Here is a 72089-nt window from a genome sequence, read left to right as displayed (position 1 = left end):
CCATCATATGAAAATTTGTATATTTTCTCTAAGTAAGCTAGGTACATGATCATTGTCCTATATGTGGACGACCTCATTATGTCAAGACCATGAAGAGAAGATCTAGGACACAAGAGATGTTGAGTTTGGAGTTTGATAGACCTTAGGCTTATGCATTTCTGTTTGGGGATAGAGGTATGTCAAGAGTCAAAGGAAATCTTCATTTCATAGCAAAAGTATGTAAGAGAAATTCTGAAGGGATTTGGCATGGCTGAGTGCAAGTCAATCCATGGTTACACCCATGGTGGAGGTTGATGCGAAACTATCTGTGGAAGATGCTTTTCCACGTGGATATTAAGGGGTACAGGAAGTTGGTGGGGAGTTTGATTTTTTTGCTTAAATGGCTTGGCATCAATTTTGCAAGTGGTGTCCTTAGCAAGTTCTCAAATCAGCCCTAAGAGAACCATTAAAAGGCAGGGATGCATGTGTTGAAATACATCAAAGATACTATTGGGTATGGCATCACTTATAAATCAGTAAAGTCCTTGATTGGATTTTTTTACTCAAATTGTGTAAGAGATTATGATAGTACGAAATCTACTAATGGGTACTGTTTTCTTATTGGGTCTAGAATTACATCATGGATTAGCAAGAAGCAGCTACTACTATAGTGGCACTTTCTTCTATAGAGGCTAAAAGAAAACATGCTTTACTTCATGTGAAGTAATCTAGTTGAGGTAGATCTTAGGAGACATGGGTATTGCTCAAAAGGGAGCGACAGTATTGTTGTGCAACACTTAGAGTTGCACGGATATTTCCAAACAATGTTTCATGCTCATCACACAAAGCACATTGACATACAGTATCATTATGTGCATGAGCTTATTATGGATGTAGAGGTGGAGTTTGTGTGCTTCCTGACGATAGAGAATTGTGTAGAAATTTTCACAAAGGCTGTGGGGAGAGATATGCTTCATCAACTTGGCATTAAACCAAAGAGATAGTTCACCTCAAGTGGACAATGAGGGGGGGTCTTGGAAAATCTTTTATTCCTTGAGCTACCAATAATTTCTTTTCTACCCACCTTTTAACACCATGAAGATATCTTGACATTGACTTAGGTGTGGTGGATATACCTTCTTTTGTGGAAACTAAATGTTTGGTACTTAGGTGGTGGATATACCTTCTTTTGTGGAAACTAAATGTTTGGTACATTAATGGCATTTGCTTATAATGGATCAGTGACATTTGTTTGTTTGGTACATTAATGGCATTTGCTTATAATGGATTAGGTGTGGTGGATATACCTTCTTTTGTGGAAACTAAATGTTTGGTACTTAGGTGGTGGATATACCTTCTTTTGTGGAAACTAAATGTTTGGTACTTAGGTGGTGGATATACCTTCTTTTGTGGAAACTAAATGTTTGGTACATTAATGGCATTTGCTTATAATGGATCAGTGACATTTGTTTGTTTGGGAAGCATTGATGAAGAGCATTGATGAAGAGGCTTAGGTATTTATAAGAGGGGTTGCTATTGGATTTACCTCGTTGATGATTTAGGATTGGTCTAAAGAAGGGAATTTTAATGACAAGGTTTTTGTGATAGAAGCTTTTGCCTCCTTTAGCAAGGTTGGTCTAAGAGAGGAGCTCTTGGAGTAAAAGCATCATTATAAGGTACTACCGATGTAGAGGGTAGGTATGTATTATCAATGGAAATTGCTAGAGAGAGGCTATTTGCTCAAAAAAAGGGTCTATTGAGATTGAAGGTTAATGGGTTATCCTTACAAAGTAAGGTTCAACCTCTATTATTGGTGTTGATAGGTTATAAGAAAGGACATATTCTAGAGTAGTTATTGATTGTAAGGTTATTAGGTTAGAGGTAGAATCCTATTCTTTTAATGGTGATGAAGGGATAGAGGCTTTGTCAAAAATGGCTTTCTATGGAGAAGGCAAGTTTCCAAGTTCATGATCTATTTAGGAGGATACTTATAGTCATTTAAGCTTAACATCACATAGAACTTTCAGTGTCGGATCCTTTCTATCACAAAATGGTATTAACATTTCTTTTAAGGTGATTACTAAATGAAGCACATGGTTTAACATTGGTAGCGATTTCATCCATTCCCATCCCATAACTAAGTATGTTTCCAATGCAAACTCAATCACAAGAATCTTGCAGTTAAGGGGGCTATTTTGCATGTAGATTGTACATTCAAAGTACCCCAAACATGGCATACTCATGTTGTGCGTGAAGGGGTTCATGAAGGGAATCCACTCAAAGCTTGTAATATAGATTGACCTAATAGTTTCCATAGTTCAAGGGTCATGAGATTATGTTTACACCATGGATAAAGTTACACTTAAATTATGTTGGTATTTCAAAAGGCTTTATATCCTACATCAAATCTTGGAAGATTTAGAGTAGAGTCCAGTTTAAGTGCTTGGGTTTCAAATTCCATGGGTTTAGTTCCATTCTTGGCAATGGCTCCTCTTCTCTTAAGAGTAATGTGAATGTATTTCACTGGGTGTTCCAAGGTGATAGTTTGCATTGATTGTCCAATAGATTATTGAGAACTACTTATTCAAAGCCACCCAAGATGATCTCGTCATGGTCAGTAACCTGGAACTTCCATTCTATGTCAACCTCCTCAAAGGAGATTAGTGAAATGACACCATACTTTCATATATTTTCTAGTAGCACCTTTCACATCCATGTGTCTAGGGGTGACTGGCTTTAAGACTAATCCATACTCTTTTATATTCAACATTCTTTCCCATAGGGAAATCTAGCTAAACTCTAATAGGCTCCTCAAATGTAATCACAGATGTCTCAGATACACACCATTAGTTTTAGTTTCCCATTAACTTTGAGATGGAGGTATTGAATCTTCATTCCCATATGTATTCATAAAGAGTTTGTCTCAAGCATAGTTTTCATCATTTTGGCTCTTAACATTCTCAAGAGTACCTATTGTGGTGCTCCATGTGAACATTGGCTCTATAGGCCCCCTTACTATGTTTAATGAGACCTATTTATAATCTTGTGAAGACATTGGAGGTTCACATGCATCATTGGAATACGCTGCTTTCAGAACAAGGTGTATGTCCACAATTAGATTGGAGCGGGGTGATGATAAAGGTTACATCATCATGAGATAAGATTATATCTCCCAGGGCTGAAATGAGATGTCACACTCTCTCTAGTATTTTCAAACTCATTATCAGTTGAATACTGACTCGTAGTATCATCTAAAGATACATCTTTTGATCTATCCTCGTCATGGTTCAATGGATTGGTTTTAGTATTAGACAGTGCCTCTTCCTCTTGAAGATTCCTCTTTTGATTTATCCTCATCATGGTTCAATGGATTGGTTTTGATGATAGACAATGCCTCTTCCTCTTAAAGATTCCTCTTGAAAATTCCTCTTTTGATTTATCCTCATCCATGGTTTAATGTATTGTTTTTGGTAGATAGTGCCTATTCCTCTTGAAAAAGTATTCTTGTTGGTTTTAAGGTTTTTTTTTAAATAAGATGTGGCTCAATGTGAACGAGTGAGACCCAATCAACACCTTGATAAATTTAAGCATGTTGTTTAGTAGGGATCTTGACAAGAGTATTGGTCTTATATTGGCATGGTGGTGGGTCAGGTCTCAATGCTTTTATTTAACTTTTAATTGCACTAAATGAGGTGCTAGACCGTGTTTCTTCATCTGATATTTCCTGGATCACTAGTAAGTTCCCATTGTCCTTTCCCATGTGACGGAATGAATTATTTTTGAGCACTTGAAGTAAATGTGACATACATTGGGTTCCTAGTGTCAATTCTTGTGCATTGTGTTGTTTTTACCTGCCCTAGTTTTATGCTTTCTTCAGGCTTCTTTCCCTTGTCTTGAGGTTTGGTCTTAACCTCTTCAATTTGTGTAGCTTCGACTTGTGCATTGTGTTGTGGTTACCTCCCCTATTTTTATGCTTTCTTTAGGCTTCTTTCCCTTGTCTTAAGGTTTAGCCTTAACCTCTTTAGTTTGTTAGCTTAAATTTGTGCATTGTGTTGTTGGTACCTCCCCTAGTTTTATGCTTTCTTTCAGGCTTCTTTCCCTTGTCTTGAGGTTTGGTCTTAACCTCTTCAGTTTGTGTAGCTTCAGCTTTCTTGGGTTTAGGAGGTTGTGAATCTTGTTTTGGTTTTTATTTTAAGGCATTCCCCTCTACCCCTTGTGTAGAGTAGTGTGTGGCTTTTTAGCTTTGGCTTGCACCTTGGCCTGTAAACGTGTGAGCACATTTAGTGCAACTGTGGACAAGTGTCCATTATATGCACACTTCAAATATTGAGAGTTGGGTATTGCGAGGCAGCTTACAATAAAGCATCTCTCCTCGGGCAGTCTATAAACATGGTGCCTATAATATGCATTACACATTAGTTTTACAAGAAAAAGGGAGTAAGGGTTGGCTGAAAATTTAGCTCATCCCCCTTCTTGTAGTGACTTTCTAAGATTTCAAGAAAGGCATTATATAATTTCGCATCATATAGAATTTTGCAATAGACATCTCAAAAATCAATGTCTCTTTGCTCCTTGCTTTTATTGGTTTTAGACGAGGAAGATTTCATATCAATGGGATCTTCTATCATGTTATCGTCTAAATGGATTACTTCTTTGTAACATTGATCAAAAGAATCTAGATTTGAAACTATGATCAAATTGTGTAAAGTTTTTTCTTTAATCGAATAAGGAAACATCGCTTCATTGAGTTTCTCCAAGTCCTCACATTGTAAGTTCAAGGTTTTCATGCATAATATGTGATCCCACATGATTTCCTCATGTCTTTACTCTATCCTCTAAATATTTGTTGTAGCACACTTCACCTAGGTCCTTTTGTTGAGAATCGGTAGGTAAAGGTAGTCTTCAAAGTTTTGAAGTTTACCTTAATCATAGGCATCAATGTGATGAACCATGCAAGAAGGTAGGACCACTTCTTCTATTTGGCATAGGACTAGTAATTGGAGTCACCAAGGGTTTGAAACCCAATGGCACAATTGGAGGCATAAGAATGGTCCAATGCATGGAAGATGTGATTAGGAGTTGTACTTGAGGCATGGGCCTCAAGGGCTGGTAGGTTTCACTTGTTGGATTAAGGTTTAGATCAAGGTTTGATATTGGCATGTTTAACCCCCCTAGGTTAGCCATTATGTCCACTGTTATTTTCTTCTTCTTTTTCTAAATTTCCTTGTAGCCTAAAATAACCTTTGTATGCTTGGTCTACCCCCTTATGTCTCAAACAAGGGTCGTCCTTGTAGCCTGAAACAACCCTTTGTATGCTTGGTCTACCCCCTCATGTCTCAAACGAGGGTCCATCATGGTTCATTTACATGAATTTTTTCTTGGGTGCTAGGGCATGTGGACATCCCTCTAAAACATTTCAATGCTATCCTAAATTGTAGATAAGGTCTCAAAACCTATTTCCATCACTCTCATATCATGTGCATTTTTTCAAAAAAATGCCAAGATTACTCAATTTTTGTAATCATTTTCGAATGTGCTACAAAAAGAATCTGGAAACAAGTTCTCTACGGCGAAAGTTTTAGAATTTTTGGAGTACTACAACTTTGCTCTGCTAACCTTATTAAAATTCTTACGTCCCCGTAGTATTATAAATTTTCTCCGCTGACCCTATTAAAAATCATACGTTTGGTAGCTTAAATGATAATTCGAAGGTGGTCCATAAGCTTGTTTTGTTGATTTTAGCATGTTTTTTTTCACCTTGCTTTTTGGGTCAACTTATGTGACGGTTGATCGAAGTCCAAAACATTAGATATAGGCTTGGTCTTCTCAAGCAAATATTTAAAGAGCCTATGATAATGAGGACCTTCAAGATGAGCACTAGAACATGTTTTAGCCTCACAATTTGGGAGATACAAGATGTCGTGAAAAACTAGATTTTTTCACGCGTGAATATCTCTAGGTTTTTCACACCACTGTCGACATGAATATCCCTTCTTTTAAGGCATGATTATCTCTCGACGTGTATAACTTTTAGAAAGATAAACTTGCATGAATTATAGTGAGAGAAAATCACAACTTTTTTTCTAGATTTTTTTTAGTAATTTCTAGAAATAGATTTGTGTGGATTTCAAAAAAGTGTGGGTAAGAAAAGTCAACAACCCACTTACACCCTCTCTAAAGTTTATGATGCATTCACACAAGGGTGGATTTTCAAAAGGTGTGGATTTCAAAAAAGGAGTGGGTGAGAAAAGTCAACTCCCCACTTACACTCTCTTTAAAGCTTATGACATGATCCCCCTTTTTTAGCCTTTACCCCTTACACATGCATCGTTGATGAAGATCTCTTACACCCTACATGAATGCATTCCAAAAGGGAGAAGATTCAAACCAGCTAATCCCACTTGAATTAACTCTAATGAGTTATGAAAAATTATGCTAACTTAATCACACGGATCAACTCCCTTGCTAATTTTTTCCCTTTGTGGCTAATTCTTTGGGCTCAAATTAATCATTAATTATGAATTAATCAACACAACTAAGCATATCATTTGATTTCTTATGTGATTGTTAAACCATGTGTATGGTTTAAGGTGTAATCAATTCACTAATATAATATTAATTATGGTTTGATTTATTGTTCTTTACTCTTATGTGGAATAAGAAAAAGAGAGGAAAAGTCTCCAAATTGATGGAGTAATTAGCATAATTGGATATACTGATGCATCCAAACGCACTCAAAAACATCAATTTTGACTACTTATATGATCAAATTATTAGACATGAAAAAATCCATTTTTTTTATTTTTTTTATTCTTAAAAATTATTAATCAAATCCTTAATCAAAAAACTAATCCATTAAGGAAAATTAATGAAAATAAAGAGTTTTTTGGTGTTTTTTAGAATCTTTTGGTGGATTAAGCTACTTAAGATCTATGTTAACACTAATATATAGCCCAAAAAAAAACTCATCTAAGGAGTCAAATTTAAGCACAATAGCTCTATGTTAAATTTTTAAAGAGAGTAAAAAATCAACAAATATGCATTCTAATGCATATTTTGATGCAAATGATACAATCTAAACCTAACATATGCTACATCTCCATGGGTAGCAGTTTTCATCACCATCTCCTCCCGTGAGTATTATTACATCATCACATTGGACTACAGGTCCTCATCCATCCTTTCACCTCAAATCATTCATACACACTCACTAGCATATGAATTAGAGAAGTTAATTAGAAAAGAGGGTTAGAAAGAGCAAGACTCAAAATTGCATAATGGAAGAGTATATTACATTATGAGAGAAAGTGGCATATATACAAGGCCATAAGTGTGTTCACACACACTTAAATTGTGGCTGACCACACACCCAAGGCTCATAAGTGGCATATTGCTTATATAATGCTTAATCTCATAATAAATTCATAAAGTACATTCATAGGGGATCCATTCTAGCTTGTTGCCACATGCTCTTAGAGCAGGATTACCATAAGTATTCCGTCAAATCATTTCCAAGTATCCATCCAAGTTATAGATTTGGACATAATTGCTTTTATAGATTGATCATACATACTTTTGCTATTTGATGTAGAATCATAGTGGCAACTTCTTTTAACCCGAAAAAAGATTAACAGATTACATTTTTTTATTTGTGGTCCAGAATACTTTGGTGCAAAAGTGTTTCCCATTTCTAATCTTAACTTTTTGTGTTTTTATCATTAATTTGATGTATTTTGTCTCAGAGGAGTGATGAACAAAGAGCGAGCTCTCTCGAGTGTGCAATTTAGGTAGGTTATCTCTCCACTTGGTTGTTTTTATCATTACCATGACCATTAGCCTTAGATTAATCAATAAATTAGTGTACATTCACATTTTGTGTATTATTTACTACCACATCTAGCTTAATTTAGGCACTAATCTTTGTTATTTTATTTTTAGAAGAATTGAGTTGATAATCATGGCATTAGCATGTTTCTAAGCATTATTAGCATGCTAAAAAACTCAAAAAAATCAAGAAAACCTTAAAAAATCTAAAAATTTTGGACCAAGATTGAGATCTTCTAGCATCCAAATCGCTGATCCAAAATTCAAATTATTGAGACCAGAGTTAAAAGCATATTTTATGGGGTAATCTGTGGTAAATGATCTTCATTTCCATGCACTTGAGCTGTTAAAAAGATTATCAAGGTACCAATTAAATATTCTCTTATAAGACGGTACAAAGTTATGTAAAGATCCCTATTATACCTATAAGGTACATAAAAACTAACACCAAACTAGTCTTAATGACACATTCGGATCATCGATCCTAAATCTGGATCATCGATCCCTATCCATTTCAAATCGCCTATCCTAACTCTTTAGTCTAGATGATTCAATCCCATCTAACTTCATCTTATTGATCCAAGATCTAGATCACACAATCCTAGATCTAGAACACAAAATATTTCAAATTGCCTCGATCATGTACCCAAATTGTTTAGGGTTTGGATCATCCCACTTTTCGGATCATCAAATTTTTGGCACGTTATCGATGTGGGATCACCCTAATTTTCTAATTGTCTATGATAATCCAAGATCCAGATCATTGACCTAAGATTCCTAGATCCGCATCATCGATCCGACTAAATTTTAAGTAAGAAGAAAAAAAATAAAAAATTCATATTTGCATAGTTTATATGCATCTTGCACATTTTTATTCAATTTTTTGCATGTTTATTGTTTGGCATTGAAAACTTTTTAAAAAATAAAAAAATGTTTAAAAACCTTGAAAACTTTTAAAATTTCACAAAATCACAAAATACTCATAAAAAGTACTTTAGCAATTATGGAACAAGATTAGATGCGTATTTGCAAATCAGGCAAAACCATTGCTCAATCCTATTCTAACCCAACCTTTGAATACGAGACTTTATCACATGCACCGATGTTAGGGAGTGGTACTAGACCATGTGTAGAGTTGACCTCCTAGACTATGTCAGAGTCAAGCTCAGAAGTAGACCAAGAGTCCTTCACAAACGGAAGAGAGTAGATCAATATGGTCTAAAAGGTCTCAACAAGTATCTCACCAAACCAAGGAGAGATAATCTATTTAGTGAGAATGTACGAAAAAGAGCACAAACTTAATCAAGTCTAGTGAAGCATATGTTCTATAGCACTACGATGATGGTCAATTGGGGCATTGCCAAGTCATGAACTAGAGATCCTAGATAATCCAAAAGTTATCGTCTTGCTACATGTGACCGAAACGAATCATATGTAGATACGAAAGGAAACATGTATATCACCATGCAATACTCATCTAGTACATCAAATCATTTGGTGTGCCAACTAGAGCATAGGGACCTCATAGAGTCATAGCTTATATGGAGCTAGTTCATCTAGTATCAAATCATTTGGTGTGCCATTGCAATACTCATCTAGTATCAAATCATTTGGTGTGCCAACTAGAGCATAGGGACCTCATAGTCATAGCTTATATGGAGCTTCAGACTCAACCTCCAAATGTAATAGACTATAGATTCTTTCAGAGGAGCATTTAATCCAATCAAGGTGATGTTGGCCTATTTGAGGATGTCCATGGTAACCTATTCATTCCATCACCATTGTATAAGAGGGTAACCTCTTATATAGAGGGATGTGGATGGCCATTCACATTCTCTCACTAGAAAGTGCACCTTAGAAAAATTAATATCTCAATTAAAATTAAGGCATAGGAAGAGAGACATTGGCCTATTGCATCGGCATGTTGCATCGGCCTATTATTTGAAAATGCCCATGGTAACCGTTTGTACAAAGGGACATCGATGGACATTCATATTCGCTCACTAGAAAGTGCATCTTAGAAAAAATAATATCTCAATTAAAGTTAAAGCATAGGAAGAGGGATCTTACACAAAGGATTCCTAATTATGATTGGGTACCTATTGGCATGGTTGCATGAGTACCAGTGGTGTTGGTGTAAGGCTAATGGTTGGAGGCGGCATTAGTAATGCTAGCACTCCTGCCATTCTCATCATTCTTTAGCCATAGTAGCATTTAGATGATCCATGATTTCCATTCTCCCACAATATCACGCCATTGATTTTACTCGATCTTACAATTAGACAATCAAGAACCATGTGGTTTCTTCTACAAATGGCACACCACATCATTTCTCGTCTAGAAGTCGAATGAGGATGCCCAATCTTTCTTGGAGCTGCCTTAAATACCCCTTTAAGTTATTCGATCACAACCTTTGCTATGTCTTCCACACTCTTGGGCTCTTTAGCCTTCTTTTAATCATAGCTTTTGGGACAGCTTGATTTTAGCCAATGGATGTGACCTTCTAATATCTGTAAGGGGATGCCCAAAGTTATCGCCAAAGTCTATGGCATCCAAGAAACAAACTCCACTAACATTCAATGCCTCTTGGCATATAACCAATCATGTAGTTGCTTGCTTCTTAATCCTTTCAAGAACAATAAAACTAGATAAATTTTTAGTCATAGAAACAAGGTGTCTAAAGCATGTAAAACCTCTGATTTTGCATTCAAATGGACACACCCAGGTTTGCCTAGAGTAGTTTCATAAAGTCACAAAGAAGACATATCCCTTGATCGATGATATCCTCATGGGACCACATACACATCACTATGTATAAGGTATAATTTCTAGGCAGCCCTTATTATTACTGATCCATCTTTTGAGAATGATGCCCATTGTATCTTGCCTAAAATAATTCCCATTATATCTTGCCTACTTGATATATCTTTTGAGAATGATTCCCATTGTATCTTGCCTAAAACGCACCCTCTCACACACATGTTTGGCAGGGACTTCAAGCTTTGGCAATTCTAACACCATCTCTTGCCTTTTAAGGCGTAACAAAGTACCAAAATTCAAATGACCAAGTGGGCATGCCATAGCTCCATGTCACTCATAGCGCCTGTGTGGCAGCAAGCATTATGTGTCAATCTCTCATACTTGTCCAACCTATAAATCACATGGCTTGGAGTACCATGAAATATTGTACACATGTCATCAATAAATCTAACCACTAGGCCTACCCTAGCAATCGTAGAGACTAATAGTAAGTTCTTTTTTATGCCTAGCATAGATAAGACTTTTGAGAGTGATTGTCCCACCCTTTGCAGTAGTAGTGAGAACAACCTTACCAATAGCTTTTATTTGATACAAGGAGTTGTTTACATATGTGATTGTTCCTCCTTAAGAAGCAAACTCAAGTGAGGAAAATAAATCCTGCTGAGAGAAGTAATGTGCTTATACTAGCATCATTATCAAAGTACCAGACATATTGATTTATCATTGGCATTCATACATCATGGACAAAAGGATCATAACTATAGTGCACAATGATTACCCAATCATCCTCTAGGCATAGTTCATTGACTTCTTTTTAGTACTTGGTACCACAGCCATGCATGACTCTTTATTCCTCTGCTTCTCCAACCCGTCTTTGCATTCATTGATGTAATGTGTTGGTTTTTTATAGTAGTTACATTTTCCTTTCTTCTTGGGCTTATCACCCCATTCTCAGCATCCTTTCCAAAAGACTAGGTGGGCTAATATTGCCTTTGGCTTATAGCCACCCTAAGAAAAGGCTTTGCCTTTACCTTTTTGACTGCCCCAACAAATGCACAATCTCCTACATGCATACTAGATCAGTTTTTCCAAGATTTATCTTCTTGAAATCTTGGAAGGATCACTACAACTAACTCCTCAAAAGTAAGGGCATTGGGGTTACCCTTTATTAATGAGCCAAAGTGTAGATGCAAAAACTTGGTATGAATCCGATAGAGCTATGAGAATAATAGAAACCAAACAACTATCCAAATAGGCCTCATCATCACATGCCAGCTTGTCTTTAATCCTTGTGAGGAACTCATCCATTAAATCTCCCTCATTCATATGTTAAAATTCTAATTGCCTGTGTAAGAAGGCCACTCGTGCCTCGTTATACACTTGGTAAAGTGTAAGCACTAAGCATGCTTTGAAGTTCTACCTGAAAAAATATGAGGAATAATACTCCTTTTTACTAAAAAGTGCCACTAATGCATGTGTATGTGCATCCCTACCATCCCGTGTGACTATTGTGGGAGGTGCGGAGGCGGATGCCAAAGTTACATCAGAGCTGGCGAAGGAAGTTCATGGTCAATAACTCCCTTCTCAAAAAAAAATTTATTTGTTGAGTTATCTTAATGTTATATACAAAATGGAGCAAGAGGCAATGATCCTAAACAAATGGAAAAAATTTGCTAAAGGAATGCAAGGGATAATCAAAAGAGGGAGCAAGTTGAGGGCATAAAGAGAGCATCAAAGAGTAGCAAAAGAGAAATGGGACTAATTTCCCCTTTAAACACCAAAATAATTACTAGTGCCATCTTAGCTTAAGACCTTTCGTGGGAAAAACCTTAAGGAAAAGAGAGGACATCTGTGAAAGAAAGGGGCATGCAAAAAACTAGCTCCTAAACATCTTTCAAAGGAAGGTAACACCTAATCAAGCCAAATGGGTTGAAAGACTGATTGATCAAGATGAGTTCATTCTTGCCCTCAAGTACTTGGAAAGGATAAATCACCAGGTGGGATGGATTATAAGTTGAATTCTTCGTAGAAATTATGGCCCTATCTGCATAAGTAGGCATAAGGAGGGTACTAGACTCCTAGACATGGCATTTAGATTCAGTAGTCTTTGAAAAGGGGCATAAAGGAGGGCATTATCAAACTCTTAACAAAGGGGCATAAAGGAGGGCATCATCAAACGCTTACCAAAGGGGCATCAAGAAGGGTGATGTCAACAAACTCTTGCCAAAGCAAACTGTACATGTAAGTCCTTTACCCATTGGTGGAGACCTATCACCCTACTCACTTTAATCTATAAAACTTTTGCCAAATTCATTGCAATCAAGTTGTCCCTCTTAATACAAACATGTATCTCAAAGATAGCATTACTTCATCAAAGGAAAGTCCATTAATGACAGTATCTACTCTATATTAATTGGGGAAGATATGTCTCTTCAAACATGCTAGAAGTCCATTTATGATAGTATCTACTCTATATTGATTGGGAAAGATATGGCTCTTCCAACATGATAGAAATGTGTTATGTTGCATATGGATTTGGAGAAAGCTTGACGAATACATTAGCAAAGTGTTGGATAAATTACGTTTTGTTAAATTGGTTACCTTAGTCATGTTTGTAATGGAGCACGTTTTGTTAAATTGGTTACCTTAGTCATGTTTGTTCTTAGTAATGGAGCATGTTCCAACCTGCTTCTCAATGGGATCTTGGTAGGGAGTTCCCCATTCACAAGTCAATCAAGGTGATCTAGCTTCCTTGTTAAGTGGAAGGGAGAAACCATCCCATATAAGGGGAAGAAAAAAGGTTTTGACTTGGAAGAGATGAGAGATCTCTAGACATTCTATAATCCATTAAAAAATATTGACATCCCATCCTGGGTTAAGTCAACACCCAACAAGACTGTCTACCATCTAGTGGCTATCAGGATAACACCAAGGGTTCATGGTAAACCCTAGTATCTATTCCCATTTCAACATCTATAAATAGTAACAAGAGCATTCAATAAAAATAGATTCCATCTTAGTTTGGAAAACACCTCCAAAAAAAAATTTATTAGCTAGCGGTTTTAGAAAAAGTAGAAAAAATATTGGTTAGTGGCTTTAGAAAAAGTACAAAAAAGTACTTAAAAACAAGCGTCACGACTTAGGGTCCGTGAAGTCAAGACTATTACATCATTCCTAGACCCACCAATGTGTGTCTGAATTCAAACTTGAAGAGCCTCCTGACACCACGTGGCAACGCTATGGTTATTTAACTTTTGGTGAAGGCATGGAGCACCCATCAAAGCTTGGGCCCGACGCTTTCTTCCCTCAAGGAATCTTGGATAACATACTTGGGTTTATCTTCTAGCCTTACTGGTGGTGGTGGTGGGTATAATCCAAGACCGCCAATGGCTTTGTTTTCTCAAAATCATCATCATCGACTCCACGTCGTTACTTCCCAATGACGTCACATAATTACTACCCCCACGACTAATGAATCCATATGACTCTAGTGCACTGAAAATGTGCATGCTAACTTGGAGAAAATCAGTGATAGGAAGCTACTGGGTTATGGGTCAAAAAGGTAATGGGTTATCGGTTATGGGTCAGAAAGAAATCAAAGATTAGAGAAAGGATTTTGGGGTGGATGAGAGGGCTAAAGTGAGATTTGTAGCTTTTGGAGACAAAGAGGTTTCAGACAATGTACGTAGATCTTGCACAACCTATATGTATGAGCTAAGAAGAAGAGAGAGGATGAATTTATAGGGATATTGAATTTTAAAAATCACCCTTGCTTTAGTTTTGTGCTTCTTAAAACTCAAAGCTTAAAATTAAGCCCCCTCTTGCTTTAGCACAAAAGCACCCTTGCTTTTGTTTTATGCTTTGAGATTAAACACCCTCTTGCTTAACATTGAAAGAAAGCTCACTTGTGCTTTTTTAAACTCAAGCTTTTCCCACACATTCATGGAGAGAAACCATGGCTTTATTACGAGAACAGCCCGCATGAGGGTACTATCTTATACATCCTCCATATGCCATGCGTTCTAGAACTTGTCAGATCTGTGCTCTGATATCAACGTAAGGTGACAGACCACACCCAAGGATCGTATGACCTAGTATCGATAACGAGGTTTCATTGACTCGACATCTCGTCGTACGCATCACATGACTGTGATAGATGGTAGCTAGCGACTCCACACCCAACCGTAGGTTCAGTGCCACAAACCTTCCAACCATAGGTTCAATGCCTTGAACCACCCCCGAGCTTGAGGTCCAATTGCTGTCAGCATGCTTGGTAGTACTAATGGCCCTAACCTAACATCCCATACCACTATGCAAAACCACCCACCTTGCAGCTCCATGGCCATAAGATTATGCATGCTTCCTCAGTAGCCCCAGGCCACCGCGTGACTACTTGACCTCTTGTGTCTATAGTAATAACACACCTATATTGGTCCTTGCTTTATTTATTACTTTTCCTACTTTATTTATAAGTTTTTAGCCATTATTAGCTGAAGGCTGTTAATTATAAGCTTTTAGCCAATCTAGACCTCTTTTTGCTAGCGCCCTTAGCCCACATGTGAACCCTCTAGGTCCCCATGCCCTAGCTACGCCCTTAACACTAATCTTGGGTTAGCACATGCTCCTACCCCTAATCCTAGGCATGTTGTGATGACGTAATAGGGGGTGGGGATATGTTTCACATTATAGATAACAATTCATTGGAAGGGTTTCACATTATAGATATTGATGCATTGGGGGGAGTGGAGGGGGTAATATTATAGATCATGATGGGTCAAGTTTAAAATCAATGTAGCTAAAGGATGCACTTGGTTTCATTAGACTCACTCGATTGGAAAATAGAGTCCTATAGGGTGATACACAGGTTTAACAAGTTTATGGGAATGGGATTCCACCCTTAGAGGAAGCACGTTATTAAACTTTAAGCTTGGTTAATCAAGAGGGGTTTAGTGGGCATTATCAAGTGGACATGTAGAGGTAGCTTTTAAAAAGGCAATGATAGAGTTTATAGTTTGGGGATTATACAAGATAAAAGATATTTAAATAGAAAACCTTTGATCGTATGAAACTTTCATATTGAATAATTGGCAACACTTTGGAGAGAGAGAGAGAGAGAGAGAGAGAGAGAGAGCTTATTTTACATATAAACTTTATTTTCAGATTGGTGGGGGTAACTATCTTGGTAATCTCAATTAAAACTGGCACAACGTGCTTTTCAAGGTGTGGGATTCAAGAAGAATGATGATATTCATGATTGTGAATCCTATAACTTTGAAAGTGTGTGATTGAAAGTGCGAATTAGAATGGGAATGATTGTGAATCCTATTACTTTTGAGAGAGTGAGATTGAGCAAGGTGTAGGGTGATTTTGAGCTCATACAAACAGGTACTTTCAAGATTTAATAGTAGAGTATCTACTTCTGTAAATTTTTCTTCTTTCTGTTGAAAAAATGAGTCATGTAGTTTGAAGCCTTACCAAAAGAGGCAAGTACGACTTCAAATTGCTATACAAATTTTCTTGAGAGTAGAAAAATAAAACATTTATGCCGTTTTCTTATATCTTTTGATTGCATTGAGCTATACCACAATACAGGTAGGCTTTGATTTCCATTAGGGAGAGAGAGAGAGAGGGAGGGACATGGTGCATTTAGATTCGATCCACACTAACGAAGATCAATTCTGTCATATTTTTGTGTCTTCGTGTCATGTTCATGTGAAAAGAGATACATGCATTATAAGCTCTCTTTAATCCTTGCCTGCGTATAAATGCCCTTGACCCCACCCTACCTTCTTTCCCCCCCCCCCCCCCCCCCCCCCCCTCTTTTTCAAGTATGTACATGCCATGATCTAATGTGGAATGGACCACAATGACGTAAGTTGTGGTTAGAGAGGACACTATCACACCACTTATATTAAGTGCAACTCCGTTGGCTGGCTCACATGCTACACTAGAGATTGGATGAATTGCATGGAAAAAGGACCTTCGCCAGAGCATGCCACAGAATCCAACAATGATGTCTGCCGCCTCTATAGCAAGTAATTTATTTAGTGAGCATGCTTTCCCTAGTTGAATTGGAGTTACATTCTGACTATCCGTGACACATATGAACCATCAAACGAAGTCCAGTAAACTGCACCTTTTCTAGCACCCAAGATTCATGACGTTGCTACTTTGATGGGCTAAATGGCATCTCTATCAGTAAGAAGTCGTGTGAATTCTTATGGAACACGGGCATCCTTTCTCTCGACATTTTGCACAATAAAAGGGCAAAGTTAACTTCATTAAGAAACGTGATCTAACGTAAGGAAGTCTTTGTTTTCTTAAATGGGTCTTATTTGACCAGCATCCATGCTTACATGTAAGAACCACAGAGAGCACGTTGTTAATGATCAAGTCACCTACCATGACATGGGACTTTGGCACCACAATAGCATTGATTTTCTTGTCATTATTGCTTGAAATAGCACTAGAACAACAAACATTTTGACAGGATAGAAATGAGGTGCGCTCTCTTTCAATTCTCTAGACTAGGATAGTTTGCCTGGGCTGTTCCATGAAAAACCCTGCAGAATCAACCTGGAGTTTGTTTGCTTACTTACCACCACATACAGACAAAAAAATCAGACGACGTAAAGTACAGAGGCTGGCCACTGACCACAACGTCAGATTGAGCCAAACTCGTCCACATGAGCAAAGGATTACAGTCACTTCAAATAAATCCTTTCAGTTATATGAGACCCTGCCGCTGTAGATCTGTGTATGTCTTCTTGTTGTAAACATTACCATCGTGGTCCTCGTATTCTTCCTCCAGATCTGGTCGCCACTTGTTTACACCTTGTCTTTCTTGTATTCTCTCCCAAAGAGCCTTCGCATCCTAGAATAACAAAATAATAAAAATATTCATTACAAATGGAAAGTTTGATTATTATATCAAACATAACAAAAACCCAGTGTAATTCAGACTCCATGAGAATCTACTCACAAAAACTCAAATCATAAACTCCATGAGAGTACTCACAAAAACTGAAATCATCAACTCCATCGTGCATAGCATATAGACTACATGCTATTATGCATGAGAGTCTACTCACAAAATCAACTCCATCATGCATAGCATAGACTACATTCCTACTCATGTCATTCAATGCCCAAGAATAGGTGCGGGTTCATGCATAAAGGCATCATGTCCTAGTGGACAAGTATTTATCAATAGGCCACCATGCTAAGTTTCTAGCATGTCTCCAATTGTGAAGACGTACGGAAGCTCACACACCACACACACAAATGGAGAAAAATTAACTCCAAAATTGAAGCTGACTACTTGAGGCATAAACTGGGGCAAAACACACCTTAATGATAGTTCTCTCATGAAGTTCTGTGAGTTTCCATTCCAAGATTGAAGCTGATCAATTTAAGCATAAATTCTAGCAAACACACCTTGATAATAGTTATCTCATGGAAGTTCTTTGTGTTGGGGATACCAAGGCAGCGCATGCCATGCTGATGCCGCCATTCCTTGAAATGCCTCTCAAAAGCCCTGCGACCCCAGTAGCTATAGTTCCCACAGATCTCACACTTGAATTCCTGCAAACTTTGACATACTCCATAAGAAACACTGCGCTTGAGAACCTAGAAGTGAGGTTACTGGATTTTCTTTTGACATTGTCCCTAATAGTTAAACTGGAAAGTTGAGAAATTTTAAAAAACTCTGGAAAATTTCACGCAAATTAGGGAATTGGGGACATTCAAAGAAGTCGAGGACATGGCCGATATGGAAAAGATAGGGAATAGGGAGAATTAGGATAATTAGCGCAATACAAGAAATTTGGGGTATTTAAGGAGGAGAAAATTTGGCCAATTAGGACTTTTTTTTTCGTTCTTGAGGAAGAGGAGAGACAGACAGAGAAAATGGCTGCTGAAGCTAGTTGAGGCACATGAATCCAGGCTTCCATAGCTAAAGGGCATGGGTAATGAGAAAAAGTACTTGCCTTTTCTTAAACTAACATCTCATTTCTTTCGCAGGTCAGTTCTATATTTGTTATAATGTCAAGGGGGGGTTTCTATACGTGTAGAGAAGATTCCATACTGTACAGAACGTTCAAAACATTCCATGTGTACAGATTGCAACTATGGCTCATGAGTATGTGGTGTCCTTGGCTAAGGGAATTCATTGAAAAGGTATGGAATACCATGATAAGTGAAGTTCAAAGGAGGAATAAACAACTATGGCTCACAAGTATGTGGTGTCTTTGGCTAAGGGCAATCATTGACAAGGTGTGGGATAACATGATAAGTGAAGTTCAAGACCCTTGGATTTCCAATTATAGGACAATGCACCCATACCTGACCCAATCCATGAAGTTTATACAGCCAATATGGGATTGGTTTACCGTCCCAACCCATAGGCAGCTTAAGAGGATTGTAAATTTGCTGTTCTTCCTCATCACTATCACTTTCCGCTTGCACTTCCTCCTGCAAGTTCAAGCTCAAATCAATTAAAAACCTACATACCCTACCCTGCCATTGTATAAAAATCTCTCATCTAGCCATGCAAGAAGCTTCACAGGTGAAATCACACTACTGATTCTCCCTAGGGACCGAAGATAAAAGAGAAGGCAGGGACCCAACAGACAAACCTCTTCCCTCTCTGCCTCCATTTCTTCGTAAGTTAGAGCTTGCTTTTTCTCAACGTGTGCCTTGGTCTCTTCAATGGCCTGTATTACAAAAGAAGTCAGCAATCAATTATGTAAGGTAATCAAACCTCATAGCCTTGCCCTGAGAGACAATTTCCAAACCTGGACCTTACCTCATGAAGCAGCTCACATAGGCGTTGCATCTTTACTTCTGCAAGTGCAACTCCCTTGGCAGCTTTTAGTTCTTCAGGTGTTACAAGACCCTTGGTGAAATGTTTGCGGTCAAGCTCCTCCAAAGGGGTGTACTAATGATAAACAGGAGATAAAAAATTAAGCAAGCAAGCACTAGAACAGAAGCTATGAAAAAGCAGGACTAGTGATAATGTTTGCGGTCAAGCTCCTCTAAGGGGGTGTACTAGTGATAAACAACAGGACATAAAAAATTAAGCAAGCAAGCACTAGAACAGAAGCTATGGAAAAGCAGGACTTCATGTCAGGTACCTTAGTAAGAAAGAGCCTTTCTGCCCGTTGCAGAACTGTGCCACCAGTCTTCAACCCTAAAGCCGCCAAAGCCTACATATTAACAACAAAAAGACAGTCAAATGACACTCCCCCTCCCATGACAAGCACAGACTGATAACTCTCGTCCTCCCATAAACACAAAAACAACTAGCCAAAGCAGAGGACGAGAAAAAATGCACACAATGGCAATTTGGGTTAAGCTTCTCAGCTCACCTGTTTAAGCTTCTCAGGCCCAAGTTCCACAAGTTCTTCCACTGATTCATAGTCATCCATGTCAATCATCAACTCACCGGTACTTGACTGATCAGACCCAATACCTCTATCCTCCCAACCTTGTACACTACCAGCTTTCCAACGATCCTCAAAGTCAGCCTCTACCTGTACACATTGACAAATTTTGAGTAACCCTTGTGGAAAAGTTTCAGGCTACAACATGCCCAAGAGCTTCATCGAGAAAGACCTTGGACAAAATCTTATCGATGTCTTGAAGAGGCTGAGTCCGCTCAAAAAAGGAAATTAGATACCCAGTCAAATCGAAGAGATAATTACTATATTGCCTGCATTTAGAAAAAAACACTCATGAGAAATGCACGAATTAAAACGGAACAGGCTATTAGCACTCCTACAAGCAAACATATGACGTAAACTTTAACCCCACCATTTACAAATTTTCCCACGTGCCACAATTTCAGCCATGAGCTACATTTTTCTAGTGCATTTCCCCTCAGTCAGTACAAATTTGTTAATTGGCATGTGATAAGGATAAGCTTCAGTCTGATGTAACGGAGGAGAAAAAAGGTGGGAGGAATTTCATCCTCCAATACAGACAATTACCATCTGCTAGGCGGCCCTCGACACAGCAGGCATAAAAAATAGGTTGATGGGGTAGGCAAGTATGGGCGGGAGCTGACTCTAACCACATTACTAGTACAGCATCAATTCTCGAATTTGCTTGGAAAGAATGAGATGAAATCTCCGTCCATTGAAGAACACAAGGCTGCTTTCAGTGAAGGCGTGACATTAAAGACAGTACTAATTCACATTTTATTTTCCCAAGTAATCTTTCCACACTTAGGGCCCCCAAGATCAATTGCTGCAACATTAAACTGTGTGTTACCTATACGTGGTGAACCTTGCCAAGAGCAATATGCATTTCATGAATCAAAATGTCCTGCTTCAACTCAAGATAAAAAGGTGACCTAAAGCATGCCACGAATCTCAATCCTTCTTGCACCAAGACCTAGAGCTTTTGAAACTGGCCTTCAAAAAGTTGACGGGCGGTGACACAAACACTCCCACACAAAACACTTCAACACCCATGGGGACCTGGAAAAGCAAAATAAACAGGGGAAGCTAGAGTGCTCCTGCAAATAGTACAAGGACACCAATTGGCCCCAAATCGCACTGGCGCCCCTTGCGGTATTTCTTTACTTGATCAAATTTGAGTACAAAGTACAACTTGTAGAATCCTCTACCAATAGGATCCCTTATAGTTTCACCCAGGACTTCCAAAAGAGAGCTCTCGTTATTACAGCACAGCATCCCATGGAGAAGGCACACCTGAGCGACACCTCCCTGCTTGAAAAGGTCTTCTCCATCTCTGCCATGGACCCCTCAAACCCTTTCCCAAACAGCAGTAGGGCTGTACCAAACCATATGTCCTTCCCTATAGTCACAGCTTGCATGTAAGCTCCAAAAGACTACAACCTGTTCACACGAATCCAAAGACATGCTTTCCACATGAAACCAAAGACCTGTATCCGATAAACCAAAGACATGTATCCCATAAACCAAAGGCATGTTTCCTCGATACCAAAGTCCCGTTTCCTCTTGAAAACCAATGTCCTGTTTCCATGAGAAACCCAAAGATACACCATCCAATCACGGTGCCAAAAACCCAGGGTTGTTTTCCGTAGCAATACCCTGTGCTTTTCCATAACCCAGAGAGAGAAAGATAGAGGCCGTTTCAAGCAATCCCTGAATACACAAGTTCAAGACGAAGAGGAACACATCTCTTCCATGAACATCATCCCTGAATACACATATGTAGCTTGGCCTCTGTATCCAAATCTCTTCAACAGGGCTTGTAATCCACGATGAGAGAGAGAAAGATCTCTAGTCTCCTTCAAAAGTATCTGGCAGCCTTCCAACACCATTGAGACTACCAAGGGACACCGTGTAGCCAAGTACGGCATGGCCTGCTTCCTCAAGTCTAACAGTCGCACGCTGCTCTCCACCCATGTTGCAGGAGTACAGCCGGTTGCCAAGAAGCGAGGCGCGCATGGTGTGGGCACCCTCGCCTGTTAGAAGACGCCTTCATAAATTTGAAACAGCACCACTACCATACAACAGCAGCTGTGACATCAACAGTAGACCTACGCAGACGTACAGTACAGCCCACACAGAGCCGCCATAACAGCCGAGAAGCAACAGCGCCTCCTCTAACAGCCCACGCATGCGCGAGCGCCCACCGGCACACACATGCGAACAGCTTGCTACTCTACGCCACCTTCCACCAAAGAGAAAAAGAAAGCATGCATGAGGGAACCTGCTCAGCCCATGCGAACAGCTTGCTACTCTACGCCACCTTCCACCAAAGAGAAAAAGAAAGCATGCGTGAGGGAACCTGCTCAGCCCATGTGTGCACTTCTTATCCTGCAGCCGCCGGCTTGCTGTCCTCCAATCATGCACAACCTGCTCAGCCCACATGTCTGCATGTTTCGCCTCGATATGACTCCTACAGCCAGCCCACGGAGAGAAGTGTCACACGCCACACCACACGATACTCCACCACCCTTCACTTTATATAGAGATGCGATTCAGTTTGCTTTCTCCAAAAAGCCAAAAGCAAATAAAAACGCATCCTTCCAAATATAATTATTATTTTGTCATCAAAGGTTTTAAAACCTTAAAAACTTTAAATCCTTTTGTCCCTTTCTTTAAAACCTTTTGTCCCCTTCACACTTGGGCTAGCCACACATGGGTTTCTTTTCTTGATTCCAAGCCGATGCCTTTCACACTGTCCATCCCGTGCCCGTGCCCACCTGCTTACTGTCTAGAGAAAAACAAAGGGTCGTAACATACCTCCCTCTTGAAAATAGCAAGCATCCTCGATTGCACTCAATAGCACAGTAAGGCATCGTATGAGCAAAGATTCCCAATTGACAAAAGCAATGCCCCTCTACTGGATCTGGGTGACGAAACAATCATCCTAGACAATAAGGCCACACTATCACATCAAAGTGAAACAACTCTTGCTGCAGCAAAAGTCTAAAACCAAGTGAAAACACGTAACCTGTGTTAGCCAAAAACAAAACCATGCATCATTCTACATAGGACACACACATGCATTTGCAAACAATATGCTCCTCAAGATGCTCTACGTACTCCAATTTAACAGTCTCAGGGTTGCTCGCAAGCCTTACACCCATGGATACCCCGCAGAACCCACGACTGATGGTACAACATGAGCATATGAAAGCACTCAATGCATCTAAACTATACATCCACGAAGTACTTTCCACGTATGTCTCATGGCTATCCCGCAGGAGTCACACTCAGTGATGCATCCATGAACATAATAAAGTACTTAATGTATCATACCAATATACATGCATCACACCACTCAATCCAAAGTATTACCCAATGTATTCTCAAGGGTATCAAGATCCAATGGCACCCGAATATAATAATACCTCAAAAAGTGTATGCATAGAGTTCGATCCATATATCCATGAACCAAACCAACTCTAGGACTGCTCGCAAGACTTATGCCCTTTCATAGAGTCTCTAAGTGTTAGCTCAGGTTGCCACAGACTTCGAGCTCAGCCAAACCATGCCGTTCCAGAGGAGACCAACTCCACAAATAGCATCATCTCAATATCCAATTGACCGATCCTGTGGTCAAGAACAACCAGAACCCAAAGATCAATGTCCCAATCTTTTTCAATCATACCTTAGTTCCAAAGGCAAAAACCATCTCTGTTAACCATAAGTGTAGACAGAATTTTTCATAGTTGCACTTATAGAACCATACCCAACTTTACCATCTCATGTGACTAGTACACAATATCATAGAAGTCCCATAAGTAGATGCACTGTCAGCCTCAGTACCTCAGGTGAATACAAAGATGTCACCAAGCGACTCCTAGATGAAAAACTGAGCATGTCTGTAACAAGGGAGTGGAGGTGCTACCCCCCCCTCTTGAGCATCAAGCAATGCTCCAGACCCCCGTTCTACTGAACCTGAATGAGCCGTAGCAAGAGTCGGCTCCAACTCAAAGGCATCAAGATAAAGCTGCAATACCTTAAGTGAATCTGCTAAGTCACCTTCCTCCATCCACTTTGCATCCATCGGTTAACATTTCTTGAACTTCACAAGAAGATAGTGACGAGAAACTTTACCTTGTACCTTTCTTTTCTTGTGTGCCAGTATCTCCTCGGGAATAAGAACCTCATCAAGTTCCTCCACTTCCGTCTGAGCCTCATCTGATACATCCTCATGCTAGTAGATCACCACTGCTAGACATAGAAAGAAGCTATCTTCCGAACCCACGAAGTCTCTGTGAAGATACGACCGATGAAAAAGTCTCGAAAGCCACACAGCCTTCAACCCATCTCTTGCACCATAACACTTCAACTACTTCTTGTTCCACCTGGCTGACTACTTCTTGTCCTTGGTGTCTTTTCTCTTGAGCTTCATCTTTAGCTTTTGCTCTTCACCTCATATAGGCAAAGACTCATAATCCTGCACTTCCTTTTCACTTTCCACATGTTGAAGGTTTTGATGTGACAACCACGGGCTCGCCTCCTTGACAAACTAGACGATATCCCGACAAAGGAACCATGAAACCGGCCTTCAAAAATTTGACGGGCGATGAAACAAACACTCGCACACAAAAAACTTCTACACCCATGGGGACCTGGAAAAGCAAAATAAATAAGGGGAGCTAGAGTGCTCCTGCAAATAGTACAAGGACACAGATTGGCCCCAAATCGCAGTGTCGCCCCTTGGAGTATTTCTTTACTTAATCAAATTTGAGTACAAAGTACAACTTGTAGAATCCTCTACCAATAGGATCCCTTATAGTTTCACCCAAGATTTCCAAAAGAGAACTCTCGTTATTACAGCACAGCATACCACGGAGAAGGCATACCATGTACAACACCTCTCTCCTTGAAAAGGTCTTCTCCATCTCTGCCATGGATCTCTCAAACCCTTTCCCAAACAGCAGTAGAGCTGTATCAAACCATGTCCTTCCTTATAGTCACAGCTTGCATGTAACCTCCAGAAGACTACAACCTGTTCACACGAATCCAAAGACATACTTTCCACATGAAACCAAAGACTTGTATCCAATAAACCAAAGACCTATATCCCATAAAGCATAGGTCTGTTTCCTCGATACCAAAGTCCTGTTTCCTCTTGAAAACCAATGTCCTGTTTCCATGAGAAACCCGCAAATACACCATCCAATCACGGTGCCAAAAACCCAGGGTTGTTTTCCGTAACTTTTCCATAACCCATAGAGAGAAAGATAGAGGCCGTTTCAAGCAATCCCTGAATACACATAAGTTCAAGACGAAGAGGAACACATCTCTTCCATGAACATCCTCCCTGTGTATATGTAGCTTGGTCTCTGTATACAAATCTCTTCAACAAGGCTGTAATCCACGATGTGAGAGAGAGAGAGAGAGAGAGAGAGAGAGAGAGAGAGAGAAAAGCCTATCTCTAGTCTCCTTCAAAAGTATCTCGCAGCCTTCCAACACCATTGAGACTACCAAGGAACACCGTGTAGCCCAGTACGGCATGGCCTGCTTCCTCAAGTCTAACAGTCGCACACTGCACTCCACCCATGTTGCAGGAGTATAGCCGGCTGCCAAGAAGCCAGGCGCACTTGGTGTGGGCACCCTCGCCTATTAGAAGACGCCTTCATAAATTTGAAACAACAGCACTACCATACAACTGCAGCTAGGACATCAACAGTAGACCTGTGCAGCCGTACAGCCCACACAGAGCCGCCATAACAACCAAGAGGCAGCAGCGCCTCCTCTAACAGCCCACGCGTGCGCGAGCGCCCAGCGGCGCACGCGCACACACACACACACATGCGAACAGCCTGCTACTCTGCGTCGCCTTCCACCAAAGAGAAAAAGAAAGCATGCGTGAAGGAACCTGCTCAGCCCACGTGTGCACTTCTTATCCTGCAGCCGCCGGCTTGCTGTCCTCCAATCATGCACAACCTGCTCAGCCCACATGTCTGCATGTTTCGCCTCGATATGACTCCTACAGCCAACCCACGGAGAGAAGCGTCACACGCCACACCACACGATACTCCACCACCCTTTGCCTTATATAGAGTGCGATTCAGATCGCTTTCTCCAAAAAGCCAAAAGCAAATAAAAACGCATCCTTCCAAATATAATTATTATTTTGTCATGAAAGGTTTTGAAACCTTAAAAACTTTAAATCCTTTTGTCCCTTTCTTTAAAACCTTTTGTCCCCGTCACACGGACTAGCCACACATGGGTTTCTATTCTTGATTCCAAGCTGATGCCTTTAACACTGTCCATCCCGTGCCCGTGCCCACCTGCTTACTATCCAAAGAAAAACAGAGAGTCGTAACAGCTTTCGCATGTGTCTTGTGCAAAATCCCCTACTACACATTAACCCTGGCCCCTGCACTCCATCTCATCAGCCCCCATCTTGCGCAGTACACCACACTGAGCCGGGAACAAGCCTCGCCCCCTTTCAAGAATTTATTCAAGAAAAATCCACGAGCGCGCTAGCCAAGATCAATACAATCAATTAATACAAAACAAACAGATATGTCGATGTAGAATATCCGAGTCGATGTCGATGTCAAGGCACAAAATCTCTGATGCGGAGCACACCACGGGGATGACCCACAAGAATCTCTCACGATCTCCAATATCCAAGCCCAAGCCCAAGCCGAAGTCCAAGTACAAGTCAATTTCCAAGTCCAAATCCAAGTCTAAGTCCGAATCCAAGTGTCATGTGCACAATGTGTATCTACCGTGTGCTACACGCACACAAGACTAGCTTCGAGGTTTGGGGAAGCTTGGAGCTAGGCAGGCTGATTGGCGAGCTGAGTTAGGGATAGACTAACGGACGGGCACCCAAGTATGGACGGGTGGACGCCCAAGTGTGGACGCCCGATGACCGGCCAACAGCCTATAAAAGGGTGGCCAAGGTTAGTCATTAGTCATATAGTGTCTCGCTGATTTGTGAGAGCTCTATGGTCTGGAGCCTGGATCTAGTGCAAACGTGCACTTGCTTTACGCAGCTGAGGCCGACAGCAATCTCGAGGCCCGCGAGGGTAGCTTCGTGGCGGTATGGGACGTCGCGAGGTGGAGATTGGTCAGTACGTCAACCTAGTTAGCTCATCTTCGTGGCGGTATGGGACGTCACGAGGTGGAGATTGGTCGGTATGTCAATCTAGATAGCTCAGCTCATGGCTCGGTGGGGACAGCCAAGACTGTGGGCTTGCCCACGCCTGTCGTGGTGGGGAGGTGAGTCAAGCCTGCACCCCCGTGTTGTTTGTTTGTTTGCAGGTTTCGAGTCTCATAACAGGAGTGTTCCACGAGGATAAAACTGTCAAATCTCCATCGGATCTCCTCGTGGAACGCTCCTGTTACGAGACTCAAAACCTGCAAACAAACAAACACGGGGGTGCAAGCCTGACTCACCTCCCAACCATGACAGCCGTGGGCAAGCCCACAGTCTTGGCTGTCCCCACCGAGCCATGAGCTGAGCTAACAAGGTTGACATACCGACCAATCACCACCTCGCGACGTCCCATACCGCCACGAAGCTACCCTCGCGGGCCTCGAGATTACTGCCAGCCTCGACTGCGTAAAGCAGGTGCACGTTTGCACTAGATCCAAGCTCCAGACCATAGAGCTCTCACAAATCACGCGAGACTTTATATGACTAATGACTAACCTTGGCCACCCTTTTATAGGCTCTTGGCCGGTCATCGGGCGTACACACTTGGGTGCCCGCCCATCCATACTTATGTGCCGCCCGTTAGTCTATCCCTAACTCAGCTCGCCAATCAACCTGCCTAGCTCCAAGCTTCCCCACCGAGCCACGAGCTGAGCTAACTAGGTTGACGTACCACCAATCTCCACCTCGCGACGTCCCATACCGCCACGAAGCTACCCTCGCGGGCCTCGAGATTGCTGCCGGCCTCGGCTACGTAAAGCAAGTGCACGTTTGCACTAGATCCAGGCTTCAGACCATAGAGCTCTCACAAATCACGCGAGACTCTATATGACTAATGACTAACCTTGGCCGCCCTTTTATAGGCTCTTGGCCGATCATCGGGCGTCCACACTTGGGCGCCTATCCGTCCATACTTGGGTGCCCGCCCGTTAGTCTATTCCTAACTCAGCTCGCCAATCAATCGCCTAGCTCCAAGCTTCCCCAAACCTCGAAGCTAGTCTTGTGTGCGTGTAAGCACACGGTAGATACACACTGTGCACATGACACCAAGTCCAAGTCCAGACTCCAAATCCAAGTGAACTCAATACCCAATCTTCAAGAAAAGGTCCCTGCTTTTAGAGAGAGGTCTTGGCTTTTTGCCAAAAGCAAGCTAAGCTTTGCTTTTGTTTTTAATATTTAAATAATAATGAAATATTGCTCATTTTTGCCAAAGTTCTTGATTTATACTTTTCTAGCTTTAGGGCCTTGCTTTTTGGCCTTGGAGCAACTTTTAACTTTGTGGTCCCGTCTTTCCAACGGTGACCTTAGCTCGCTGTGAACCTAGTTTGACTTTCTGCTTTTCCCTGCTTTTGGACAAAAACTGGTGCTTTTTTCATGAGCCAACTTCAAGATCCTTGTTCCAATGCTTTCATTTGTCTATCCATGTGTTCAAGCATGAGTTCCATCATGTGAAAAAGGAATAAGAGAACCAAATAGTTACAAGAAATGGGGGTGGATAGACAAGGGGTAAAGAAGTTGATGGTGAAGAAGGTGGTGGTAGAGTAGAAATGGCCGACGAAGGAGAGGGGACCTCGATGGTAAGCTCGAGATGAGAGCGAGAATCATTTGAGGATTCAACAAAGTGAACACCACGAGAAATCACCAAGGATCGTGACTCTATATCCCATAATCTGTAAGCTTTGAAATGAGAGCTATATCCAAGGAATTTGCACTTCCTGGACTTGGGATCAATATTGGATCTGTCAGTATCAAGGATATGAACATAGGCATCACAACCGTAAACCTTGAAATGAGAGACGGAAGGTTTCTGTCACTTCTTCCGGACTTATCTCAGAAATTGTCTTTGTATGAGAACGGTTGATAATGTAAACAACAATGCTCACAACTTCTCCCCAAAAGAGGGAGGAAGATCAAAAGAAGAAAGCATGGTACGAGCCATCTCATGAACAGTCATGTCCTTGCGTTCAACCTCACCATTCTATTGAGGAGTGTGAGGTGTGGAAAATTGACAGCTTATACCTTTATACGAGCAGAAGTCTTTGGAGATAATAACTCCTCAATTGTCGGAGCGGACTTTTCAACCTTCTATGTGGTCGTAAGTCTCAACCAAAGTCACCCACTCTTCGCAGCACGAGAAAGCTTGAGATTTTTCTGTCAAGTGATAAACCCAAACTTTGCTTGAGTGATCATCAATAATAAGCATAGAGTACTTGGCTCCTTGGACAGTACTCCGCATGGGACCGCATAGGTCCATATCAATAAGCTCCAGAATACGAGAAGCCCGATGAGTAGTCTCATGAGGAAAGGCATCTCAATGTTGCTTGCCATGAAGACAATTCACACAAATGGAGTGGAAGGGTTTCAGTGATGGAGACCCTCGACCATCTAATGAGAAGACAACAGCTACAGAGAAGTATAATTCAAACCCATAGCAAGCATGCCACACACCTGTATCCACATGAGCTACCAAGACATGATAGCTGTGAAGAAGTTACAGTAGATGTCAAAGAGCTACCAAAATCCTTCAACCAATAAAGACCACCTTCCTAGATACCTGTGGCAACAATCTGCAAGGTGCTTGTGTCGATGATCTCAAGGACGAACTATCGAAGTAGACAACGTATCCTTTCTCCGCAATTCAAAAAACTGAGAAAAGATTGTTGAAGAGCATGGGAACATGAAGCACATCTCGAATGGTAGAAGGCTTGCCCAAGAAAGAGTTAAGTCGCACATTACCAACCGAAGAGGCCTCCAAGTTGAGAGCATCACCAATGGACACCATCAAAGTGTTGGGACAAATGTCACCCACTATCAACCACCCAATCTGTAAGACATGAGGTGGAAGGAACAAGAGAGTCAATGGGAAGCTCCTCCAATCCAATGAAGACAATCAGAGGATTTTTGAGTTTGGTTGCTAGCCTCTTAGAGAGCACAACCATGGAACTATGCACCCTCCTTGGTGGTGGTGGTGGTGGTTTTTTTTTTGGGAGGGGACCATATCTCCTTGATCCTCTTGATGATCATAGGGCCTTGGAGAAGGAGGTCTAAGTACACCTACAGGTGGGGACCCTTTTGAGAGTTATTGGGACCCAATCCTGTGTACTACTCTCTCTCTCTCTCTCTCTCTCTCTCTCTCTCTCTCTCTCTCGTGCACAATTTCAGTTTTGTGAATGATCTCTACTAATTAAGTAAAAGATTCCATTAAGATTCCACAAGTACCATTGGTTTCAGAGCTTTAAGCTTCATAACCCTTGCACAACGAGAAAAAAGAATGTTTGGATAGTTTACTTTTACCCCAGGGCAACCTGTAAGTAGCGATCCCCCACACATAGCGGATAGTTTACTTGTGTTCAAGAAGAACCCTATACGCTCTCCCCCAAACGGCATTATTTACAACACAAAAGTGCAGCCTTGACTTCTACTCAACAAGCTTTGTCCCATCACTTATGGCATAAAATGCATGCTATGACATCAAAAGTAATCAGCACCCAAAATAGGTGGGTTTATGAAAAGTTGTCTCATATTTTCAAAAATAAATTGTCATGTGCACAGAGTGTATCTACCATGTGCAACACACACACAAGACTAGCTTCGAGGCCTGGGTATCTTGGAGCTAGGCAAGCTGATTGGCGAGCTGGGCTAGGGATGGATTGACAAGCGGGGGCCCATGTGTGGACGCCCAATGACCGGCCAAGGTCAATCAGTTAAACAAAGTCTCAAGAGTCTTTGCGAGAGTTCAGCGATCAAGAGCGTGGATCTAGTGCACACGTGCACCTACTTCATGCAGCCGAGGCCGTCTGCAGTCTCTATGCCCGCGAGGGTAGCTCATGGCGGTATGGAACGTCATGGAGTAGAGATTGGTCGGTGTGTCTTGCTAGTTAGCTCAACTCGCGGCTTAGTGGGGGCAACCAAGACCTGTGGGTTTTGCCCGCGGCTGTCATGGTTAGGTGGTGAGTCAGATTTGCACCCCCTTCACGTTTTATGGCTTTGTTTTGCAGGTTTCGGATCATGTTTCAAGCATAGTTGTTTCTCGTACCGGTACGAATGGGTTCGTACGGTACGATACCGTACGATATACTAAATTTAGTAAATGTGAGACACAAGATCACACAAGACGGATTGAGCATTGACTATATTTTGTCATTACGGAATAGTAAACCATTCCGAATCCATCTCCTACAAAAGCGTATGTTGAGATGTCAAGCTCAACATGAGCTAACACTCATGAGGTGCCTGTATGACCGTTCGATATAGTCGAGGCCGGCAGCAATCTCAAGGCCCGTACCAGGAACAATCACGAGGAGATCAGATGGGGATTTGACAGTGCAAGAGAGAGAGATATGGAGCAAACTATGCTGAATATACTGAAGCAAAACAGTCCCAAGCAAGCGACAGAGATAATCTCATAAGTGAGGGAGCAAAATATGTACAAGACTGAATGAGAAAAGAGAGGCCAGCACCCACTATTTATAGTAAGGGAATGCAGGCCGACTGGAGCTGATAAACAGGCCGACTGGAGATAATGGACATGGCCGACTAGTAAATGCCAAAAAGGCTGAAAAAAATCTCAGAAAAATAGTAAAAAAGGGGTGGCCAGCCCACAAGCAAGGGCATGCAAAAGGGACCAAATGGGCACCATAAAAGAGCAAAATTTGGGAATGAATATGCTAACAGTCTAAAGCGTTCAGTTTTATTTGCTTGACAAATTTGACACTTGAGGACATAATCTTTTACATACCCTTTCATCTTTAGATAATAGAAAGTATGTCTCACTAAAGCTAAAGTCCCATGTACCCCAAGGTGTCTAGTAGACCATTTTTTGGTCAAAAAAGCAAAAAGTCAAACAGTGTTGATCGCGAGCAAAGGACACCATTGGAAAGAGGAGATTGAGTCGGACCAAAAAGCTAAAAGACGCTTTCTCAAAATGCAACACTAAGGTCAAAAAGCAAGGCCTTAAAGCCATAAAAGCAAAGCACCAAAAGTTGAGTAATATTTTATTAATAAAAGTAAAAAGAGCAAAAGCAAAGGCAAAAAGAGAAAAGCAAAGCATTAAAAGGCAAAGCAAAAGTATGATGGCTTTTTTGGCAAAAAGTAGGGTCTCTTACAAGTATAGGGATTGGACTTCTCTTGTAGTTCCATGATCATTGAAGATTTAAGGAGATCGTGGAGTGTGTGGGTATCATTATGATCATGGAGAGCTTCTTTTTCGCCTTTTATTAATAAAAGTAAAAAGAGCAAAAGCAAAGGCAAAAAGAGAAAAGCAAAGCATAAAAAGGCGAAGCAAAAGCATGAAGGCTTTTTGGCAAAAAGTAGGGTCTCTTACAAGTATAAAAAGGATTGGACTTCTCTTGTAGTACTATGAACAAGATCATTGAAGATTTAAGGAGATCGTACAGTGTGTGGGTATCATTATGATCATGGAGAGCTTCTTCTTCGCCATCAATACCTTCTCCAACTTGCTTTTCAAATGTATGGTTAGCCCTAGACTTGTATGGGCATATGCATGGGCGATCGGACGCGTGTACGGAGCTCAACGGACAAAAATTTCAAAAATCCTAAAATTTCAAAAACCTTGAAATTGCTCCAAAAATCCTAAAAATTACTTTTTGGATGTTTTTTATCATTTCAAAAACCATTAAAACAAGTTTTATATCAGTTTTCTTGCTAGAAAGAGCTTTTCCATGGTTTTCTTCATCGACAAGGTTGTAGGAGTTTTGGAGATTACTCATGGGAACTTGGATAGGAACTTGGACATAGAGCTTGGATATGGAACATAGAGCTTGGACATGGAGCATAGACATGGAGAACTTGGACATAGAGATTGGGCATGGAACTTGGACATGAACATGGAACTTAGACATATAGAGCTTGGGCATGGAACTTGGACATGAACATGGAACTTAGACATATAGCCTGGACTTGGATTTGGACTTGGACTTGGACTTGGACTTGGACTTGGACTTGGACTCAGACTTAGACATGGACTTGAATTTGGATTTGGATATTGGATTTGGTACTAGCCTGGGGAGAGATACTTGTGGGTCTTTCTCGAGGTGTGTATGGCATCAGCGATCTCATGCCTCGACATTGACATCGACATTGACTTGGATATCCTACATCGGCATATTTGTCTATTTTGTATTCATTGTATGTATTGATCTTGGTCAGAGTTATATAAATAATTATCTCCAAACCTTGAGAGCGTAAATGATAGCATAAAGCTCCTTCTCAAGGGTTAGCCAATGAGATTGAGTGTCATCTAGCTTTCGACTCTCGAAAGTAACAGTTCTACCATCTTGGAATAGAGCAACCTCGATCGCACAGTCACTTGTGTCAGTCTTAAGAACATAAGGTCGACTGGATTTTTGTGTACCACAGATCTCGGACATTAGGTCCAAGATTCTTAAGGAGTGTCATGACGCCTCTTCTGCTGGACACCCTGGGGTACACAAGACATTATCGTTAGTGAAACACACTTTTTATTGGCCAAAGATAAAAGGGTATGTAGAAGATTATGTTCTCAACTATTAAATTTATCAGACATATAAATGCTGAACGCTTTAGACAGGCTGGGTTGTTGCATCCTTTGCAAATCCCAGGTAATAAATGGGCAAGTATTTCCATGGATTTTATTACCAGATTACCAAGAACACATCAAGGCCACGATTCTATTTGGGTTATGGTAGATCGCTTGACAAAAATGGCTGATTTTTACCGACCCGGAAGACTCTTACAGCTACGCAATTAGCACGACAGTTTATCGAGCAATTGTTTAGACTGTACGGGTTACCGCAGGACATAGTCAGTGATAGGGACTCTAAGTTTACGAGTGATTTTTGGAAACTTGTTTTTGAGAAGTTGCAAACAACTTTGAATTTGAATTTCTTTGATCATCCTCAATCTGATGGCCAAACTGAAAGAGTGAATCAGATTTTGGAGGATATGCTTCGAGCATATGTATCCAAAAGACAGAGTTCATGGGAGGATTATCTTCCTATGTTAGAATTTGCATATAACAGTACTAAGCATACGAGTACAGGTTTTTTAGTCCTTTCATGCTTATGTATGGTTTTCAACCTAGATCACCTGTTACAGTCGGATTCTCAAGACTTCAGCATGAAGCAGCACGTAATTTTTTGCAAGATATGCAAGAAATGTTACAAGTTGCGAAAGAATCTATTAGAAGTGCTCAAGACAGAGACACATTTTATTCTAATAGACATCGTTCACCCAGAGAGTTCTGTGAAGGAACGATGGTGTATTTGCGAGTTCCGAAAGATTCCGAGACTTTACGGACAGGCCGATCTCCGAAATTATCCCCTAGATACTGTGGACCATTTCGTATTACACGAAGGATTGGTTCAGTTGCATATAAATTGGATTTACCTTCTCATGTAAGTTCATCTTGTATTTCATGTCAGTAGACTTAAGAAAGTACTGGGTGGAACAGATCAGTTAGGTACTCCTCAAGAAATTATAAATGTCGAGGACATGATATTTGTTCCGCACGAACCTGAAAAGATTCTTAGATTTCCTGAAAGAACATTGCGTAATACGCTTATCACGGAATACAAGATCAAGTGAAAGGATCGTGTGGCTTTTTAGTAAGCTCAGGAGTGAGCTCTTAGAGAAAGGGGAGTATGTCATGTGCACAGTGTGTATCTACCGTGTGCTACACGCACACAAGACTAGCTTCGAGGTTTGGGGATTGGAGCTAGGCAGGTTGTTTGGCGAGCTGAGTTAGGGATAGACTAACAGGCGGACACCCAAGTATGGACGGGTGGGCACCCAAGTGTGGAAGCCCGATGACCGGCCAAGAGCCTATAAAAGGGTCGCCAAGGTTAGTCATTAGAGATATAGAGAGTCGCGAGTTTGTGAGAGCTCTATGGTCTTGGAGCCTGGATCTAGTGCAGACATACACCTGCTTTACGCAGCCGAGGCCGGCAGCAATCCCGAGGCCCATGAGGGTAGCTTCGTGGCGGTATGGGACGTCACGAGGAGGAGATTGGTCGGTACATCAACCTAGTTAGCTCAGCTCGTGGCTCACTGGGAACAACCAAGACTGTGCACAGTGTGTATCTACCGTGTGCTACACGCACACAAGACTAGCTTCGAGGTTTGGGGATTGGAGCTAGGCAGGCTGTTTGGCGAGCTGAGTTAGGGATAGACTAACAGGCGGACACCCAAGTATGGACGGGTGGGCACCCAAGTGTGGGAGCCCGATGACCGGCCAAGAGCCTATAAAAGGGTGGCCAAGGTTAGTCATTAGAGATATAGAGAGTCGCGAGTTTGTGAGAGCTCTATGGTCTTGGAGCCTGGATCTAGTACAGACATACACCTGCTTTACGCAGCCGAGGCCGGCAGCAATCCCGAGGCCCATGAGGGTAGCTTCGTGGCGGTATGGGACGTCACGAGGAGGAGATTGGTCGGTACATCAACCTAGTTAGCTCAGCTCGTGGCTCGGTGGGAACAACCAAGACTGTGGGCTTGCCCACGATTGTCATGGTTGGAAGGTGAGTCAGGCTTGCACCCCCTTATTGTTTGTTTATTTGTTTGTTTGCAAGATTCGAGTCTCGTACCAAGAACGATCACGATTTGCTGGAAAGTGGCTGGAGCATTGGTTAACCCAAAAGGTAATACGAGAAACTCGTAATGGCCATACCTAGTCCGAAAGGCGGTTCTTTCGACATGCCTTTCATGAATACGTATCTGGTCATAGCCAGTACGTAAATCTATCTTCGTGAAATATTTCGCTCCTGCTAATCGTTCAATCAGGTCATCTAATCTAGGGAGAGAATAATGGTTCTTAATTGTCAGCTTGTTCAATCTCTTGTAATCTTTACACATTCTCCAGGTGTTGTCCTTCTTTCTCCTAAGCAACACAGGTGCACCCCAAGGTGATTTACTTGAACGGATCTGGCCCATCCTCAATTAATCTTCGAGTTGTTTAGCCAACTCATCTTCCTCAGCTTGGCTCATCCTGTAAGGTGGAATACTGACAGGATGAGCACCAAGGATCAAGTCAATACGATGATCTGCTGCCCGTTCAGGTGGTAAACCCGATGGCAGTTCCTTAGGAAATACGTCTTGAAACGAATCAAGTATCTTCTGTAATTCTTTGCTTTCAAACACACTTAATTCATTGACATCCATGGAAGGTATGAGAAATGAAGAAAGTGGAATCAATACACAATGGAAAGCGGTATACAAAGAAGAATTCATTATATTTTCAAAATCAATTGTATTTACAAGAGGTCCCTGAGAGGGATGAATCCAATCACCTAAAATACTATACTGGGGATCCTTATGCTAAAAAGAAAAAATATGACTAGACCAATCTATCTGGACTTGAAGAGTCTTAAACCACTCAATCCCTAATAACAAGTCTACATTTTCTAGGTGCATAGCATAGCATTCTAAAGTAGCTTTGTAGTCCTAAATCTGGATTGGAAGCATCTCCACCTTTCGATCCCATACTTACCTTCCCACAGGTAGGCGTACCTCATAGGTATGATTGTTGGGTGTTGTATCAAGACTCAATTTCTGCACAAGTTTGCAGTTAACAAAGTTGTGTGAGCTGCCAAGGTCTAGAAGAATGTGAATCTTATGGCCATTCACTTCTCCATAAACACGGAGAAGATCATGCAAGCCAAATACTTTAGAGTTGAACAGACAATCAGAACAAGTACTAGGACGAGAAAGTACAATAATTGACGTACCTATCAAAGACAACTGGTTAGCTGCCTTTGGCTTGGGTCCTGTGTTGGTCTTCGCACCCTTTTGCTTTGGACACTCGTTACGCATGTGTCTTTTTTCTTCGCAGATAAAACAACGTCCTTTCTTCTTGAGCTTTAAAGCCCCAAGGAGTCGTTTCTTCTTCGCTGGTATCGAACTTGAATTCTTCAAAGGTTGGTCCGAAGACTTTCTTTCACTCGTGTTAGCCATAGGTGCAGAGAACTTTCGTTTATGCTTGTTTCCTTGCTCGGTAACGGGTTTCGACTTGAAAGAGACCATCGTATCATCATAGATACGAGCTGAATGAATGGCTTCGTCCAATGTTTTGCATTTGTTATTTTTAACCTGTAAACGGTATAAGTCTGATAAACCAGCTACGAAGAACCCCAAAAGAGTAGTGGGATCCATCTTCATAGCTTTCATCTACAAGTCTCTAAACTTCTAGAGATAGACCTCATAAGTGAGGTGCTGCGAGGTCATGGTCAAAGCTGAAAACCGGGCAACAACATCATAATCATCCTCTTTCTTGAGGAATTCCTTCTTAAAGACGTCTTCGAATTGTGTCCAAGTCATTGGCTTAGGGTTGAGTTCCTTCCACCAAAGCAAAGCTTTGCCGGAGAGAGAACCTGCTGCTAACTGGATCTTTTTTCCATCATCATATAGATGAAACTGAAAGTGAACTTGCCACTTATGTAGCCAAGTGTTCACGATCTCCTTGGTACGCTGCTTTTGTTCGCCCCCGAACGATTCCGAAGTAATGTTGGGACCTAAAGCAGAGGCCAAGGTATCCATACCACCCAATAGAGTAGCGAGGATAGTGGTCAAGAGAGCGATGGAGTTCTGCAAAGCTTGCATCTGGGTTGCGATTTGTGCCTGATGTTCTGACGAAGAAGCTTCGAGAGCTACTTTGAACTCTTGGAAATATGATTTTGACACATAATCGTCAAAAAGATCGACATCGGTATCTTTCGTAGCCGGCAAGCCTTCGCGTTCGACAAGGGACTCCAACTCCGATTCTTGGGTCAACATCGTGAAGAAGACAAGTGGAGAGAAAATTCGATCTTTGCACAACAAAAGTGCAAGGGAACTTGAGAGCTTGAGAGCTTGAAAACTTGAGAGATGTGTGGCAAGAAGCCCACTTAAGGGGTTTATAAAGCCTGCCCCAAAAGCTTCTTGAGCTTTTGCTTTTGTGTTATATATATATATATATATATATATATATATATATATATGTGTTCTGTATTCTTTTAAAAAAAGGAAAAAAAAAACACGTTGAACCTTAGGGACCCTCACATTTTTTTTTAAAAAAAAGTTTAATAAAAACCAAAAAAACAAAAGCGCCGAATTAAGCTGGGCGCATGCTTTTGCTGTTTTGCTTTTTTTTTTCTGTCCCTTCGGAAATAGCGCCGCCGGCTGCCTACCACGCTGCTGTCGTCGCCGCCTGTACTGCCGGTGCTGCCTGCACCAACCAAGTCCTGTGGGTTTTACCCACGACTGTCATGGTTGGGTGGTGAGTCAAGTTTGCACCCCCTTCAAGTTTTATGGCTTTGTTTTGCAAGTTTTGGGTCATGTTTCAAGATTGCTCTACGAGGAGACCCTTGGGGACTTGACATAAACCATGAAACTTCAGCACCAAGCAGCCAAGCCAATCAAAATCTGTCAAGATTTTGATATAAGGTTGACGTATGCCAAAGTCTTTCAATAATCACATCTTTAGAGATAAAATTAAAATTTCAAATCTTTGCGAGCAGCAACAACAGAATCATGTAGGTTGATATGAGACTGCAAAAATGCCGACACTCTTGTACACGTAACATCTATTTTCATGAAAATCATTGGGTAACTAAGAAAAAGATACTAGAACAGATGAAAAGCATGCCTGGAAAGCTTGCGTTTGCGCGGAATATTGTGTGTCTGTGGAAATTCCTCAAGGTAAGCAGAGTATTCAACGGGCTCCCCAAACTTGTAATTCAAGTATTGGTTGTACAGCTCATGCATATCCAAAAACCTTCCATTGGCTTCCTGTAAGCAACCACATAGATATGAATAGTGAAAACATGGCTTTAGCAGCATGCACAAACATTCACATGGTCTTGTGAGAATTGCGCACATGCATGTCACATGCATGTGTGCACATATACAAGTGTGTATACACTAAAGTGTATGCCATTACTGCATTAATACGTGGGAAATTCAGGGCTATTTGAGTGCATGAACATAATTTGAGGTACTAGTATAACTCTGGTATAATTAAAGCCTCGTTTCAAAATTTCAAGCATGTAGCTAAAGAGCAACGAGTAAAACCTCGCCACTAAAGTCCACCCATGGTTCCTCCTTCAGCAACTCTTCAGGATCATCCCCTGCATCGATCACCTTAGCATTAGGATGGCGTCTATGATATTCACGAATCTGCAACCGCTCAAGATTAAACAAAAAGTATTAGTAAAGCCCACTTTATACACATAAGGAGTCTACAAGTAAGCAAGTATAGGACAGGAGAAAATGGCTGGCCAATGCATGATGTGCAGCTCAGACAAAAACCATTCGTGAACCTCTGTTTGAATTACAACAGGAGACAAGTAGAGAGTATGAAGTATCAAACAACATGACACCAGAATCATTAGTGAACCTCTAATTGTACAGAAAAGAATCTGTAAATAGGCAGCCAAGGCAAAGTTTAGAAACTTTGTTGTCCTGACTACAGCCAAATTATTACAAAAAAAAAGACCCCCCTCCACCTGTTACACCCCACCATTTACACACCATTTGCACGTGCACCCATTCTGTTCCACTTCGAGTCCACCCATCCCTCCTCGTTTTTGATTGGCCCCACCATGCTTCCCTCACACCCCTTCCACGTGCTATTTATATCGCCCATAGTTTAAAGACTCTGTTGTCCTAGCTGAGTCAATCTGCCTGCTTTCACACATGTTCCTGTTGCATTCCACTTCCAGTCTACCCACCCTACCTTGGCCCCATCACATTACATGATCCTATCCCTCCCCCGTTTACACATGCTGCCAATCCTCACCATTGTCTTGCCACTGCATCCTTCTTGGTGCTGACTTTCCCTACCCTTCTAACAAGTCCACAAAAGCTAAAAGAGAAGATAATAGCTGACACAACTAAACAGCATACCTCTTTCAGCCGATCATAGAACACACTGAAGACATTCTGACCACTGGCACTCTGACCTCCCAGCAAAGCAATCTCGTCTTGGCGGGCATGATCTTGATCTTCATACACATCAATCTGCAAACCATGCATTATACACAGTTAGAATACCATTTACATCAATCTGCAAATCACTTAAGGTATTGTCCTGCAGCAAACCATGTACACACAGTTAAGATATCATTATATACATCAACGTGTATACATCATATTGTACAGATCAACCTGCAAACTATGGATTATACACAGTTAGGATATCTTCGTTTACATCAATCTGCAAATCATTTAAGATATTGTCATGTAGCAAACCATGTATACCCAGTTACTCTATCATCACATACAACAGTGTACACATATTCTAGAAACCATGATGTGGACACAAATTGTCACATTTCTTCGTAGACATCAATCTGCAAACCATAAATGCACATATCTACATCAATCGGCAAACCATGTACACACACATAGTCGCAGCCGAAGAACAAACAGATGAAATGGAATCTTACAAGGCGAGAAGAAGCAGTCATTATGGCGTCCACCATGTTCCTGACTCTATGGTTTTGATGCAGCTGATCCTTGTGTGTTTTGACTTCCCGCTGCAAATCTTTGACAATGAGCCTTTCAAGGCGCTCGACCTCCTCATGGTCGGCCCGCGTCTGCTCGAGCAGTGTTCCAGACATGGGGAGCAAAAGCTCTGATTGTTACCAGAACCCTAACTCAGAAGAAGTTGTTGAAGAACCTGTTTTCAAACCCTAAGATGGTGATGTTCTGACACTCAAACCCTAACTCCGAAACCGATGTTGCAAAACCCTAACTCAGAAGGTGAACTCAAGAACCGATATTGCCAAACCTTACAAAGGATGAGCTCGCTGGCGAAACCCTAACACCCAAGCTTGCTGATGCAAAACGCTAAATTTCAGTTCCCGCGGCTGCTCTTGCCGAAACCCTACGCAAACCCAAACGTCTAACCACAAGCCAAAAATTAGAACTCAAATGTCTCTATAGCAAGCCAGAAATTAAAAACGACAGTAATAATAAACTAAATTAATGTTAAAGATCTAAATATATAAGCAGCCAATATGCTTTTTTTCTTGTACTGAATAATTAACGTTGTTTCTGTGTGACCGTTGGATAGGAACACCTCGTAGTAGCCTAGATGGCACATGTTGCCATTAACATTGTTTTTGGTAAAATTCCTTTGAAACCAAAGTGTTGGACAATTTTCTTGAAGGTTATTGTACTAAGGCAATTATGATTGCCTTGAAGACTTATAAGTATATACCTCCTCATGTCTTATACACACAATCTGCATCAATAACAAGTTCCAAGGAAATTCTTGTCCTTTGCAACTATTGGGGAATTAAGTATATTTAGAAGTCTATGCTCAAGAAGGCCTCTTTCATAAAAATCAAATCTATCACCCTAGTTCATACAAAAAAAGGTGTGAGCCTACATACATGAATCTAGAGACATGAGCAGTGATGAGCCCACCAGGTATGACATGAGTCTAGCTCACCAAACTTGTGTAAACCTATTTCATACAAAAAAGGTGTAAGCCTATAAGCCCACAAACATGAGCATGCATACATGAACCTAGGGATGTAAGCCTACAGGCGTGATCCTAGAGACGTGAGCCTAGCCAAACAAAAAGACTTTAAAAACCAAACAATTCAAACTTTTTAAAACAAAATTAAATTTTGTAACTTGAGCAAAACATGCATGTCTAAAGTCAATTTCAGGCTTACTTCAAAAAGCACTAAAAACCGTTTGTGTAGCCTTTTTGTGCTCCCAAGTGTTGCATGCCATTGAAAGACGTGTAGGAGGCTTGAGCCCCAAATGCTTGCCTCTCACACAAGCTCTCGGGGATGAGGGTGAAGAGAGAGATCTTGTGTCTTGTCCTTGAGTGAGAGTGTGAACATGCTCTTGTGCAAAGTCTCCTCTTGTTCCCCTTGCCCTCTTGTTAGTTCTTATGTGTGTGAGGGTGTGTGTTGCAAGGGTGGAAGATCCCTTGGCCCTTCTTCTTGCCACGTTGCTAGTGGGAAGGTGTGAGGTTGTGTTGCAAGAGGGAGGTTTGTGTGCTTGAGGGTTTGCATCTTGCTTGGATGAAGATGGGGAGAGTGCTACGGGTTCATTGCACGTGGGATGGTGAGAGCATTCTATTCCTTAATCTTATCATTGGGACTGTTCATGGGAGAGAAGGTTGTGTCAAGGGATTTATATGGTTGTGTTGGTCATTCCGACTCTAGGGTAGAGGGCATGAGATATCCCTCATCCATGCTCTTATTATATAACAAAAACAAGGCTATTCATATGCCACATGGCAAGCATAGGAGAGTCACACAAAATACAACCAATGAGGTGTGGGCAAGCCCATCATCCCTATTACCTAAGGCCAATACCTTAGGCTATGTGCACCAAATAAATAATACAATGTGTGCAATGTGTAGTACCAAATAAATCACAGAATGTGTGCAATGTGCATATACACCTAGAGTGGTCAACGAAGCTCAATGTCAGCCTAGGTGTTAACCCCAAGGGTTAACATTCCCCCACCTATGATGCACATCCGATCCTATCGAATGTGGGAAAGGATGTCTAAGGTGGAAGTACAAGGGAAAAAGTACCAAAAAGAGATAAAATGATGAAGCATAATAGGCCAAAGAAGATCAAAAGATGTGTTCATGAAGCCCATGTCGATGAAGGAGGTATAGGAAGTTCCCCCACCTCTTATGTGAAGCACATGTCGATGAAGAGAGGCGAGAGGCTCCCCCACCTCTAATGTGGAGCCCATCCACCAAGATCCCAAATGAAGATGGGAAACTTAATGGGTTCCCATAAGTGTATGCATGTATCCTAAACATATGATGCTAAGGTGGGTGCCCTAGCAAACTGCAGTGTAAAAGGGTAAGTCGATGAAGCATATGTCGATTGTGAGGGTATGGTCCAAGGATCGTCACACCAATGTGGATCTTGGATCCCAAATAAAAGTGTCTAAAGATGGTGCTCTAGCAAAGGCCATAGATGTATAAGTACCATAAACCATAAGGCCTAATGATGATGCATGTAGAGCTAATGACTCCAAATAAGGCATTGAATCACAAAGTGTACAAGAGACTCCCTCAATGAATGTACCAGTGTGAGTGGAGAGAAGTCCTCGTGATAAGAAGAGTAAGCTAAAGGATGGAAAATAGTCGATGTCGAAGCTATTTGTGTAATGAGTAGGTTTGGGTGTACATGTACATAGGGAATGGGCCTAGGCACTTGGGCTTAGGGACATTTACATGTATAGTTTTAGGGGGCCCCTATATAAGGCATAGGGCTCATGGGGGACATTGTACCCTATTTGATCATTATGCTTTCATGAGTACTCTTACTCTTTAGAGCTCTAAGCTTTCATGGTGGACTTCTCCCTCTTGAGAAGCTATGTGTGTACTCCATTATGAGTGCAATAAGTGCTATTCCCTATGATGAGTGGGACATGTGTGTACTCCATGCTAATGAGTGCAATCTTTAGGTTTCCTTCATTGCATTGGTATCAGAGGTCTTGGCTTCTACAGTTTTCAGATTTACTAATTTCTTGTTTGACAAGATTAGCAAAGAAATTTATGTTAATCATTTTTGAATTTGCATTAAACACTGTTTTTAAAACCCTAATTCAATTTACTATTTGATTTCTTGAACTTCTTGATCTTGATTTTCTTGAACTTGATTTTCGAATTCGGGTCCACAAGGATTTTAACAACTAATATTGAGGGATTTTCTTGCATTATCTTACTTAGAGAGCTTACAGTTCCAATTATTAATCCATTAAGCCTCTATTTATGTCCTATTTTTCAAAATCTTGGAGTTCTTTGAGCAAATTTATAAAAACTTTGGTTGTTGAAGCAATTTTGTAAAAATTTCATAACAGTTTTCAAAGACTGGTGTAGACTGTGTAGAGTATTCAGATAACAGAGTTTATGCAGAAACAGTTTGTTGTTGTGCAGAAATTTGATACAATTTCAAGAAAGTGTGCAAAATCTTGGTGCAGATTTCAAGATTATGTGCAATTGAGACAGATTTTCAAGGATTGGTACAAATCTACAGTGTAAAATAGAGCAATTTACAAATTATGCAAAGTTTATTGTGCTAAAATCAAATCTTGACACAAAAACAAAACAGTAAGTGATTCTTGATCAAATCTTTATGAGCTTGATACTTTCTTGCAAAGAAGATAGACAAAGATTACAAATCTATTAGAGTAGCACAATCTACACAGATTAGCAAAATCTTGATGTATTAGAAGTAAAGGAAGCAACAAAAGTGTTGAGAAAACACTGTTTACAACATTTTAGCACATTGCCATCAAGAAGATGTACAGCATTTTGTTCTATTACAGAATAGCATTAATATTATGTAGAAAGCATATTGATAACTAGTTGATGCAAAAGTATACAAGTGTTACAATTTCGAGTATAGAAATCCAAAAACTTTGTTGATTAACACTGTGTTTGCAACTATGGCCCTACTGGGAATTGAAGCAAGTCCATTTGAGTGAGCCAATGTGCACCATACACCACAGGGTTCACTGACCTACAAACACATGATGCAAGTGTAGTTTAGATGGTACAAATGGTGTGATACAATATTGAACTCTAGAAGGTGCTGCTCTACAAGAAGCATTCCTTTGCGACAAAAGAGACAGGCTGTCCTCTACACATAGAACATATGAGTTGGATTATATTACAAAGAAGATGGTGATAGGCTTGAAGAGCACAGGTTTTGTTCTTTTGCTGCTATATCATCAAAGGTTAGATAATTAACACGATCAAACATCTCCCCTACAATAAAGGAAACTCGAGTACATGCAAAAGTTACAGTGATCTTACTAAGATATAGTTCAAATTTTCATCGCCTTATTTTCTGAAGGCTTAGTCAAGGGCTTCATTGCTTGGTTCTCTAAAGGGCCACGCAACATTTTTACAAAACAAAACAAGAAAGTGCACATTCACAGAAAGAAAGCAAAGAGAGTCCAAGTTCAAGCAATAACCAGGAAGTAGGCATCTTAGCCAATCCTTCTTGAGCACTTGAGGTTCACCTACTAAAAATATCATTGAAATAGTGTTGGATGAGCAGGATTTAGACAATATTTTTCCCTCGTAGAAGTCAATTTGGGAGTACTCAAAGCTCAAGTACTCAAAGCATCATTGTTCTTAGTTCTGAGAGCATCATTCTTTGTAGCACAAACATCGTTCAGTGGTGCAATCCAAAGCATAAGTACCGTTTAGTGGCAACCCAAAAAAAGGGGAAGCATCGTGCGCAACACACCTTACACTCGGTAGCAGTGAGTGGGAAGCTCAGCTACTATCTTGACTGATTCGATCAAGATTCGAGCAACACCAGCACACAGCCTTCACACGGAAGGGCTGATTCGAGTATACAGACATCGCCTATAGTGCTTACATTGTTCACTAAACAAGACAGATAAGTAATTGGCAGGCATCTCATCGTTCACAACACACAATGCTTACATTGTGCATCAAAAGCGCATTGCTCATACATTGTTTATATTGTGCATCAAAAGCGTTTGCGGCATACAATGCTTACATTGTGCATCAAAAGCGCAGGCAACCCTAACTCTGCTTGCAGACAATCGACAAACTTAAGCCTTCTAAGCTTCCAAGGCTTAACTAAAGGTAGCTAGACTGGGCAACAGACTCGAAGCCTGCTAGACAGCAACAAATGCAACCTGGAGCAAGCGCTGGGCGTTTGCAGAGCAATGCGATCGTCAAGCGTTGGGCGCAGCAAATTAAAAAAGAAGTGTGGCAAGTGTATTCAAACTCAAGCTTAGCAACTTGTGCGTCACCTAAGCAAGCACCCAACGAGCTCTTTGCAGCATGCAGAGAGCTCTTTTCCAAGATATTCTGCATGTTCTGGAGCGTTCGAGCAGCTTGCAAACGAAGGCAGCAGAACAAAAGAGAAGGGGGCCAGGCGCTTGTCTTCATAGAGCAAAGATCTCTCAAAGCTTTGGCGGGCACTAGGTACAGCCTGCAGGAGGCGAGTGAGGAAGAGAAATGAAAGAGAAGACTTTAAAAAAAACCCTCACACGTTACTTTTGGAATACTTTTCACACCTCACCATAAAACCTAGTCTTTTGGTCATTCACACCTAACACCCCACCTTTTTCCTAATAGTTGAGTTTCTTCTCATGCCCACACCTCTTCACATTTATTCCTTTACCTTTTTTACATGGTTGTGCAACCACCACCCACCATTGGGTCATTTCACATGCATTGTGATGTAGGTGTGTTCATACATTTTAGGAATTTTGTGGAGGGTGTTCACGTGCGCTTGACACATTGGGGGATTTAGTGTATTTTGGGCGTTCATGCACACATTTTGGCCATGTAGCGTATTTTGGGTGTTCACACGCATCTTGGCCCTTGTTCATGCACGAGTGTTCATTCTGAGCATTTTAGTTATTGTTTTAGCTTTTGCTCACGTGTGGGTGGCCATTTGAGCATATTGGTGTTTTTTTCCATACACGGTGTGGGATTCTTGAGCACATTTAGAGGTGTTTCCACACTTTCAGGCTTTGGCGGGATGACATGACTACCTCTATCCCGCCTACGATTACCGTGTTACCCACCATCATCATCGTCGACATCACTATGTCTCCATCCCAGACATTGATCGTGTGGTATCTGCTCATACCCTATCACTCTGGCTTTATGCCCGTCATTATGATTTACCGTTTCAGGTGTGGAGATACATATCATTTGTCGAGTTCACACATACATTTGGCACATCGCGGCTTTGACCTCTAGATCCTTCTTCACTGACATCATGCTATGATGACACATCATATTCATGTATGTTTGAGCTTCAGATGTTGTTACCTACCAAGTTTAGACACTTATTTGATGAGGAGGATGTTTGTGCTAGATGGTCTAGACATTCTACACATGGTAATTTTGTTGAGGATCTATGTGGTTATCTTTACATAGATGGTCTAGACATTCTACACATGGTAATTTTGTTGAGGATCTATGTGGTTATCTTTACATAGATGGTTCAGCATTGCTTGCATGGAACAATGTATGTGGGGACTTGATTGAGTGCCCTACATTTATGAGCAGAGATGACTATATACCTGAGGATGGGTATCATTATGACATGCATTGAGTGGATGATGATGTGGATAGCGATAATGATCATCATGTTGATGATGATATTGATGTTGACACATGTACACATGGTGATGGTCATACACACACATGTGATGACATTGATGTATCACACCCACATACCTATGACGATGTATCGTGCACACACACATGATGACATTGGTGTATCACACCCACATACCTATGACGATGTATCGTGCACACACACACATGATGATATTGATGTATCACACCCACATACCTATGACGATGTATCGTGCACACACACACACACATGATGATATTGATGTATCGCACACACATAAGCATGATGATAGTGATACACGTGCACATGATGCCAATGACACATATGCACATGATGACAGTGATAGTGATAGTGATAGTGATATGTGTGAGTTAGATCATGTGGACATGATCTCGAGGGTAGGGATGGCAACAACGAGCACATTGAGCATTACGAGCATCATAGAGCTACCTATCTCTATTCCTAGTGATCATAGGGATACATTAGATGACCATAGTGATGCATTCCATGATCTTGATGGGCATTTGACTAGTTATGATCATTCGGCTAGTCATACATCCCTAGTTACACATGGGATTGACACTTCACATGTAGTTGAGCACATCATAGACCATGAGGAGTAAAGACCCGAGGTTCTAGTATTAGATGTGTGGGGTTACTCCTCTAGATTTGTTATATGTGGAGAGATTTCGGATATGACCACTACTCCTAGTTTTCATAGCATTCCTGGCAGCATTCGGGTGGATCAAGTTGTTGTGATTGAGCAGTTAGGGATAGTGCATGAGAATAGTGATGAGTTCGTAGAGGTGAGACATCGTAGGAGTATGCATATCGATCATATTTTTAACATATCCTATGATTGGTTGTTGTCCGTGATTTTGTAGTGTGGATGATAGAGCTTGGCTGATGTTTTGTGAATTCACTGACCCTTGGTTTCATCCCATTGTTGTGGCTTTAGTTCCTTGTTGTCTAGCTGCTACTTTCCAATCTTTGATCATTTGGAAAATATTGCGATAATTGTGAAAATGGATTCAGGAGAAGAATATTGTGTGGCTGCAGCACCCTCGATGGCTATTTTATGCTGGATTTTCTTGGTGGCTATTCTCTATGCTGGATTCTCAGATCATTTGGAAAATATTGCGCTAATTGTGAAAAATGGCTTCAAGAGAAGAATAGTGTGTGGCTGCAGCACCCTTGGTGGCTATTCTATGCTGGATTCTCTTACTTGTCCTCAGGCTTCTATAGCTACTCCTCGGTTAACCTGACGTTGCTTCTTTTTCTCCTCCTTTTTTCCTTAGTGTTTTGTCAACCTTGGCAGTGTCAACAAATCTTTGATGATGCCTTTACCGAGAAAGGTGAGGCTTTTGCTGATTTTTGCTTCTCTTGTTAAGCTTTTGTCTTTTGGGGTTTATATGTCATCCAATCAAATTTCCTTTGAATGCTATTGGTGGATGTGGGACTGTGGGCTTCCCTATTACTACAATTATTGTGGAGTTAGTGGGTTGCCTTGTGCAACTATTCAAGTTAAGAGCTTACTTTAGCCTTGTTGAATCATGTATCATTAGCACAAACTACAACATTCCAAAGAAAATGAGCTTGTTGAGGTGGCATATTAGTGAGAAGCTTTGGGTAGCTGTGGTGGTATAGGCAACTTATCAAGGTGGCATGAAAGGATAGACGATGTAGAAGCTCTTCATGCGAGGCCTCTTTCTGTTATTGCAAATGGCTAGACTCTTCAACATTAAAGCAATCTTGATCAAAGAGGAGAAAAGACTTAAAGTCAAAGTGAGTGGACCTTCATCACACTATGAGGAGAAATCATTCTTCACCATTGGACCATGAGCCAGAGTGAAGTGTGGTTGGTAAAGTGCCACTTAGAGAGAGATTGTTGGATAAGAAGAAGACTCCAAACAACATTCAAGAAAACATAATGATCAAAAAAGAGCCAAATGAAGGGGCCTTCCAAGGATAAGGCCAATCATTGAAACATCTATTCTAGTGGACGAGGGCACCTTGCTCACCTTGTGTTTAAACCCACTTATTGTATTCCTGCCCTTGTGTAAAACTTTAAGCCCTTAGCATGTGTAAAACTTTAAGCCCTTAGCCAACATTGTAGCGTATGAGGCAATGGTGATAGACTACTCTAGTAAATGATTAATCGTGTAGATCCAATGTATATATTGTGGTAGTAGTTCATCACTAAAAGGGGAGTGTTGAAATAGCAAGCAATGTTTGGTGTATGTTAGGAGCAATGGGAACTTGGAAGTGCTATATGACCCTCAAATGATCGTATGAGTTAATGTAATGCAGGACATGTGTAAATAATGGGCCAAGGAGGCCTGGGTGTGGGTGTGGGCATGGGCATGGGCATGGGCCTGGGCACTATAAGTGTGTCGAAAGGGGGATGAGGTATATTAATGAATTGTAAAGTCCTGAACACAATTAACTCATACTAATCAAGATTTACAGTTTATTGGAGCTTCAAGCTCTTAGCTATGGTGGTCCCATGAATGCATGTGATCACGCCATTACGAGTTTGTGTGGTACTGCACTTGAGTGCAATCCTTCTCTCTCCTCTACCCCTGGTTCTTGATCCATTTGCCCTAAAACCTGATGCATTAATCTTTGCAATTTCTAGAGTCTACCTTGAATCTCTTTCCTAAACCGGTTTTCTTCATGTTCTTACTCAAATCTATGTCCAATCTGGTGGTGTTTTGTGGCCGGATTAACGCGTTTTTGACGTATTCGACATCCTCGTGGTGCTACAGGTGCATCAAAATCAGTAGATTTAAGAGGTGGCAGCATCAAAATTAGCAGTTATAAGACCTGCTGACTGCTAGTTATTTTCCCCATATCTGCATGCTGGTCATCAGCTGCTTGGACAAGGAGCCGCCTTTCACAGTAGTTTTGCAGATCTAAAGAAACATCAACAGATTGTGGCCAGATCTTCTTCCAAGCCCTAACGAAGACTGTGATGAACCAGAGAAGGGGGTTGCGTCGACAGCCTCTAAGGCCTAAACTACCAAATGACTATGGCGATGGGATTTGCAGACCCTGCAAACCAGACGGCGTTGGCAAAAGAGCTGCCCGTGTTTTACCCTGCAGATCCAGCACCCATGAAGCCCTATAGGCCATCTATGGCGTTGCCCTGCAGTTTTACCCTCCTGTAGATCCTGCACCAATGAAGTTCTACACATTTTTCATCAAGCTTTTTCTTGCCTCCCCTCCAATACATGAAGACCTTCATGCCAATCAAGAGCTACGATGGCAAAAATCAGTGGGTAAGACGTTGATTTCAAGCATGGGGGAAGCACATGTAACATTGTTGAAGGTGTCCAATACTTGTACCACTATTGCTTATGGTTTTCAAAGGTCTATAATCCATTCCTTGCATACTCCACATAATAGCAAATCCTAGCCAAGGTGTTTTTACAAGCATTTGTGAAGTAACTAAGCCTTGGGAATGCAAATGATGCGTATGGATTGTTGTCTTGTCATTTTGGCTAATGGTAAGAGGCTTTGAATTGGATTGCTTGTTGGAAGCAAAGTGTTGTCTTGTCATTTTGGCTAATGGTAAGAGGCTTTGAATTGGATTGCTTGTTGGAAGCAAAGTGTTATGCCAAATGAAATTGGAATGATGAAATGAGTATGAGTACATGCTACTTTGTGACAGAACTCTCTCACGTACTTGGATTGCAAGCTCTTGATTACATTCAAATTTCATTTCTAAAATGCTTGTAGAATCTAGTATGATGAGAGGGTACCTTTGCCACTAGGTGGAGTGGCCAAAGGGGAGTGTGTCTTGAACTTTCAGAGCAGTGAGTACAATTGGAAAAGCAATACGAAAAGGGATTAGGTACTCGGAGGTGAAGAAATAGTCCCAAAACTTGCCTTGGATAACTCGGGAAGAGGGTGGGAAGGCTTGGCCATGAGATCAGTAAAGCACAAAGCTCGTCACATCGACAACCTCCTACATTGAAAAACTTTTGGTATTACAAATTGCAAGAGCTACATATATTGATCCATACAATGACATGAAAGATGCATGACATTGGGATGCCTGTGCATGATATGTTTTGAGGCCAAATGATTGTGCAAATACTTGGCTATTAGCATTGGATTGTTGCAAATAGATAAGAGCTTGAAATGGATGGGGTTATTTTGGAGCCGCTTACATAGCTTGAAAGAGCTATTTGATGTACACATGAGATGCCAAAAAGGGATGATTGTGCAAATATAAACTTCAATCCACAAGTTATATCTACTTTTTCCAAGGAAGATTTACAAACAAGGAGAATCTTTTGCATACGTTTTTCCCAAGTGATACTTCACAAAGGAACAAAGGGAAGGGTGTAGTGATTGAGCCAATAGACAATGTTTGGGAGTAAAACAATAAGGACCAAGGGGAAGATATGATAATATGTATAATGTTGTGTGTTCCAAATTGCCGATATATGAAAGTTTTTAGGGGTGATTTGAGTGTATTTGGCAAGAGGGTAGTAGTGCACCTCCACTATTTACAATTGTAACTGTAGAGATGCAAAGAAATAAAACTTAAGCTGAATCCGACAACCCAATTTGGGGCTAACAAGAGTTTCCACTATAATTCTATATCAAATAGCTAAGACAAAGACACCAAAAGTATGTATAGTTAAACTATGAAGCAATGGTGACCAAATCTAAAACTTGGATGGGCACCCAGAAATGGCCTGATGGAATACTTATGGCGATTCCAATTCAACCCAACTTGGGATTAACATGAATTACCACTATAATTCTTCATCAAATAGCAAAGGCAAAGACACCAAAAGCATTCATGATCTAGTAACGGTGTCCAAATCTACAACGTAGACAAGCACTGAGAAATGGTTCTGCTCCAAGAGTGTGTGGCAAACAAGCTAGAATGGATTCCTTGTGAATGTGCTTCACACATGTATTATAAGATTAAGTGTTGTATAAGAAATAGGCTACTTATGAGCCTTGGGCACTTGATCGGCCACAGTTTAAGTGTGAGTTCCCTACCTTGTATATAAATCACTTTCTCTCATAATGCAACATACTCTCCCATTGTGCAAAAAAGGTCTTGCTATTGCTAATCCTCTTGCCAATTACATTCTCTAATGCATGCTAGTGAGTGTGTGTGAGTGATTTGAGGTGAGAGGAGGGACGAGGACCCGTAGTCTAACGTAGTGGTATGACAGTGCTCTTGGAAGATGGCGAGAAAAACTATTATCCATGGAGGTGTGAAGCTCTTGAAGCAGTGTGCTCGAGCTCAACCACATTGGAAAGATCTCCATACGACAGTTATAGCTTGTAAAGATAAGCTCTTATGAATGTATTTTTAAGAGTGATCGAAATAGGCCATATCATTTTTGGCACTGTTGGGGGAGCAATCCCTTAGCTTTTCTTTAAATCTATGCATAATCTATTGCCCCATGCTCTCTAGTAGTGAAGTTCCACAAAAAAGTGTTGGTTTGATGAAGATTTGTCGTGATTTTGCTCAATTTCTCACCTAATTTGTTGTTGTTGTTGTTGTATTTAGATTGGTATCAATGTTCATTTAGCATCCACATAGGTTAATCTATGCAACATTTGCATCACATTAAGCATTGGGAAGCATTTTAGTGAAAGTTTGGCTCTCTTTTATACTTTTAACATAGAATTTAGATGTTAATTTTTACATTTTCAATGAGTTTTTTGTTGGATTTGAGTAGATTTGAGTGATATCATATATTTTAGTTAGCTTATTCATTTAAAAAAAATAAAAAAAGGAGTGGTTAGTGAAGATAAAGAGTGAAAAAACTCAAAAAATAGATATTTTAGTGGTTTTTGGGATAATGAGTTTAGAAAAAAATAAGAGTGCATAGAGTGCATCTGATGTAATAATGTTGAGATGTCAAGCTCAACGTGAGTTCACGAGGCACCTGCATGACCATTCGACATTTACATCATTGGCGGATTTGGTAGCTAGCATCGATATATCTTCGCCAGAGATTCTATAGTTGGACTACACACTACACAGACTAGTCCACACCTACCCACTCCACTTAGCGTGTTTACATTATGGAACACTTGTATATACTCTATTATGTGTGTTAGTCACTTTAATCTTCTTTTTAGACCTCTTTTGTTGTGTGAAGAGGAAGAATAATTTTCAGCCTCTCACCTTGTGTGTTCTCTTTTAGGGGTTTGTGTGAGTGTGTGTGTGCTTGCAAGAGCTCAAGCTCTCTTCTCTCTTGCATCTTTTCATGGTATCAAAGCCTGGTTCATGATAAGTAAGAGAAGCACATGAAGCGGTACGAGGGTAAGAGCTTCATCTACTCTTCCCTCTTTGCGTTGGCTACTACACCCTTGTTGGAAGCTCTTCGGGAGACACATGCAAATGAACTCCGATTGAGGAGCTTTTTTCGCGGAGCAGAGATATAGGGCAACTACATTGTTCATTGGACGAAGTTTTTCAGGGCCGAAATCGCATTTCTGACGCATCTAGACCTCCATTTTTCAGTTCGCAAGCATTCACGGGCACTGTGGGTAAGTTTCGATTCTCTGTAGAACTCTATTCTTGGAACTGTAGAAAGGGTGATTGGTTGTGCAGACATTGTGTGTATTGCAAAGAGGTCTTAAAGTTGCCATTAGGTGCAGTGTAGTTGAGGTCATTGGCTGTGACAGTTTGGGTGCAATATAGTACCGTTGGGGCAGAGAATACAGCAGTTTGTGCAGATCAAACAAGAGTGCTATTTTTTTGTAAATTTGTGTTGCAGACAAGATGTCGAATGATGGAATAAAAAGGTCCTCTAGTAGAAATAATGAGGATAATGAGAGGTTGTTTGTTATGCAACATGTAGTTAATGATGTGTCTGGAAATGATATAGTAGCATGTAAGGATGATGTATAGTATGTTGATTCAGGTGCTTCAAATCACATAACAAGTCATGGTGAGTGGTTCAAGGAAATAAAGAGGCTTGAAAGACCAGGTTTTGTTGAAATAGGGGATGGAGGGGGAGAATACTTCTCAATGAGTTCTCTAAATTCTTGCGAAAGAATGGCATTCAGAGATAATTTACATGTAGATACACTTTGCAGCAAAATGGAGTTGCTGAACGGAAAAACAGGCACATTGCAAAGATGGCCCGAGCATTGATGGCAAAGAAGAATATGCCGCATAGCTATTGGGATGAGGTTATGTCTATAGCAGTTTATATCGTGAACGAGACTCCTACTGCTGCCATACATGATGTAATGCTAGAGGTGAAGTTTACCGCGGCAAGAAACCTGATTTGTCTCACTTGAAAGTTTTTGGATGTATTCCATATGTGCATGTGCCATACGAGTTGCGTACTAAGCTGGATCTAAAGGCAAAAAATGTGTGTTTATTGGGTATTCCCTTGAGCAAAAGGGATATAGATGCTATAATCCTGCTACATGTGACTTGAGGGTAAGCATGGATGTTGTATTTGATGAGATGAGTAGGTGGTATATGCTGCTGAAAAAGATGTTGTTGGGGTTGATGTAAGTGGAAATGTGGTTGCACGAAAAAAGCTTAACTATGCTGAGTGAGCTGGAGTTGAGCTTGAGGGGGAGTGTTGAGATGTCAAGCTTAACATGAGTTGACTCTCATGAGGCGCCTACATGACCGTTTGACTTTTACATCACTGGTGGGTTTGGTACCTGGCACCGATATATCTTTGCCAGAGATTCTACAGCTAGACTACACCGACTAGTCTACACCTACCCACTCCACTTAGCGTGGTCACATTATGGACCGCTTGTATATACTCTATTATATGTGTTAGTCACTTTAATCTTCTTTGTAGACCTCTTTTGTTGTGTGAAGAGGAAGAAGAATTTTCATCCTCTCACCTTGTGTGTTTTCCTCTAGGGTTTGTGTGAGTGTGTGTGTGCTTGTAAGAGCTCAAGCTTTCTCCCCTGCATCTTTTCAAATAATGCACTAAATTAATCCATAAAACTCATGAAATTAAGGATTTAGCTCTCTTTTACATAATTATGCATAAGATAAGATCCTAAATTGAAGATTTATTAATCTCTAATTATTTATTAATTTACACATTAGGCAATACACATGTCTTAAATTTAATGCTTAATCTAATGATAACTTAATTATATGAATTAATTAGTAATTAATGACTAATAGAGCCTCTTAATCATTTCATAGGAAAAAAATTTAGTGAAAGGATTAATCTTAGATTAATTATTAATCACTATTTTTACAACTAATTAGTGACTAATGTGTATTCAATGAGAAGATGCCTAGTGGGTTGGGAAGTATTTCCATTTGTGTCATTTATGACATGTGTAAGAGGGGTATAAGTGGGTGTCATAAAATGTTGACTTTTTTGCTTTCCACTTTCTTTTTTGGGAAAACCTCATCTACATACTAATTTGAAATTCAAAACCACCCCCTTCTCATAAACTAAATAAAAAAACCACTATAAAAACTCAATTTTTTTTTGAGATACTCACGCTGATGATGTGAAAAACCACTTAAGTTTTTCACATTGTGAAAAACTTTTAAAAAATAATTTAAGATACTCCAAGAAAAAGGATACTCATGCCGTGAAAGAGTTCTTCATGTGTGAAAAACCAAGGGTAGCAAAAAAAACAGGGATACTCATGTAGATGTCTGTGTTAAAAACTAGAGATAATCACGCTTGAAAACTCATAAAAAGAAGTTTTTTTATCACATTCATGTGAAAAACTCAAGTTTTTTGCACCATGAAAAACTCATGGAAAAGGAAAAAGAGATACTCATGCCATGAAAAACACAGAGTTTTTCATATGTGAATACTCCAATTCGCAAGTTGGGCGATATGATGATAACAGTCTAGATGACATCTCTGCTATCATCACTGTCTAGAAGTAGATTGAGAATGCAAATCCTCAATATGAGAATTTTGATGTCGAGTTTGAGCACTTTGTAGGAGTGACTCTTCAGACCTGGACCATAGCATGCCACACATTTCATCGAGTCGGACGATGGCAGACCTACTCGAGGAGCAAACTTGGAGGCACTTGTATAGAAGGAGCAAACTTGGAGGCACTTGTACAGAAGGAGCTCAACGAAGTGGAGAAGATAAATTTTTTCCACATGCTCCCTAAATTTGAAAAGGAAACATACTTGTGATCGGTCCCAACTCAACTAGCTAGCCTGTGTCCGATAGCATGGTATTTGCCACACCTAACATGATCTTTTATGAGCTTGTTTCAAGTAGGTATGCCTCCATGCTCTCTCATATTACACCCCATGAGTAGATCTAGCAACACAAAATTAGCAACCCGACAGACTTGAGCACTACGTTGTTTAATGCCACTATCAGCATGACACAAAGATTTATGGATTTTTCCAAACTCGAGATTTTTCTTCCCAAGTGAAAAATCCAACCCCATCAAAACATCCAAAGATACAAGGTGACCTCCCGTATGATTCAGCCTTAGGACTAACCATAGGAATGAAGATACAGTCAAGCGATATGCAAGATGTCATCCTAAGCCCTGATAAGGTAACAACTCAGCCATGTCAGGTTTACTTATATACCACAAGAGTAGACAACATCATCAAGAAGACTATCACAAAACAATTAAAATCACCTTGCCCACCCATCTCGCAGCATCAGCATCCAATGACTCATCATCAACATGGTCACCTAATGTGAGATAACCTAGTCTAAGCACATGTTTCATAACAAGATCATTGCACGCACACGTTCACAACAAGATCATTGCACAACCAAAACCATTTGATAAGGAAAATAGATGGATAACTACCGTGGCTCTAGGCAAAATGCTTAGATGACACAATATGTAGTCACTATAGACTGTCTAGCTGAGCAACCACGTCAATTTTCTCTACTACTCTTTGCACTCAGAGACACATGGAACACATAAAGACACATACCAATGATAGTAAAACAAAACATGAAAACAAATAAGAATACGTCCAATGTATTTACTTCCCTTCTCTGGTGCATGTTGTTTATGAGGACAAATCATCCAATGAGTTATCATGGATAGGTTCGGTCCCCTTCAAAGCATTGTGTTCATCCTGCTCTCTCACAAGCACTTGCCCTTTTGGCATACCCAACCACAATGGGATTCACTAACTCATATATAGTTAGTGTGTTGGAAGGCTCTATCCACCCCTTGCAATGAAATGGCAACTCCTCAATGGCACACTCACACTTTAGAAACAAAAGAAATCTACCCATAGGACACATAAAATAAAAATCCCACCACATCATAATAGCAAAGCATCAAAAATATTGAAGCTATGTTTATAATTAATAAAATGTAGAATACATATAAAGAAGCCTGCATACAACTATATCAAGTAGTAGTAATCTAGATTTACATCCGTGCATTTCACCCTAGTCTTCCTCAAGGATGCATACAAATGTTTTTGACCTTCCATCGTCACCTCCTCAAAGTACTCACACAAACTGTATTGGTGTGGTATCACCAAAGGTTTAGAGGCTTGCGTGACCACTAAATCATGAAGCCATCAGTTGGCTTGCTTTTCAATCATCTCAAGCAATACTTCTTGACAAAGCCAACTTAACAAAAAATAGCAATTAGAGAAATGACACATATAACAAATAGAATTGCACTAAGGAATCCTTAAGAATACAATAAATACTCACATCAAAATGGATTTATGGATTCGGGGATGCCGTGCATTTGCTTAAGGGCTTTAGAGCCCTCAACCGCATCATCTTCTTTTCAATAGGCACCCAACTAATACTAATCAACTTAAGGCTCTCCAACTTAACCCATGAATCTTCGCCCCTCAAATCCAAGAGAGAAGAGTTTTGTTCTCCACTCATCTCCTAGAGCAAGGTTTATAATATTCAAAATCTACAAAAAGAAATCAATCTCAAATTCACATTAAAAATCCAACCATTATGTTATGGTAGTAGGGTGCCCACCTTTGTCATCCTATCTCCATACTTTCTTTTGATCTCCATACTACCATTATGTTAGTTTCTTAGGATAGAAAAGAAGTAATTTGACGTGTTGAAAGCTTTGGCTTCACATTTTCAAGTTGCTTAAGGATTCACACTTGCAAGTTGCTTAGGATAGAGCTTAGCATGTGTTAGAAGCTTTTGCTTCACACTTGCAAGTTACTTAGAATACAGTATTAGTAATGTGGCATGTATTAGTTACTTAGAATACAGTATTAGTAATGTGGCATGTATTGGAAGCTTGCTTCACACTTGCAAGTTACTTAGAATAAATTACAAATATCCTGGCATGTGTTGGAAGGTTATTTCACACTAGTCAAGGTACTTAGGATCATTTAGTAGTGAGATGTGACTCTACATATGTTGGAAGCTTGCTTCACACTTGTCAAGTTGCTTAAGAATACAATAAATGTAATTTTGCATAAGCTTGAAGCATTGTCTTTTGTTACTATTAAAAAAGTTGAATATCAATTATTAATTTTCTTCCATTTCATTTCATAGCTTGTAGGTCATTTGTGTCTATATGTGTATTGTTTTCTCTTAGAGAGAAAGTAATTCACAAAGTCACATCAAGCTAATGATAATAATGCTAGGGAGTGTTCACACCCAAGCTAATGCCAAAATGCTAGGGGATGTTCACAACAGTCAACACCTCTTTTCCCCTTTGTTTAATTGGGGGTGCACTATCTCCTATCAATGCCACGTACATCATGAAAATTTGTGAATAAGTGACTGCTAGAAAGTATAATGCAAGCCATTTCAAGTCATACAACATAATCATGTAAAACCACATATCTCGTCCATGGACACTCAAGTGTGCTACCGTGTGTGTTGATGTAGCCACCTGCTTTTGCTCTCTATGTGTCTGAGAAGTCAACTTCATCTCTGAAAGTCCACAAACTGAGTCCTCCCTTGGGTCCTGAAATTACAATACCCAACAAGTAACTGCATTCTAGAAATCATTACATCATTTTCCTCTATAATTTTCTTATACTTTTAACATTTTCATTTTGGTTTGTATTCTGTTTTTTCTTTTCCTTACAGGCAACTCGGTCGGGACCTCAATGAACTTTTCCTTTGCACCTCATGCCTTCTCAATCAATCTTACAGGTGTCTTAGTAGGGTATCTCACTGATCTTTCTCCTCCGACTTTCATGCCTCTTTATCTGGGACTTATAGACGACTCAGTAGGGATCTTCAAATGGGCTTCCTCCGGACCTCATGCCTTGTCACTTGGTCTTATAAGCATCTCAGTAGTATCCTCAGTGAGACAGAGTCCTCTAGCCCTCATGCCTCATTTTTGGACTTACAGGTGACATGATTGTGACTTTGCTGGGCTTCCTTTGGACTTTATGCCTTCTCACCTCATCTTACAGGCGTCTTGGTAGTATCCTCATTGAGCATCTCCTCCGACCCTGTTATGCCTCATTCTTTCAATATTAATATCATTTTTTTATTGACATCATATTTCAAGACAATACTTCAACAATTGATGTATTTGAATTGGCCAATTACTTACCATTCAACAATTCATGTATAAAAATTGGCCAATTACTTACCATTCAAGTTCATCAAGTCGTCTATGTACTCCATGCAATAGGCATAGATGCATTTGGATCATCAAAGCCAACATGTAATATGCCAGATGTGTGCTTCTTTTCTCCCCATTTTTAGTGTTTGATTTGATCTAAGTCCCCCGCAACTAGTGCACCACACTAGCGCAAGACTAAGTATGCTCCCAACAAGTAGAGCTTAGTGCAATACCAATATTCTTACTGTTCACAGGCAAGGCTGCTTGATCTTATCTTTTAGTGTTCATTTTGCACAAAAAAAAAACTCTTGTTTATGTGTGTTTCTAGTGCATCAAAAGGCATTATTCCAAGGTGCCCAAGGAATCATAATAATTGTATCATCCTCATTGATATGAGTAGTCCATGTGCATCATCGGCCATGGCTGCATCTACATCAAAGAAAACATCATCATCATCCTCAACTATGTGAGGGATAGCATCAAGTAGCCCATGTGCATCATTGGCCATGGCAACATCAAGTAAAACATCTACATCCTCAGTAAGGTGAGGGAACCCATCTAGTAGTCTATGTGCTATAAAATCCACTCACGTCCTGAGGGTCCAGGGTCCAGGAGTAGGTGCAAGTTCATGGATAAAGATGTCACCAATATGCAAATCTTGATAAATAAAACACACACACACTAGTTGGGCAATAGCACCGCTTAGAAAAGAAAGAATTAATATAAACTAGCAACTGGCTGAAACTTGAAAACAAAAATCTATACATCCGCTACTAGCACAACAGAAAGGTATACCAATGGAAAGGTGAAGCTATTTCCCAAACTTACAAAGATATGGAAGTCAGCTTGCTGTCCAAAAATGGTTCGAGCTACCATTAAGCAATGAGAGAGAGAGAGAGGATATGTTAACACATACAGGTCCAAGGGACCAAAGTTCCTACCCCACACCTTGGAGTCTGGACCTAGTTCCTACCCCACACGTGCCTGCATTGACCTACACGGTTCCCAAAGTGCCATGAAACACCACACTAAACCCAATACTACCATGTGAAGCTCAGATCATGCATGCACGCAGTGCGACATCAACTTCATAATTAATATTAAGCAAAGCACAACATTATATGGTAAGTCAACTAGCACTAGTCCTAAGGATCAACGAAATGGACTAGTTTTTGGCTCTTAATCACCATCTTAAATCTCAACCACAATATAAGCCTGCAGGAATCGAATCGCTCTACAGAAAGCATGGCGCACGTGGGATGAGCCCGCAAAGAAGCTGGGAGAGTCTTCAGTCACACAAATATTGTCAATACGTGTATAATATAAATATTGTACCATTAAGATAATGTTTTATTAACCTAATTTATAATAAAATGGATCATTTCCATGTGGTGATACATGCCATGCACCCATTCCTTTATAATTAGTCTATGAGTGGAGTCACATGCTAACATGCTAAGAGATAGGCGATTGATTTCTTGGGTGAAGTTGAAATCACGATTTGCATGTTTAGGGTAAAGGGGCCAATAAAGAGCCATACACGATTTGCATGTTTAGGGTAAAGGGGCCAATAAAGAGCCATACTGCACATTTTTAGACAAAATAAAAAAGATGTCGTCATGCATTTCCATTGGTTGACTTTTTTAACCTTTTCATAGGTCTTTAAGTGGATGCTTTCTAGCCCTTCATGTTCCCTTAACCTGGACCCCCTTACACAACCAAATACATAAACCTTTTTTTCCCCTTGAAACTAGATCGCACAATCTCAGCAAAAATATATGCTCTCAGAATTAAAATCCAATACAAATTTAGCATGAATTGAAGGTGTTTTCTGTTGTTTTTTAGGGAGGCACAAGATTGGGCCCTCTACTCTAGTGCATTTGAATAAGTTGAAGGTGTTTTCTGTTGTTTTTTAGGGAGGCACAAGATTGAGCCCTCTACTCTAGTGCATTTGAATAAGTTGAAGAAAATTTGGAAGGTTTTGGAAAAAGAATGCTAAGAGATATACGAATTGAATATTTAAAAGGTTATAGGTCACGGTGTGATTTGAATTTGCATGTGTGATTTACATTTACATGTGCAATAACTTAAGTATAGATAGGAATATATATGTAACAAAGGATAAGGTGTAGAAATGAGTATATTTGTGATAGTAAGGATGAAAGGAATGCATGGTGTGTAGTACTTGTAGGGTATATAGGAATAGTTTTTGGCTTTATTAATAAGTAATATATGTGCTATGGGTTAATTATTGGGTTGTAGTAATAGGTAGAATTCTCTATATCAATATCTTGAAGCAAAGTAAGTAATACATAATATACTACCATAGATTAAATTGAAGTTCATGTAAGTAGGTTTTCAAAAGTCATGGTACTTAAGGTGGTTGCATCCACAATTTTGTATGTGAGTTAACCTTTGCAGTTAGTAAGCTTATAACTCAATGAGTTGTATTAAAAATCCCATTAAAAGCATGGTAATCAAAAGTCATGGTACTTAAGGTGGTTGCATCCACAATTTTGTATGTGAGTTAACCTTTTGTAGTTAGTAAGCTTATAACTCAATGAGTTGTATTAAAAATCCCATTAAAAGCATGGTAATCTTATGGTGATATAAATATACTAGTGACACCTATAAACATGTTTTAAAGGAATATTTTTGAGAGGTGGCAAAGAAAGAAAACTTCTAATCCAAGACCCTTCTTGTTAGATAATTTTGAAGCTACTCTAACATGGTTCCACATAAGTAAATTCATTGTTTGTGAAAGAATCTCATATGTGTTTCATGCTTAAAATTTATTATAAACTGAAAGAGGTTAATTCTTGTCATAACATCCCTTATCCAATGCATGGAAACAAGGAAAATCATCTCAATTTGTACTTGCCTTAACTTCTTTCACATGAGAATTAACACTCTATGATGGCATTGTTTACCATAGAATTTCTAACTTTTCTATGAAACATTACTTGTTTGTATCAATGATGATAGTAAAAAGAGTAAAAGGTATATGAGATGCATAACAAGATGGGATCTATATTGCTATTACAGTTATTCTCTATGATATTATATGCATGAGTATTTGCAGGTGTAAATTGCATGGCCAACATACTCGTGGTAGAGATGCACAAAAGATGGAATCTATATTACTATTGCATGGCTAACATACTCTTGGTAGAGATGCACAAAAGATGGAATCTATATTACTATTGCAATTCTATAATGCTATATGTAGGAATATATTGTGAATTGCATGGCTCACACTCTTGGTAGAGGTGTAAATTGCATGGCTCACACACTCTTGGTAGAGGTGCAGAAAAAGATGGAATCTATATTACTATTGTTATTATTTTATGATGCCATATGCAGGAATATTTATAGGTGTAAATTGCATGGTTCACACAATCTTGGTAGAGGTGTCATGCAAAGAAGGAACAAGGTGGGCATGTGTGCATTTTGCTCATTGGGAATTGAGATAGTGATTGAATAAGCACATCAAGAAAGAATTTAATACTTTCCTCAAATACGGGCAGAGTGAGTGCCGAGTATTATTTAAAGCAAAGAAGGTGAAGTGAGTAATAAAAGAGTTTAATATTAAGTTTCAGCATTATTTGAAGCAAAGAAGGAGAAGTGAGCAATGAAAGAGTTTAATATTAAGTTTTAGCATTATTTGAAGCAAAGAAGGGGGAGTGAGCAATGAAAGAGTTTAATATTGAGTTTCAGCATTATTGTTACAGGACCATGGTACATAGAGATTAGACTATTCCACAAATTAAATAATAAAAGAAATAAACCATAACATCATAGCATAAATCAAGAACATGAAAGATCAAAGAACACAAGACTGGGTGCAATCTCCCCCCCGACGTGTGTGGCTCCACTCCCACACGTGGTATTTAAATCACATTAATAAATTATCCTTGGAGCCATAAATAGCATAGCTTTTCCAAAATTGCCTCAGTCCAATGCTTTTAAAGCATCTCATCAAAAATAAACCTTGCCCAACATATGAACAATGGCCCAAACCATAACAAAATTAAATATATTAGCACACATGTGCTTGGCTAGATAATCTCGTCCAATGTCCACCTTGGTCATCTCAAACTCCTGATCTATACTCAACATAGTCCACAATGTTAGATCACAATTACTTTGGAATCAATCACAAAAATAATTTTAACAAATAGAAATCATTCACTACCATGCTTCACACATGAACCATGCATCACACATAATTAATTGGATTCACTCCCATGATAAAATATTCTGAAAAATCTTACTCCCGTGATAGTCCTCCCATTTGAGAAGACAACCGTCCTCGGTTGTATCTATCAGCACACAACACGAGTGATCAAACACAATAATTGTTCCCACATTGGATTCACTCACAATGTTTTCATACACATCACACGTATTCACAAAGTATGTCATTATGTATTTAAGTGGATTCACTACCACATATCCTCACATGCATCACACGTACCTTAGAGTTGATCGGACTCACTCACGATCAAATTCATAGAACCTTTACATGTGTCACATGTACCTTAGAGTTGATCGGACTCACTCACGATCAAATTCATAGAACCTTTACATGCGTCACACGTGCCTTAGAGTTGATCGGACTCACTCACAATCAAACTCCTACATTGGATTTACTCACAATGTTTTCATATGCATCCACGTATTCATAAAGTATACTACACGTTTCACACGTATCACAGCTGGTTGGACTCACTCACAACCAACTAGGGTCACCCTTATCAAGAATTAATTCAAAAGAGTTGATTGGATTCACTCACAATCAAACTCGTATATTGGATTCACTCACAATGTTTTCATATGCGTCTCACATATTGAAAAGTATACCACACGTCTCACGTATTCAAAAGTATACCACACGTCTCACACGTCTCACAGCTGGTTGGACTCACTCACAACCAACTAGGGTCACCCTCATTAATTCAAAAGAGTTGATTGGATTCACTCATAATCAAACTCACATATTTCTTACATGTGTCACACATGTCAGAGTTGGTTGGACTCACTCACAACCAAATTAATCACACTTGGGTCACCTAAGATATTCTTATTACTGATTGGATCACCCAATAAATCAATTATCATAACATTCCCTCTTGTTCGGGTTGCAACTGACCTTAGTTGCCTATTTATTCACAAACACCAACACAAGTATCTCTCACAGATACCTAGTTAATCTTATTTGAAAATAGAAAGAGAATAATTTGAAGAAAGTGTTTTAAATGAGGTGTTAGTGTTTAAAGGTTGAATGTGAAATAACAATATGTTACATACATTCTTCGGTGATTAGTCGAAAAATATATGTGCATCATTGTTAGTTCACCCAATATGTATTTTCTTCCGCGTATAGAAAGTACATATTAATCATTGCACTATCTTGACCAATATATTTGAATTTTTAGAAAGTTGAACAATGCATAAGTATGAGTTTTAGGCTTACTTGGATTATCATAAATACCTTGATGTTGCGAATTGCCCTCTTGATCGAAAGAGAAGTTGTCGTCCTCATGGTTGACTCATGAAAAATAACAATCCTTGATGAACTCTGTAAAAAGTAAACCTCGAGAAAACTTTTTAAAGTCTCATGTTGCTTGTCTTGAAATCCTTAATTTAATCTCTAAATAGCAATGGTTGATATATCAAGCTTATACACACATACATGAACAAACTCAAGTCTATATACTAGTGAGGTGAGAATAAAACGTCAAGATATTTAAACAAAATAAAAATTTTAAAGTCAATAATTTTTAAATTTTAGAGCCTTATTTCCCCTTTAAAAAAAAAAGCTTTAATGCTTATACATTAAGTTTTTAAAAGAAAATAAAGATTACTCATGAGCATAGGATATTTTTGAAAAAGTTTGATCTTTATATATTTTTAAAATGCTATAAGCTGGTCGAGTAGCTAAAAGGAGAAGGAAAAATAATAATAATAATATTAAACTTCATTGCCCATGGCTGTAAACTACGCTATATAAATCCAGCTTCTTTTGTATATATATATTAAGGCTTGTATAAAGGACTCCCACAACTACCAAAAGGGTGTAATATCCGGTCTTAGTAAGGTTCTTAAAGCTTTATAACTAAGCTTTAATTCAAAGCTTAGTAAAGCCTTGAAATATTAAAGCTTGTAAAAAGCTTCATAACTAGCAAGCTACCAGCGCTTAGCGTTGCTGCCGTGCTCCTTTTGTGTGTGCGCGCGCGCGTGTATACCTTGTGTTATATTGAGTTTATTCAAAAGCTTATTAAAAGCTTTGTAGAGCTTCTCTCAACTAAACAAGGGCTGCCCACAGCCTATAAAACGACGCACAAACGGGAATCCGAGCAGCAGCGCGATTCGGATGGGGAAAGCAAAAGAAAAAATGAAAGGGCTCGTAGTCGTGTAGTCGCCGTCCCCTTGATTTGGAGAGAGAGGGAAAAAAAAAATCAATTGGATATATATATATATAAATAATTCTTGGCTCTTCAAGAAAAAGTAAACCACTAAACGTAGTATTATTTTTGGAGAAGAGGAGGAGAAATTTTAAGAGCCCTCCAATATGGAAATTGACCATGTAGCAAGGTTAGCAATTCTGAGATGAGACCCACAATCTCCTCAGAGAGAGCAGAGCTGATTTCATCCATAAGTATACATTATGGAGAGGATTTGAATTGAGGAAGGTGGTTTTGGGTGAAGAAGGGGGAGAAGAAGGGTAGTTTTCTTCAAAAGGGTGGCTTTCTTCATAGCCCTTGATCCAAACCTTGATCTAATGGTCCACAAAATTCACATAACCATACCTTCTTTTGCCCAAAGGTCTTCCACCTTCTGCCCAAAGGTCTTCCAGACCTTCTCTTCTTTACCTCTTGGATTTTTGGATAAATTTTGTCCTTGTCCAAAGCCTTGTACTCTTGCTGCAAATTCTACTATTCCCGTGCAAGTATTTTTGAATTTGTTGAAAAGCCTTCAAATTTGCTCCAAGCCAATAACCTTTGAGTAAAAATCAATTTTTTGATTTTTCTTCAACTCTCCATGACCCAAATTCAATACTTGAATTTGTCGTGCTCTGATACCATTGTTACAGGACCATGGTACATGTAGATTAGATTATTTCACAAATTAAATAATAAAAGAAATAAACCATAACATCATAACATAAATCAAGAACATGAAAGATCAAAGAACACAAGACTGGGTGCAATCTCCCCCCGACGTGTGTGGCTCCACTCCCACACGCGGTATTTAAATCATATTAATAAATTTAGCCCTTGGAGCCATAAATAGCATAGCTTTTCCAAAATTGGGCTTTTATAAAATTGAACCTTAGTCCAATGCTTTTAAAGCATCTCATCAAGAATAAACCATGCCATATGTACAATGGGCCAAACCATACAAAATTAAATATTTAGAACAAATGTGCTTGGGTAGATAATCTTGTCCAAAGTCCACCTTGGTCGTCTCGAACTCCTGATCTATGCTCAACATAGTTCACAATGTTAGATCACAATAATTACTTTGGAATCAATCACAAAAATAATTCTAACAAATAGAAATCATTCACTACCATGCTTCACACATGAACCATGCATCACACATAATGAATGGGATTTACTTCCATGATAAAATATTCTAAAAAATCCCACTCCCGTGATAATTATTTGAAGCAAAGAATTGGGAGTGAGTAATGAAAGAGTTTAATATTAAGTTTCAACATTATTTGAAAAGCAAAGAAGGGAGGTGAGTAATTAAAGAGCTTTATTTGTAGCAAAGAGGAGAGAGTAATTAAAGAGCTTAATATTAAGTTCTAGCATTATTTCAAGCAAAGAGGAGAGAGTAATGAAAGATACATTTTTCCACACAAATTTTTAAATTCCAAATGTAATTGCTATTTTGATAGGAGAGGTTTACCTTGATTACCCCTATCATAAGCATGGCAACAACAAGTACACCTAGAGTCTTTTATAAGCACAACTTCCTTCAGAAATTTTTCTTCAGAAAGAAAATTTATTAATGATATCACTTTTGCCTCATTTATTAGCATTATTTGGTAACATAGGCTAACAAGGAAATTCAGATGAAAAGGGGTGTTCTCTCATAAGTTTGTGGAACACCTGTGAGATGGGCTCATTTGTTTTGTGATGCTTTTGGCATGTATCTCATGTGATATACATTTTTCTTTATGTGGAATAATGTGACTTGTTATATGAAGTGACATGAAAGATTGTGTCGATGACTTTTCTACTTCAATGAAGAGGGGAAACAAATAAGGTGGGCCAACAACTCCAATTAATTCCGAATGACATTGGGGAAAATACTTTAAACGGACGAAAGTAACATTACAAGACCATCTTTTTGTGTATTTTTCATGAATAACTTGGCTTGCCTTGAAATTAACCCTTGACACTTATAAAACCAATTGGTGTGTAGTTTTTTTTGGATAAAATCAATCAAGGCAAGGACGTCTTCTTATGTTGACTTGTTGGGAAAAATGTTTTCTTCTAACACTGGACCAAAGGCCTTGATGTGGGTCCTAGAGGATAAGATGATTCTTGGATAAGACCATTGTGCATAATTCGCCTAAAACTATTCAATGTGTATTATTTAATGCATGTTGTCATGGGCGTTATAAATAATACACGAAGGTATCCTAGCTAAGTTCAAACTAAAGTGTATTAGTTTGAAAAATTAAAAGGAGCCCCACAGCATCTTCACCCGTTTATAAACAATACACAAAGGTATCCTAGCTAAGTTCAAACTAAAGTATATTAGTCTGAAAATTTAAAATGAGCCCCACAACATCTTCACCCCTTTCTACATTGAGGATTGTCCCTTTCATATAGAAGCCCCACAACAACTATGATACACGTGCCTCCAATCCTTTGCAACAAACAACCCTATCCAGAGACCCCTCCCCCCTAGTAATTAACCCAATACTACTCACTCTCTTTTGCCCTCATGGTCCTTCATTATGTACACGTGTGGGGTTCCACATTTAACCTCCCTAAGCGGGCCTCAACCCAATGTCGTCAATGCACGTAGCCCTTCCCTATCCCCCTTGTTCTTCTTTCCACTCCATAGAAGCCAAGCATGTGAATCGCATTCCATTGAAACCCTATGCGATATTCCTCTGCAACCTTATCAAACAGACACTTTTCCAAGACAACAACAAGCTTGGACCTCATAGGATTGAAACATCACGAGCCCACGGGCGCGTAGCTGAGTTGGTAGAACGATTGGGTTCCAGTGAGAGAACCCGGGTTCGATGCCATCAGGGCTATGCGACGTGGGTATATGTGTGTGTGTGTTTGAATATATATCAATCTCCCTCACATAGGATTGAAACATGGGCTATGCGACGTGGGTATATGTGTGTGTGTTTGAATATATATCAATCTCCCTCACATAGGATTGAAACATCACGAGGGCTTGTGCATGCGCAGAGAGAGAGAGAGAGAGACTTGTTGAGTAACATCAAAATTGGGACCTTATCTTATTTTGTTGACATATTCTTTGTTGTCGATTAACCAAACATGGGATGGGGGTGAGTATAAGGGGCTTTGGTTGTATTGTGTATAGAATAAATAACAAAGACGTTGGCGCACAGTCTCTCTCTCTCTCATCCCCGCCCTCTCTCTCTCTCCCCTTCGTCTCTCTCTCATTCTCCACTCTCTAGAGACTCTCTGTTTGCATTTCTCTCTCTATTTTCTACGTCTCTACAGTTTTCTTTATAGGTTCATGACTTGCCCGAAGATCCATCTAGCAGATTTGTTGGTTCTGGACAATCCTGCATTTTCCGCTTTTGCCTGTTTTTTCGTGTCTGTTTGTGCGAGCTGTAAGATCCTACAGTTGCTTTAGAAAACTGGAATCAGATCGAAAGCCTTCCATTGGGCAGCGTAGGCGGCTGGTTTTTGCTTTTCTTGTGCTGAAATTTTTTAAGGTCAGGGTTTTCTGCAGTTTTGTTTGATTTTCCTGCCTCCATAGCCTTAGTTGGGTGGTTTAAGGCAGTGGGCGATTTGATTTTGCTGCTTTTCCTGCATCAAATTAGGCGATCAGGATTTTTCTTCTTCATCTTCATCAAAATCCTGCAGGTTTTCTTCGAGAGATCTTGCAGCTTGCAGCGCTTTGTGGCCTGTTTTTCTGAAGTGTGCGATTCATTGGACGTCCAGCAACTATTGCTTTTATTTAGTGCCAAAAAAGCAGGCATGATATTAGCCTTGACCTCTTTAGCACTAATCGGAGACATTTCCACCACAGATCAACAGTTGTGCTCTAGAAGAGGGTTTTTTATAGGAAGATTTTTCCTCTGTCAAAATGCCTCTTCACAAATGTGGCAGCAGTGCTCTCTGCTTGGACGAGTTTGGAGGCATCAAGGAAGATGATGCTGGCGATTTCGAGTATGTGGAAATAGATCCCACCCGTCGCTATGGACGGGTACTCCTCATTCTCACTCTTCCATGACAAATTCTTTCAAACTAACAGGTTTTGGAACAAGATTTCCATGGTCTGTATGTTCTATCATATTCCTTTACTTCTTAGCCTCTGCTTAATGAGAGAGAAAGCGCGTGCGCGCGCGCGCACACACACACACACACACACACACACACACAGACACACACACACACACACACGGCATAAAACCCACTGACATAAGAGCCATGTGGTGGATTGACCACATGTATGTATGTATGCACCTGTGCTCATTGCATGTGGGGGGTTTGCTTGTGGTTTCAATTGATTAATGTTAATCTATTCTCCTTACTATTGTGTTTTCTTTTTGGAACTGTTGGCCTTAAGGGGTTTTTTTAATAGAAAAATCTTGGTTTACTGGATGGAGGTTGATTTATTTTTCTTGATGTTTGTTGGATAGTACAAGGAAGTGCTGGGCAAAGGAGCATTCAAGACTGTGTATCCTATAAATCACACTTTTTCTGTTTAATCCAAATCCTCGTTCGCCATCCATGTTGCATGCTTTCTCCATGTTTGATCTTGACATGCTATTATAGATACAGAGCTTTTGATCAAGAGGATGGGATTGAGGTGGCTTGGAACCAAGTGCAGGATGTCCTGCTACGAACCCCGGAAGATTTGGAACGTCTGTATTCGGAGGTTCATCTGCTGAGAACATTGAAGCACAAGAACATCATAAAGCTTTATCATTCATGGGTAGACAAGAAAGCAAACAAGATTAATTTCATAACGGAGATCTTCACATCAGGGACACTGAGACAGTAAGCTCCCTAAAACTCCAGTGCAGCTTGAGTCTTGGTCATGTAGTGGTGATGGATGTGCCCTGACTATTAGGCTTGTGTTTTAGATACCGCAAAAGGCACAAGTACGTCGACATCAAAGCCGTGAAAAAATGGTCACGGCAGATTCTACGAGGCTTGCTTTATTTGCACAGCCATGATCCCCCCATTATCCATCGTGATTTGAAATGCGATAATATATTTATCAATGGGAATCAAGGGGAGGTCAAGATTGGAGATCTCGGCCTTGCAGCTATCCTCCAACATGCTCACGCTCGCAGTGTCATAGGTGCAAGAGGCCCTACATTTACTGAGTTTCTATGTCTTGTACCTGCTTTTTTACTGATGTTATCTCCTGTTTGCAGGCACACCTGAGTTCATGGCTCCAGAGCTTTACGAAGAGGAGTATACGGAGCTGGTAGACATCTATTCATTCGGGATGTGTCTTCTGGAGATGGTTACATCTGAATATCCATATAGCGAGTGTACTAATGCTGCTCAAATCTACAAGAAAGTCATACTGGTATGTGCTCTCTGTCTAAGCAGAGGTGCCACGCAAACAAAGTTACTCTATCAAGTTCCCCCTGTCTGGTGAATCATCATTAGTGTATGACTGTTCTTCGTCTGAGGGTACTGAGTTTGCTCTAACTTTTGGCCAGGGGAAAAGGCCAGAAGCCCTGAAGCAGGTCAAGGATCCCGAAATTTGCCAATTCATAGAAAAATGCTTAGCACCAGCCTCAAAGAGGCTTCCTGCTAGAGAGCTTCTAATGGATCCTTTTCTTCAATGTGAGGGTAGTCGAGGAGCTGTGGAGTCCTTACCACATTTAGGCAGGATGATACGAAAAGCTAATGGCATGGATAATATGGCACTAAGTGCTGAGGAGCCCCATGCAATTTCTGCAACAGTGCAGATAAGCTATGTACTGAAGGAGACACTACCAGCATACATTTACGACGCTACTGATGGTTGTGCCTGCTCGGTTGGAGAATTAAAGTCAGGTCAAAATGGGGATCTGAAGTCAGCTCAATGTGCTGAGC

At 40.1% G+C, this 72089-nt stretch overlaps 2 protein-coding genes across 4 annotated transcripts in view; one reads left to right on the top strand and one right to left on the bottom strand.

Annotated features, from left to right (window-relative positions):
• Positions 1 to 16978: 16978 nt before the first annotated feature.
• On the bottom strand, positions 16979 to 41131 carry ATO (splicing factor-like protein). Of its 3 annotated transcripts, none has more exons than XM_086796482.1 (13): positions 40946 to 41081; positions 40602 to 40834; positions 40060 to 40173; positions 39226 to 39330; positions 38801 to 38943; positions 20179 to 20275; positions 19932 to 20096; positions 19698 to 19769; positions 19370 to 19501; positions 19200 to 19277; positions 18907 to 19035; positions 18001 to 18147; positions 16979 to 17437 (listed from the first exon to the last, which is right to left on the bottom strand). In XM_086796482.1, the coding sequence occupies exons 2-13, from the start codon at positions 40773 to 40775 to the stop codon at positions 17291 to 17293; spliced, it is 1503 nt and encodes a 500-aa protein (XP_086652608.1). In that variant the 5' UTR covers positions 40776 to 40834; positions 40946 to 41081; the 3' UTR covers positions 16979 to 17290. The 3 variants fall into 3 exon arrangements, with proteins under 3 accessions (XP_086652608.1, XP_086652609.1, XP_086652607.1); XM_086796483.1 differs by having other exon boundaries at positions 40951 to 41077; XM_086796481.1 differs by having other exon boundaries at positions 40602 to 41131.
• A 28250-nt stretch (positions 41132 to 69381) lies between these two features.
• Positions 69382 to 72089, top strand: part of LOC147603895 (putative serine/threonine-protein kinase WNK9) — a 5165-nt gene continuing 2457 nt past the window's right edge. Inside the window, exons 1-6 of the mRNA XM_086796058.1 lie at positions 69382 to 70236; positions 70673 to 70710; positions 70809 to 71033; positions 71120 to 71340; positions 71417 to 71574; positions 71711 to 72089. The exon at positions 71711 to 72089 is cut by the window's right edge and continues 117 nt beyond it. Of these exons, the coding sequence (XP_086652184.1) occupies positions 70117 to 70236; positions 70673 to 70710; positions 70809 to 71033; positions 71120 to 71340; positions 71417 to 71574; positions 71711 to 72089 (1141 nt within the window). The 5' untranslated portion in view covers positions 69382 to 70116. The remainder of the gene's footprint in view (positions 70237 to 70672; positions 70711 to 70808; positions 71034 to 71119; positions 71341 to 71416; positions 71575 to 71710) is intronic.

Source organism: Cibotium barometz, chromosome 63 (genome assembly GCF_041138505.1).
Source record: "Cibotium barometz isolate CiBa-2024 chromosome 63, ASM4113850v1, whole genome shotgun sequence".
Classification (NCBI taxonomy): domain Eukaryota; kingdom Viridiplantae; phylum Streptophyta; class Polypodiopsida; order Cyatheales; family Cibotiaceae; genus Cibotium; species Cibotium barometz.
The sequence above is the reverse complement of the archived record's forward strand: the minus strand, read 5'-3'. Positions and strand labels throughout refer to the sequence as shown.

What these genes read in the sequence shown, in the direction of transcription:
- ATO (XM_086796481.1), bottom strand. Translation starts at nt 40,775, where the DNA reads ATGTCTGGAACACTGCTCGAGCAGACGCGGGCCGACCATGAGGAGGTC. An exon ending in CGCAAACGCAAGCTTTCCAG is followed by an intron (nt 20,276 to 38,800) that starts GCATGCTTTTCA and finishes TTCTAAATGCAG; the next exon opens with GCAATATAGTAATTATCTCT. An exon ending in TATGTGAGCTGCTTCATGAG is followed by an intron (nt 19,278 to 19,369) that starts GTAAGGTCCAGG and finishes TTTGTAATACAG; the next exon opens with GCCATTGAAGAGACCAAGGC.